At 31.3% G+C, this 72,089-nt stretch overlaps 3 protein-coding genes and 1 long non-coding RNA gene across 5 annotated transcripts; 3 read left to right on the forward strand and 1 right to left on the reverse strand.

The window, feature by feature from the left end:
* Positions 1–304: 304 nt before the first annotated feature.
* LOC133192932 (uncharacterized) lies at positions 305–1,414 on the forward strand. The gene has a single exon (XM_061328936.1). It carries the CDS (start codon positions 305–307, stop codon positions 1,412–1,414), a length of 1,110 nt encoding a protein of 369 aa, XP_061184920.1.
* Positions 1,415–6,185: 4,771 nt separating this feature from the next.
* On the forward strand, positions 6,186–33,145 carry LOC133192107 (protein Wnt-1-like). 2 transcript variants are annotated; one of them, XM_061327974.1, is made up of 6 exons: positions 6,186–8,422; positions 10,510–10,766; positions 26,154–26,419; positions 30,803–30,953; positions 31,227–31,250; positions 32,165–33,145. In XM_061327974.1, the coding sequence occupies exons 1-6, from the start codon at positions 8,328–8,330 to the stop codon at positions 32,506–32,508; spliced, it is 1,137 nt and encodes a 378-aa protein (XP_061183958.1). In that variant the 5' UTR covers positions 6,186–8,327; the 3' UTR covers positions 32,509–33,145. The 2 variants fall into 2 exon arrangements, with proteins under 2 accessions (XP_061183958.1, XP_061183959.1); XM_061327975.1 differs by lacking the exon at positions 31,227–31,250.
* A 10,982-nt stretch (positions 33,146–44,127) lies between these two features.
* Positions 44,128–55,633, reverse strand: LOC133192108 (protein Wnt-6-like). Its single transcript, XM_061327976.1, has 4 exons — positions 54,801–55,633; positions 50,860–51,080; positions 47,344–47,618; positions 44,128–45,582 (listed from the first exon to the last, which is right to left on the reverse strand). The coding sequence occupies exons 1-4, from the start codon at positions 54,878–54,880 to the stop codon at positions 45,115–45,117; spliced, it is 1,044 nt and encodes a 347-aa protein (XP_061183960.1). The 5' UTR covers positions 54,881–55,633; the 3' UTR covers positions 44,128–45,114.
* LOC133192109 (uncharacterized) lies at positions 50,122–58,735 on the forward strand. Its single transcript, XR_009721787.1, has 2 exons — positions 50,122–50,324; positions 58,641–58,735. It is a non-coding gene; the product is annotated as an uncharacterized LOC133192109 (long non-coding RNA).
* Positions 58,736–72,089: the final 13,354 nt, after the last annotated feature.

Consider the following 72,089-nt stretch of genomic DNA (forward strand, 5'->3'; position numbering starts at 1 on the left):
AGATAGATAGATAGATAGATAGATAGATAGATAGATAGATAGATATATATATATATATATATATATATATATATATATATTCTTTATAAATTCCCAATTATTCGTAAGAATGATTCAACAGTAAATACAGTCATGGCCTAAAAATAAAAATTTAAAACTAATTAGATGCATTTTAATTCTACATTAGATGAACACGAATTCTACTCTATGAAACATTCACCACAAAGGAAGTATGCATCAAATACAACACTTTCCGACACGATTTCCCTCAAGTTTCCGGACAGATACTAGTACACAGAGAAATATGTCTACCTATATTACTCTGGATGAGCTAAATAACCAAGAAGCTGAAAAGTTTATACCTCTTCTGATTATATACGTTATTTACATGGTCATTGGAACACTTGGAAATGGAACAGTTTTACTTGTTCATCCGAAGCTGAAGCACTCTGATGGACGACACTTCATTCCGTATCTTGCTGCAGTCAACCTTACATCCAGTCTGATAGGATCCTGCTTTTCCATCCTGTTAATTATGTTTCGAGTTAATTTTTACTCTCAGAGTAGATGCCGTTTTGGATGGTATATAGTTACTTTAACGCAGACCTTTGCTTCATTTATTCTAGTAGTCATTGCATCAGACCATTATCGGCGGATTTGCAAACCTCACTCAAAACAGATGAACAAAAGAGTAAGGATATGTGTTCTATTGTCGACATTTTTCTTGGCTGCCATGTTAGCCATTCCACTCCCGTTCCAATATAAAGTTGCAGAAAATTACAGATCAGAATATAATTTGACAACATACTCATGTCACAGAAGTGCAAGCAGTGATCCAACCATAGATTCCTTATACGCAGGTGTCCTTATGCTTGCTGGATGTTGCAGCACTGTAGCAATTTTTGTTTTGTATTGTAAAATTGGACAGACTTTGCGCAGGTTCGTCGAAAGAGGAGAACAAAATGAAATTTCAATGATAAGTTTGGACAGCAAGGTCAAAGAAGGGGTTGACAACAAAGGGTTTGAAGAACACTCTTCTACAACCAATACAACGGTGCCATCTAGCGGCGCACAAAAGAAAAGGACCGAAAAAGAAGCTAGAAAGAAACAAGTGAATCACCGCCACCATGTAATGACTCACTTTGTGAAAATATTTATCATGATTTCTCTGAATTATTTACTAACATTAATCCCTTCAGCTGTTATTGTTGTGCATCAGAGTATTTCGATCACTTTCTGGAATTCACTTAATGATGCCCAGGAAGTTGGTCTTACATTCTTCTCTACTTTGTACATAGCTCATAATATCATTAACCCCTTTATATTCGCTTTCATGGATCACGAATTCCGAGCAAAACTTCGATATATTATAACCAGCGTAAAATGTAGACAATGGTTTTGCTCTTGCAAATGAATTCTGCATGTACAATATACAACAAATATAAATAAAGCTACTTCAATTGTGTCCATCTTCTGATTCTTAATGCAAATGTAACACTTGTTCTAAAGACAAAAGTAATGATTATATTAAATAAATATATTAAGGAGGGATTCTTGTCTTTTTTCTGACTAAATGAAATATTCGAGGTGTATTTGCTTATATGACTCACATATTTAGATGTAAGGGATTTCAAAGATCGTATTTTTCCTTTCCTCATAATTGTACAAGTTTAAGGTAGTACACAATAGATAGGCCAAATTTTTCCTCAAATTCAATTTTGTTCAAACTTTGAAATTTTGTTCCAGAATACAAAATCTCTCTTTATATCTAATATGAAAGAAATTCAACCATACATTTTTTGCCCACAGAGTTTGAAATATGGCCTTTCAGAACCCTTTAAGAAGATTGCGAAATCAGACAGCCGATCTGATATTGTGCATTATTTTAAAATAACCAGTTGGTCTATTGCAAACTTGTGTGATGCTACTTATAAAGGCAACCTTTTGTACTAAAATTTAGTAAAATATTTTGATACCGGTATATTTGAGTAAAATATGATGTAAAAATATTAATAGAACATACATAGCCCGAAAATTGAAAATTCACATGTAAGTAGGCAACACATTAGGTCCTCGTTAAAGAAAATGAATAATTTAATTTTTACCAAAAATCAACAGAATAATTAAAATGGAACCCAGATTAAAATATGTCAAAATTAGGAAATTTGAACCGACGGTTTTAGATATTTTGGAGATTTTAAATAAATTACATAAAAAATGTAAAGATTCAGCAGACGACATCAATGTATTTGACCTTTGATCTTTTAATATGACCTTGACCTTTACTGTACAAAAAGAATTGAGACTCCTCATAAATATGTCCAAATATCAATTCTCTACTATAAATGGATCAAAAGTTACTTTGCATTTAATAACAGGCAGTCATATGGCTTGTATACGTAGATAGCATGAACACAATCCAAAATGTAGGCTCCCGAATGACCATTATATAGGATGTCTCCATTTTTTCCCCCAAAAATATGGTGAGAACATATCACAGCTTATTGTTTTTCTTACAAAGATCTTTGATTATTGACATCATAGTGAAATTATTCTTTTTTCTAGTGTACTTTATAAAATATGCGTAAAACAGATTTCATGGGTGTTACATGTATGTACTACCTTTATATAGAAATGGTAAACTGAAATCTAGCAGGGACTTTATTTTTTGAGGAACGGCGGCGTATGGAAATATATGATTTTCTGCTTCTGAAAATTACTACAGAAAAATGAATTTAATTAAATTGTTTTAACAATCAAAGACTTAAAGAAATTTTCTATTGAAACTAAAATCAGAAATAATGGACTTAAGTTTTAAAATATATCAAATCAATATGATTTTCCGAAAAAACAACAATTTTGTTAGCTTTTGAAAGCTTCCAATCTAAGTACAGATTTGAGCAAAAATATCAGTAATAAGTGCTTTTTCTCACGTAGTAAACAGTCTACACTTTTTTGTTTTTGTATCATTTTGTATCTTTATGTGAGTACTTTACCATACGTGAAAATCAGAAAATTTTAAATAAAAGAAAAAAAACATACAATAATAACTAATATTCCCATAAAAAATTAGATAATTAAATAGCTATTTTAGTTATATGTATTATGCATCTCAAATTGGTAGTATCATCTGATTAGGGTGACATCTTTTTATGCAAAAAGAAAAACTTTTATCTTTTGAATAAGACGTAGGCATCACATGATTGGCAACAGTATTTTTTTTAATGGAAAAGATAATGAACTTGCCCTGATCTTGCTTCTAAAATGAAAAGGTCAAAATTAATTTAATTGATACATCACTTAGTGATATTGTCTTCTTGAATATATGAAAATTTCATCAATTTTTAAATATAAAAAATATGAGAAGAATCCCTCCTTAAACCCAATTCATTATGATGCAGGCATTGCATCTTATTTGGTACTATTATGTGGTCAAATCAACACATGAAGGTAAGAGAAGACAAATTTTACTTAGTAGAGTCTTGTTCAAATCAGATGAAAATAAATATATGGAAGAACATTATAGTTAATATGTGATTTGATAAAGCAAGATAAAAATGACTATTTTAAAATCAAAATTTATTTCAACCATTCATAGAAAATTAAATACACACAGTTTGACAAATATCTTTCTTCCCAGATTAACAGCATACCATAAAATTTCAATACAGAAGATACTAACTGAAGGTCAGATAATCAATGGCAAACATTATCTAATCGCTTGTTCGCGAGGAATAAATAAGATGTTGCGTGGATTGACTAATTAGTAACTGACATCCGACGAAATGTTAAACTGGAGGACATATTTTATATAATCGGATGGTATATCTTAGACTGATTAAAATATATCTTGCATCTTAATGAGTTACGTCACTGTCAAATTTGACAAAGACGATCTTTCCGATAGGGACGATGATCTGAATTACTCTGCCCAAAGTCGGTAAACAAATTTTAACAGACACTTAGTAAAATGTTCAAAGATCCGTGCCATTTTTAAATGAAAGTTAATTTTTTCTTTGATTTAATTTATGAACATAGTAACAATACGATCTAAGGATATCAAACCCTTTTAATTTTGGTGTGGGAAAGGAAATTAAAGAGTTTTTACACAACGCTATAGAATTATAATTTGTCGAAATGAAATAAAATCTTCATTTAAATTTGGACATGGGAACATTTTTACTACAGATTAAACGGGAAGCTGACGTAAACACAACCGTGTGCAGTTACTTCAATGACATTTTTCAACATTTACGTTTGGCTGTTACGCCAAATTAACTCTAGGTGTTAAAAGTTTTGATTTGTTCGGGAAGAAAGCAAAACTTGAACATTATAAAAATTAGATTTAAATGCTACACATCGATGACATGCAAAAATTTGAACGACTCAATGGCTGTGAATATGAAATATGCAACTGAATCTGCTAATGTGTATTAAGTTTCAAGACAATAAACAACTGCGTGTTTTGTTTAAGTAATACATGTATTATTAAAATACTAGTAACCAAACAAAGCTTTCAAGAGAGAGAAAAAGGAAACCACTCTATCCTCTAATATAATAAGTGAATTTAAATTAGATGACTACATGTGTGCACATGAGTGCGTGTTTTCTTTTTTTTTTTCTGTGGTGAAGAAATATCTATTTAACACATTGTCTCTTACGAAATATTTAGATCGAAATATTTGCAATAATGATCTGATTTTTTCTCTTCTTCCGTAAGAATTTCTTCGACATTAGTCAGGCTCAGGCTATTGATGTACAATACACATTTGTACTCAATGGCAGGTCAATACAGTATCTAAATATTGACGATGAAGATTCCTAGAGATTTGCAATTTATCAGATTCTTAGACCAAGTTAAGAATTTCATTTATTAGGCAGATTAGATTAACCTACAACAAACAGGCAATTTACAATTTTCATGAAAAGAGACCTCTATTTTATCCACATGTATTTATTTATTTGGGGGATGGATACAATATATTACAATAATTAATTATTTCATAACATTTCGTCATTAATTATGTATATGTAGCTTTCATGCTAATAAGGCAGATGTTATAAATTGAATAATTATTTGAAATAAACACTCTTTCGAAATAGACACACTTCAAGGATATCTGATTACGTAAACTATCGAGGTTGACATTACCCAATTGACACAGTTCTTGTAAGTGTGGGGGTAAATTGTAAGCTTGATTTGTTAATCAGCAAAGATAAATTAAATAAATCGTGTTATGATTTTTATCAAATTAGGGCTCTGTTTCGCTCTGAAAGCTGATAAAATCCTTGTAAACATAAGTTTAAATATATATTTAAAGTACTTATAGAATATGATACCCTAAATAATAGCAATTCAATCCACTCGAGTTCCCACAAACTGACCAAGATTAGCCATTTTTTAAGAGGGCAAGAACATGCACGTGACAACAAAGAAAATAACCTATTAATGTAATTAACTTGTTATCTCTTTAAAACGTTTGTGAAAGAAAGACGTTCAGATTTTGGAACGAGACGAGCGAATACGATATCAATTGATTACGTCAAACATATTCCTCGTCAAAGTTGAACTAGTACAGAAAAAAGGTAAACTTTGGGTCTTGTAAAGATAATGGTAACCACGGGAAAGACTTTCACAGCCGCCATAAGTATTATCATGAAAATTTAACAACTTCCGTATTCTTTGGATGCAATTTATCATGGCATCGGTCCTCTTGTAAATTGGCTTCCGGCATATGGGAGAGCTTTTGTAATCAGTGGCTCACTTTAAATACATAGATAAGATATAAGTAGTATCTATTTTGTATATCTGGATTTCCAAACCGTCAATCCGACACAACAGTTGTCTTCTTGGGTATTACGGAGTCTGAAAATAGCTCGCCTACACCGGAGGAAAGACCAAAGAAAAAAATCGCAGGATGTTATTTTTTCCTAAAAACATATTTAATATCCCGGAGAATAATGTTGCTTGAGTTTATCAAATCATACGTATACGACTAAAACACTAGTTTATTTGAATTTTACGAGCCAAAAAACCCACCCTTTTACTGTATCATGCACAACCGACAGCGAGATATTATCGCTGAAATTGAAACTATATAAAAATGCTTACACCTTTTTTTCGAACACGTACTTCTTTAGATGGAAACAAATAGGGTTCTGTGCATAGTACAGACGATACCAAAGTATAATTTCGTAGTAGTTAAAATTGAATACTAAATGGAGTGATACTCTAACGAAGAAAAGAGCTAAAGCTTATTAAAAAAAGTCCCGACCTTGTAAAATGATTCGTGCTTAAGTTACAGTTTAAACTCCTTGCCTTTTTTTCAGTGGTGGCACGGGCGATTCATTCAGGAAATTTCGAAGGTCAGAGGTTTTTACTGAAAATGCAGAGAGATCGTAATTATTCGATTCAATCCGAAAAAATATATCCTGAAATTACTGGATACTGTTGAAACGACAAGACAGTCGCACAACTGTTTGAAAGACATAAACATACTTGTGGTTTAATTAAAGACCGTAGATGTCTTGAAATCGAATATACGTAAAAGGAATCGAGATGGACAAATAAGTGTAGAGCCGACGCACTTAACAGTTGCTTGGAAGGCAGGGGTCTATCTTTATTTGTCATCGAAATGAACTTTAACCTAATTCGGATTTATCATATTTAAAATTCGTTCAAATGTGATATGATGATTTCTTCAGATGTTCTTTGACTTGGGATTTTCGGCTTATGGTCAGTATTGTTGTGTATACGTTGCAACTAAATATTAAAGCAAATTGTAAAATGATCATTATTTGGATTGGTTTGAATGTGTTCACGTGCAATTATTTGTGACATAGGATGAAGAATATGTAGGAGAGAATATTTCTCCTAGAAGCAATATTTTAAAGAATCTAACCTCAGGAAATGCCTGACTGCCATCACAAATGAATTGACCAAAAAAATTTAACTCGTCGTTGATGGAAAATAAGAGTGTAAATTAATTCTTCCATTTTAGTGGAAAGCTATAAAGGGAAAATTGGCAACTAGGTGGTATTGGGACCCACGCAGAATTAACGCTTAAGATTGACTTTCTAACATTTAAAAAGTCATAAAATTCGTCCACCATTACACTAAGGGTGGGTAGAAAAATTAGTGAGAGAATTCGTATGTTCACATTATCAGATAGGAAATCAATTTTACCTATTCAACGGTGATAAAAGATTTAAGAGGCTAAATTTAATAGCCAGTAAGAACCACTAATTTGTGAAAAGGACTGACCGAAAGCATATGTCATCACCATTGGAAAGCAGTGGTCAGAATTTCACTGAAGTGTATCGGAGAGAGATATAAAAATCAGTCATAATGTTTAATGAAGAATCTCCTATCTGATTAAATTTGACTTTCCATGTGACATTACTGTCGAATTAGTCACATGGTTGACTAGTCTCCCATTACCGCCTTATTCTGAAAGTAAAGCTCTTCAGCTCTTTTAAGACATTTATCAACTGTATCAGAAAAAGAGTTCCAGTGATTGGTGGTTGAAATGATAAAATTATCCCGAAAACTATATTTTAAAGCCTAATTTGTGATAATTTGCCAGTTTTACCACGCGTGGATGGAATTCATTACAACATTTCACTGCCTTTTCACTTTTTACGGTTTGTTCGCAAAATCGGTTCGGTTGATGAAGTACAAGAAACCCAACTGACCTTTGACACTAGACCACGATTTTTGTACATTTCTGGGTATTTATTGAGAGCCTCGCCGTCTGTTACCAAAGTATTCCTGATGTCGAGTTATTTTCTGTCAGAAATATTTTTGGATATATCCACGCTTGATTTCATATTAATAACGCAATAATCAAAATAAGATTTTAAAATATTCCTGAGATTTGTTTACAACACTCTCTGGAGGAAAGTTTTGTGTGTCATCGTTTCGGTTACTCAAGAGTCGCAAAGTCAAAATCAATTGACTTTTTTGGTGATTTGGGGAACTGGAATCTTTGTTACCCTGGGTGATTTATTGGACGGTTTGACCATTCAATTCGATACAGTGAATGATGTAACAGTTGTACACTTTGATGTTGATCGTCTGCAACAGGTTAGAAGTAAACAAGGAGACCTTATAATCCAATGAAACAAAATTAAGGGGAAAACTCTTTAAAATTTTCAAATTGCACCACCTGTTTGCAACAGGAAATTGCAAATGCTCCACGAGAGATGATCCAGAGCAAAAGATGAAGATTCCAAAATAGGAAGAAGAAATTTTAAAAAAGAGAAATGATAAAACAATTCGTAGGAATGAAAGAAGACTGTTATTTTAAATCAAACACCACGTGACTATGATGCGGAGTCTGAGCTGTTTACTGATCATGTTAGTTTTGCTTATTTGGTATGGAGAGGGAAAGAAGACCAAATTAAAAGGAATCCGGTGGTGGTAAGTTTTTTTTTAAATTAAATAAATTCATAATTAGAAGAGAAAGATGGACGTTAAATAAAATTCCATTAAGAAATATTTGTTCTGGGAAATAAAATGTATGTAACACTAGGTCAACGATATGGGAATTTTTTTCCCCAAAATTTTGGATTTGAGAACTATGTACTTGGCATTTATGAAATATGTTTTAAAATTAAATTTTAAATAGACATAGTGTAATATAATAGTGGTTTATCTTTATATATTTCTAATGCAGTAAAATGTAGAAAAAAAATAGTATTCAATATTTTTTTACTTTTGAGAAATGTGACAAATGTTCAGAAACAATTACATGCAATAAAAACGAATTCTATTCATCTCTGAGGATTCAGCAACATAGAAAAGTTCATTAATTTGTTTTAATATTTTTCAAAAAACCTTTTTGAAATTGACAAATACATGTATATTAAATTCTTTAAGTCATTAATTTCTTCTTTTTTTTAAATCACTTCACAAGCAAAATTTTTGTAAGCCGTAATGGTAATTACAGCAATGCAAGGCATTGTTAGTAAATGATATCAGCAATATATTGACATATGTTAAATTTTACATCTATAATGAAGTTTTTATTCATTTACTGTGTCTCAAAAGGCGGTTTTGTCTGAGTTTGGAATGCAGAATAAAGGAATTCTAGACATTGGAGACAAAGGGAATAATTAGTCTTTAAAAGGTGCCTCCGTGTTCGAAAAATCCCACTTGGACCATCTGAAGTATGCAGGGGTCACGCCCCTACGTCCCTCATCCCCCATGCCTACTGCTCCACTCCTTTTAAGTTTTAATACTCATGCACTAAGATGCCTAATCTGCGCACCTGTTGTCGTGCGAAAATTATGCCACTTATCGGTAAATATAAATGAATGTTTTTGCTATCTTTCATGCATTAAAAAAAAAAATCAAACAAAGATTCAAATATTTTATCAAGGCAAAACTACATGGTTATAGACACATGCAAAATACTACAGATAGAAACCTTCTTAAGCCCATCTATCCAGATTTTAATTGGTATGGGAAGGCCCTCAGAAATATCCATGATAGATTTCACAGAATATCCTGGTTGAAAAAAATTCAAATTTTAAACCACTCGGAGAAAATTTACACAGTGCTTATATAATGTCTATTTCACAGAAAAACTAACCACGGCTTAAGAGTACAATCCAGAAATTATTTTTTTTACACGTTTTTAATGTCTGAAAAATGTTTGTTCTCGGTCGAAACCACGAAGATTCTGGGGGTGGACGAGGGATTGCGCATCAATTTATTGATATATATCATATTATCATTCAAATAAAAAACTTCAAAAATAAATATTGTCTTTTGATGGTGTCTAAACATTACTGAACTGCTCATTTGAAGGCAACATGGGAGCCCTTCTTTTAGATCGCGGTTCCTGTGTACAATTAGCTTCACTCGGAAGATAAAAGGAAGAACGCGGGTCCTTTTAACATAATCTACATTTCGTAAGTCAAGATTAAAAGGAATATCCCCTTTTATATTTGTACACATCTAAAAGATTGATTTTAAATGTTACTCTAACGATTTCTAAGTAGAGAGTATAAAGGCAGGTTGGTCGTTTGATCTGTCGAATTTGGTGTGAAACAACTGATCCTCGTGTTCCAAGGATTCAGGGTTCTTCATCCGATCAGGAAAAATGCTCTCCCAAATTTATAGAATTGAACTTTGTATTTTCTTGATTAAAGGCCCAGTTGTGGTTTTGCATATCACATGAATCGAACGTTGGCCATTTAGAAAAAAATAAAGGCGAAATTTTTTAAAGATCAAATAAATTTTGATTATCTATAATTATTATTATTTTACAAATTATCCAGTTCAATCGAAATGCTTTAAAGTTCGAGAGTTTTTTTTTCACTTGTGAAAGTTAATTCAAAAATATATTCCAGTACTTAAGTACTAGAATATATTTTTCTTTTCACAACTGTATATCAGAATTCGACATTATATTTTAAAAATTGTCTTTCAATTCATGAACGTTTTATTGAAATTGATATATCTTAAATAAAACTTTCTGATTAAGTACTGTATATTTTCAGGACACTTGCAAATATTGGAAAACCATCGAATGACCTAAGATCAAATACACAGCTTTATAACAGCCCAAGCCTTTTACCTCTGACAAAGAAGCAACGGAAACTCGTGACAAAAAATCCAGGGACAATTTTAGCTTTAACTAATGGAGCCAGAATGGCAATTGACGAATGCAAGTTTCAGTTTCGAAACAGGCGTTGGAATTGTCCAACTCAAGATGTGGGAAATGGTGGACCCATATTTGGAAAAATTTTAGAGAAAGGTTTGTATAATAGATAATTTGCCCCACAAAACGCAGACAATCCACTTGATGAAACACAAATATACAACTCTTATATAAAAGCATTCAAAATTTTACAAATTAACCACATGCGGGATCCTACTGTTATAATAATTGTTATATCAGCTACATTAATAGAATCCAGCAAACCAGTTGTGAACATTTTAATGTTGTTCATAGTAACAGGGGATGCTTTCTCCTCCTTGACACCTGATCCCACCTCTGATGTTTTTAGAGGCCCGTGTTTGCTCTGCTCACAATTTGAATTGTTTCAATGGATGTTTGAGCTTGATTACTGTTCGTTATCTTCATATTTCATATATTAATATATATTCTGTAAAAGAATTCTGTTAAAGCAATTTATAATGCTAATGTACAAACAAGGGTTTTGAAAATACGTTGTGTATTTGACACGATCAAGATCACTCCGCATTCTTGATGACATGTGATCGAGTGGCGATAAACAAGAGGCTTGAGGGGAATAGTTGTGTAGTGGCGAGGGATCATATCAAGAAAACTGTGAACTGACGCGCCTTCCGGCTAACGTCACATCTATGCTCGAAACACAAAATAGTTCATGCGATTAATACTCTATGTTATATCAATATGAAGATGCGCTAAGTTCTTCAAACCTAGCTTCATTATTTTTCAGTGAAAAGTTTCCCCATTGCATCCGAAACTAATAATCATTACGTAAAGTATTTTCAAATCATTTGAAGATCTAGTCAGAATATATATTTTTTTTAATTTCGTCAATGGTATGTGCAAAAACGCCGACATTTCTTTCGTTATTTTTCCTCTCTATTTTGCTCTGGTCCAGAGAATTTGAATCAAAATGAAATAGACCAGAGAATGTGTTTGTTAGAGATATGAAAATTATCGATAATAAATATATAATTTGTTATGGCAGTTTGGCTCTAAAATATTTGGAGGGAAAAAAAATGTTCAAAACTGTGGTGTCAAAATCAATGCCTCATAATGATTTAGAGTCAAATATGTTGATGGCTTATTGATATGACTAATATATGGCGAATGATACACAGTGATACAAAGTTTGATTGGATTAGGATAGGAACCTCTGCACGTCAACAATTTTTTGATTTGAATCAAAAAAAGTACATCCGACCTTACTCCTGTGATGAAATTTTATTCACAATACTAATACATCATACATTTTTAAATTGTAAAATAATTCTATTTTTAAAAAAGGTTTCACAGATGCATTATCGAAGTTTTTATGAGGTTGAAATCACTTATGGAAGTAGTTGCTTAATGGTTCTGTTGAAGCATTATTACACAAATAAACAAGTCTGCTTTATTTTGCTTATTTTTACAATTCTTCAAAACATAGTTTTACTTAATCAAATGGTAAATGAAGAAAAAGAATATTATTTATTTCTCTCCGTTTCTTCCTTGGTAAGGCTTTTTCATCATTCGAACATGTCCTAGGTCATCAGATACATCGTATGTTAATTACTTATTTTCATGGCGGCTCGTCCAAATTTGGCACATAACAATCTGTTAAAGCCTAAAAATAATTTTGATATGGAATCGGCCATCATCTTGCACGACTGTAATTTATGAAGTACCCCTAATTGTCTTCCATGTTTTATTGCAATATGTAACTGATAACCTTATGTAATTATTTTAAAAAAAAAACCAGCAAATCAGATAAGAATATGTAGGCAATTAATCTATGCTAAATCTTAACTTCATAAAGATATTGAAGAATTTTTTTTTATCTCGCTTCTGGTTAGATATAAAATAAATTAAAATTAAAGAAAAAAAGTGAAGTTTTGAATTTTGATATATAATTGGTTGAATAAAAGCAGCAAATCATATAAGAATATGTAGGCAATTAATCTAAGCTAAATCTGAACTTCATAAAGATATGAAGAATTTTTTTTAACTCGCTTCCGGCTAGATATAAAATAAATTGAAATTAAAGAAAAAAAGTGAAATTTTGATATATAATTGATTGAATAAAAGATGTCCATAATGGAAAAAAAAAGAAATAGACTGGGTCAAAATATCTTTTGGCAATAAGAAATACATCTGATTTAAACACACAACATTTCTCAATCAAGTACAATTGAAGTTTATCTTTTCATGACAGCATGCGACCCCCGGTGGTACATTTTATGAGAGCGAAGAATCGAACTTTATTTGATTAGTTTGAAATGAAAGGTTTCGTCTCACTGAAATGCTTAAATTTCATTTATTCCATTCTTTAAACAAGAACAGCTTGTTACAAATCAAGTAACGTTACAAATATGAAGCAAATAATATCAATTTACGAGGAGACCTGTCGAAAGCCCATTCATAAAATCCTCGTTTAATATGCAAATACGAGATTAAGGTAAACTTGTATCCAGACAAGATTTTTTCTTTATGAGTATGTAAATTTTCTCACAATACGACCCGGTCTTACTGGTATACATATGCAATAAAGCTGACTACAGTACACGCCTTAGCGCCAATTGGGTTGGGGGGAATGATTAAATTGCAATAACTTTACTTCTTGCCGATTGTTTGGATCTCCATTAAACAAGAAAATATGCACTTGAAATATAATTTCAACATTTGAGAAATGTTAGAATGATACATTCCGTAAGAATTTGAAATCCTGGGAGAAAATGAAATTTACAATAATGAATGGACTATGAAATATACAGTCAACGTACATTTCAGATAGGATTTTCATTTTCTTTCGACACTTTAATACAATGTTTCTTAAGAATCCCTGATGGTTAATGCTTTACGATTTTAAAATGATTTTAATAGTCCGAAAATTTTGTAAAAAAAAATAAAAAATAAACGACTCAACTTGCGTGCAAAGGCCACACATGAAACAAACAAATTAGGGGATTAATAGTTAACATCAATTCTCTGTAAGGACCAAAATTTTACTGTAGGGCTGTGGCACACACCATGAGCGATTTTCATGAAACTTTTTCAGTTGATTAATGCCCATACACTATGACATAATCAACATTCAAAATTAAAGTTACTACCTTGGTTGCCATGGTAACGGGCCAATATAGATTTTGTCCCCATTTACTCTCAATTCAAGCATAAAAATGCTATATACTTGATTTCTTGTGGTTTAATCATCTTTATTATTTTGAGATAATTCATACATTATATGAATAGAACAAATGAAGCACTATATAACACAAAAAAAAAATTCTACAAGTCACCTGCAAATTCTTCAATTGATGGCTCAAAGATGACCAAATTCTTACATTTTGAAAATGGTCGTTTTTACCCTATATTTCAAGAAGTCTTTCAAGAAATGCAGGCAATTCAAGAAAAAATCACCTGAAATTTTAAAAACACCATAATAATATTAGTTAACTTTTATGAAAAGTGGAGTGGGGATTTTTTTCGTTTTCGGTATTTTTAACTTCGAAAATTGGCATTTTGCCAAATAATATTTTGTTCAAAATGTTACTAGACACTGGTTGTTTTATAAAATTTCTTTTCCAAACATTTTTCTCACTAATAAATAAGACAAACGGAATGATTAGTAAATATTATTAAAGATAATAAATAGGATAAAACAAAATTAAATGAATTATTATTGTTTCTCTATGATCCTTTACAAAGGGCAGATAACTCAAAATCTAATGAAAATTAGCTATTCAACTTTTCACTGGAACTTATTTCAGTAAACAACATTTTCAAATACTAGGTAAAAAATGGAAAAAGATAATGGATTAAAACTCTAATGATACTTTTCAACCAAAAATGATAAATAAATAATAAATAATTAGTTTTTCATGCATAGGTAGGTAGATACAGTGTATTAATTTAGCAGGTTTGAAATTTGATAAGCTAATGTTAATTTCCTCCTTTTAAATTTTGCTTGTTCCCAGATGCAAATCTTTAGATGTCAATTTTATTTGGTTAAAGAAATTTAGAATTATTTAGACTGACCATAAATTAACACCCCATTAAAAATAATACCATTAATGTATAGTCTTACAATCAGAAAACATACACATATTCATGTGAATATGTATAATTTTATCGTTACTTTTAAAAACAGTTTGTTTTTTTTTTCAAATTATTAATCAAGCAATAATCTACATCTAAACATTATCCAAAATGTGTATTTAGAGATAAACAAAATGTAGAAAATAGCTGCTATATAGCAATTTTGTAGACAATAGGAACAGCTAGGCTTGATGTTTCCATGATTTCTCTTTACATCAGAGGTTGACCATTATATGGTGTTGTGTCTGACCAGTCAAGAAGAATTTTAAATGGGTTTGAAAAGTGATACTTGAAATAATCATCTTCATCTTTTCCCCTGAAAAAAAAACATACATGTATACTTTAATCAAAAATCAATTGTTTAATATCTACTACATTTTTCATGTGATAACAAATACAAGTATATAAGCATATCTATTTTTATCAAAATGTATATAATACTAAGCTAGTAGTTAGTATTTACATCTTGAAATAAATTACCTCAAAATTCCTGCATGTGTACTTAAAAAGCAGGCCTCATATCACAGGTGCTTGGGGACGGGACCCCCCCCCCCCCTCCTATAAAAATTCATACTCTCGGATACTAAAAGAGAACTTTTAGTATCAGAGATTATGAATTTTAATAAAAGGTTAGTTTTAGATTATATTTTGGATTTTTGAATTGTAATACTTTGTGAATGTGTAATAGAAATGTATTTTATTATAAAAAAAGTCGGGGAGAACCCTTGGAGTATGGAACGCGGGGGAGGGGGTCCCATTCCCAAGCACCTGTTCTTCATATTTTATTGCCTTTAACGCAGACAACAATGCACCAATTAATGAATACCTTAACTAAATCATTAATAAATACAATATATGCCGCAGACGTATGTAGCGCTAATTCATGATTACTCCATACCCAGTGATTGCGCTAAATTTTGAATACGCCAATTTATGTACACATACAGTATTTTTAGTGTAGCCAATCGCAAGATAAAAGTAACTGAAACAATTTACCATCACCTACTCCAAAAGCTGTCCCCATGCTCAAACAGAATCTTCTCCAAAAGAATATTGTTCAGGGAAGATACTGTCCAATGTTCAATTCTCACAGTCAATTGCAAGGTTTCTGTCTCCATTAGTTAATTTTGTAACTGCCTCCTGCTTCTGGTATATAGCCTTTGTGTTGAATAATGATGATAAAAACACAAGAATAAAGGTTCTTTCCCAAGCATTTGCAACTATATCAATCATTACTGTATACTGGATATTTCTATTTGTAGTTAATTTATACATGTAGGCCTATGCAATTTTCTTGTATAAATCATATGCATTAGGGATAATCATACAAGTCATCAACACTATTTCATATATATATATATATATATATATATATATATATATATATATATATATATATATATATATATATATATATATATATATATATATATATATAAAATTGCATATTAAATAAATTTTATACATATTCAATGTATGAACTTGTACTCACAAGCGAAACTTTCCTGAACAAGTTCTGATTGAATATTTATAAATTATACCCACCATAAATTTGCTTGTGAATTAAGATTATCTTAAAAGTTTGATAAAGCATACAAGTGAAAAAAGAAAATTGAATTAATTAAATTATAGTGTACTTACAGTTGCTCATATATCCTTCATCGTTGTACTATTTGAGTGCAACCTTTCATAAGTGATGCTCCTGTGTCACAGTCCTAAATTATATTATATTTATATCTTATTAGTTTGTATTTATAGCTGCAGTTAAATATGTTTTGTTTTTTTACAGTGAATCGGAATTATATGACTTCTTTTTAGGCTAAAATTTTTTTTAATGTGTTTCCGTTAAGTCGACCATCTCTAATTTTTACCCACCACCAACTACTTTTTTGGCCAAATTAGATTTTAAATTGTACCAATGGCGGATTTAGAGGGGGGTCCAGCCCCCCCCCCCCCCTTTGTGTCCAAAATATACATCAGATTTCAGATTTAATAAATCAATTTTTTTGGTGTGGCCTTGAGCCAGTATCCCGAAACCACACTGGTCCCCCCCCTTTTCAAGATTCCTGGAACCGCCACTGTGTACAATGTTACCAAAATATATAATTTTTTTATATAGCCTTGTGTATATTTTTTATTACATACAAACTTACATCTTCTACAATATTCTCCTCCTTTTGATAAACTTTGTTGTTATGATTTGCCAAAGTAAGTTGCTTTCTGAAGCAAGCAAAAATTCCTATAATGCAAATATATTAATAAGATGTATATATCTGGAATGTCCTGCTAACATGGTGATCTTTGAATATAGACCAATTAAGTCTATTATATAAAAAAAATTATTTAAAATGTCAATTTATTTGAAAAAAGCTTCTTACGTGTAGTTTTTATACAAAATGAATATTTGAAAACATTCAAATTTATACCTGTGCCTAGGGTTGTTCTAACCATTCCCACTGACTGCCCTATCTTCTGCTTGTTGTTTTCCTCCAATTGCATCTTGTATTTTTCTCATGGATTTTAGAGTACATGGAATCCCACATGATGGGAATGCAAGTCAGACCTCATAAAATTTGTTTCAATATTTTGCAAAGTGAATTTGACATTAAAAATCTATTATCATAATAAAGACCTGTACATCATTATCAAGTTGAATGCTGAGAAAGCAGTGTCTCCTTCATTTGATGAATTTCTTTGCCATTCACACCCGAATTCCAATTTAAAAAGTTGAAAAACACATCATTTTTCCTTTATTGTTTCATGTTTATTTTTCTGGCGTCTGTTTTTGCCACATGTTGTTATAAACTTCTTTAGACTTCAATACAGGAGAGTCAACAAAGGGAAATAACACCAGTTTAATTTTTTGTCTTCAGTGCAAAAGAGTCAGCAAAGGGAAATAACTCTAGGTTAATTTTTAGGAAAAGTTATAATTTGAGGGGATTGGAATATGACTTTTAACTGATTTCCCCACCTCAAATCTTTTTGCATCTTTTAGATCTAAGCTTGATCTTACTAAAAAGATCTTTTTTCTAAGTTTCAATTGCCTGCAAAATTTAATATGCATATCAAGAAATAGGCACCTTTGTATTCATTTTTATGACAAATTCATGTAAATTGATCTGTATCATATTAAAAACCTTGGGTTAAATTGAATAAAATTTAGATGCACAGAAACTTTGATTACTTAGCTGTAAAATGAAACCCATGTTATGTTCATAACTTTCCTACATTAAGGAAGCACGGAATTATTTTACATGGTGATGACAATCAGGTCAGTTTTGCCATGACAAAATATTTCAAAGTCGTTGCTATGGAAACCAAGGAGGTACTGTCCAAAATTTACCCACCAATAGTCTTTATATAGGGCACTCTCTAATATTATAGTGATAAAATAAAATTCCATGATAGTGCGTGGCCAAGCATTTTTGGTCCTTACAGAGAATTGATGTTAAATTGTATCATGTTCTTAAAAGTGAAATTAGTGGCCAAACACCATAATTAAGTCCCGATCATGATTTATTGAAATCATGGTCTCTTTTTGGGGGGCACTTGTGCCGATGATCACTTGTGAAGGCAAAACAGTGCATTGTTCTGATGGGTTGGGATTCTCAGATACCATCTTAAAGAAAATCTATCATCAAGAATATTTCAGAAGATGAAAAGGACCATATGACTAAAGACTTCCTTTTATTTGCCAATATCACGCTAGTTTAGAAGTCGTTGATCGAACCAATTGAAAATCGGTGTCACTCACATACAGGCTTCAGATAAAATAATTGAAAATATATGATGACCTTCTGAAATAGATACAGGTATTTTACACGACAATCAGGTGGGTCATCTGTGAGTGCACACATATTACTTTTAAACAAATAAGAGTATTCAAGGTACTGTGTTGTGTTTCGGGAACCATGACATTTGTTTAAATCGAGTATACAACCCATTGCTATTTGATTACAGGAGTTAAGAAACAATTAAGATATATCCCCTTTAGGGGCGCGGTGTACTTCGATCTTGTTTTCAACGAACTTGATTTAAGGCCGAGTTTATATTTCAAATTCATGCTTTTAACATGAAAAAAATGTGATAAAGATGGAATATCTTCTCATTACATTCATTCTGTCGTTTGACGATTAAAAACTTTTAATAAAAAAAGAAAACACAGCGGAATGAATTTATGGTTGGCTTGTAAGTGTTGCTCTTTTTTCACACCTGTATATTTCATAAAAGCCCAGGTGTTGAAATGCACAAATTGACATTGTTGGAGTGCATTTAAGCGCCTTCATTTCCAGCTAAGTTTTTGATAATGGGTCTCCAAATTGTTCTGTCTTTCTTTGTTTCTCAATTCCGCATGTAATAACTCTTTGGAATGTGCATTCACAGAATCCTATTTGTCTTCCGTTTTTTCAATCTCCAGGGTAAAGTTGACAGTCCCAAACTATGTGCGACTTTGCTTCTCCACGTGGGCTCAATTATAACAAATTCACAGCAAAGAAATCAAAGATTTTCCCCTGTTAAGTAACACCTGGGTTTACAGATTGTTTAGATAGGTTTATTGCAATATGCTTTTAATATTTTACATTGGTATGAATAGGTTTAATGGAATACGAATTTGAAATGCGAATTTTATTTTGATATTTTAAAGGAATAAATAATTTTAAAAATCTTAAAAAGAGTGGAAGTTCCAAAATGCCATTTAACATATTGCACACATATTTATATAAATACCGGTAATTCAATATTCGAAGAATTCTGTGAACGGAGAAACAAATTATAACATTTATTCCAAATAGAGCAACAAAACTTAACAATTACATCTTCCGCGCAGACTCTGAAGTGATTGTTCCGGCGATTTATGATGTTCATCCTCCGCTAATTGCATCATATTACAACTTCTAATGGTAGTCTTTAGAACAAGAAAGCAGTATCTAGTAATGTCGTTGGGTGTACATTCCCGTGGCCCCCATCATTAGCTTATACATGTAACACAATAACCGAGACGTTAGGTCATTGATAAATACTTTCATTACAGGTTGGGAAGCGGCGTTTAGGGTACCTGGGTGGTATATTACTATCATTATCCTTATCTGTTTGGATGGTTTGAAGGACTGTCAAAATGAATCATTTCTTCACTCTTAGACAAAATGACTTTTAGTCATCGCTTAACTATACATGTTTAAATGATCATAGCACCTGTTGCTGCCTACTTATTTAAATCAGTTAAAACGTTAATTTTACTCCACAGAAACGAATTGCCTTGAAGATTTTAACCATGATATTTTGTATCTCCATGTAAGACTCAGTAATTGAAGGAAGCATTTAAAATTCCAAAGCAAAAATTAAGATACATGCTTGAGCTATGAATGGGGATCAGATGTTTTAAGTAGGTTAACTCTGATCTTGGAGTAAAATTTATGATTTGCGTTATATATTTTCAGAGCTGAAAACCCCCTGGCCCCTCCCTTCTCCGCATCAATGTGTTAGGTGTATTAAAAGAAGTTTTCTGTTTTCTGTATTTTCATATTTTATGATCTTTTTTATGATATTATTATATTGACAGTTGAGAAATGCAGTGTATTTAACTCGGTTTTAAGGTCGGTTACTTGTAAATTGTTTTAATTAAATTCAATGTTTTCGTTCTCTCTGAATTCAAGTGAAAGTAGCATTGGTGAAAAAAAAATTATTGATTTGGATGTCGTTCAAAACACAATGTACCTTTAACTTGAACATTTAAAAAAAAATTATAATGTAAATAATGACAAATCACTTTTCTCCAAGTTTCGTGGTCATGTCTATCTACTTTGTTCATTTAGAAAAGTAATCTAAGTTTGAATGACTACCTAATTGTGACTTTGGTCATTTAAAGTGTATCCATTGTACTGGCCAGAACATATCGAATTTGACCATCTTTTGGTCATCTTCAGCAGATGTCTGGTCGTAAAAGTTTTACAAACTGTTAATGGAATGTATAAAATTCGCCATCTTTTCTGATTGAATTCGTGAATTCCGTAAGTGACCTTTGTCAAAAGTTTTAAAATAAAAATGTCTTCAATCAGATACCGTACCACCCATTAGTTGACAGTTAATGGAACCAACTCGTTACAATTATTTTAGTAGTTTTTTCGCTCTTCCATTTTTGACACACAAACGTCTGAAAAAAGGTCCATCAAATCTATATGTGTCTGGAACACAAAATGCACTGGAATATTGACAGCAGTCGTACGAATTTTTTCACCGTAAGATCATAAATAATGATGACAGTAAACCAAGTAGAACAACAGAGATTTTCGATAGATTAGAGACCCATAGGCAAAATAGATCAATCTCTTCATCTTACGATACATAATTTAGATATCAGTGAAAATTTTCTCTCTTCTATATGGTGAATTGACACTTTGTATCGAGAAGTTGTACACGTATATTATCTACCAGCCACATGTACTATTTAAAATTCATCGTGGATTAAATAAATAACAAAAATATACAACGTTACAGGTTGAAAATTAAAATTCTATATCCATAGTTATATTTTTACCTGTAAACAAGTTATTTACGTGAAATATATGTGTTAAACCCTCGCAGTATGCTTTCACATAACAGTGCCTCACACATTGAACCACATTGGACCTCGAATCAAAATTCAAAAGATTTCTTCTCCTGGGCACCAATATATCTGTAAAAATTATGAAATTTAAAGTTAAGCATAGTCTTAAAAATTGTATTCTCAACTTATTTACCTTTCACAATGTTTTTACCTTTTTACCCAAGAAATGACTTTTCCTCTAGAATGCGATTGAAAGGTCAAGTGACACTCTGTAATTTGTGTCCAAACTTAGTTTACACCAGTCCTATCGCAGTTTTTGACCCTCGAATAATAATGATTACAACTTAGCCCCGATTTTCTCCCGTTCCATCAATAATCTTCTGGCAAATTTGAAACAAATGATAAAATGGTATTCTACATGTATTTATCGTGTCCACAACGATGGTGAGAGGACCAACTAACTCAGACCTTGACCTATGACCATTTGACCCTTGAATTAAAAAAAACTTTGAACGCTGGTCACCTTCTAACCCTTTAGCAAGTTTGAGACAGAAAAGTTAAATAGTATGTTATCCACATTATTAAGGACATACAGACGTGAGCATACAAGAGCGAGTTACTTTAATTTGTTCCAAAATTTTAGATATATAAAGAAAGTAATATAAATAGAATGTTCATTCGATATATTAACGTGCAATATACACAACTATGTTCTAAAAAGACTGTAACTTTTACGTAGTTATCATGTTATAATTTAATTTTGTTTGTATTCTAGCCTCTGATTGGTTGATATCCAAAGAGGAACACAAATTATTTCTGTATAACCTGGTTTGGTATGGGGACACACCCCCCTGACAACCAGCTGAATCATCTGTATCCATGCAATCCTCTCATTTCCAGTCCTCGGGATTCATGGAAAATTCCAGATTTAATAAATGTACCTTTAACTTCAAACAGTAACTTGGATCTTACCACATGTAAACAAACAACATGGCTGCTAGGACTATGTATCAGTTTTTACCTCCCCTCGCTTCCCATCACTTCCGTTACTAGGGTCGTATTATTGAGCGGCAAATTTGAACTAATAAAAAGCAACGAAATTTTACACCCACAGTTGTTTAATGATTTTAGAATTAAATTATAAGGAATGACTCTAATTCTTGGCCAAATTATTCGAGTATAACCTGGTTTGGGTCAGTATCCGCTGTTTTATAATCCGCTTCGCGGATTATAAAGCGTAAACTGACCCAAACCAGGTTATACTCGAATAATTTGGCCAAGAATTAGAGTCATTCCTAAAGTAAATTTTGAATTTACTAGGCGGAAGTAAATGCCAAATTTACAACATGATCATGTATGTTGTAAATGTTGCATTTTCATCCATGTAGTAAAATTAAAATTTACAACTTGATGAAGTAAATCGCCTGTAATTACTTGCGTCCTTCTGTGAATAAATGTTATGGAGAGATTTTTTTAAACTCTTACTTACAAACTTGTAGGTCACCAAAGGTAGGGGTAAATTTTTTGGAAGTTCAAAATGATAAGGTAAAACTTATGGCGTTCTTTTTTTTCAAATGATATGACTATTTAAGACTCAAACATGCTACAGAGGTGATAAGAGGAAGACACCTTTTCATTTGAAGGTCAAAGGTCAAGATAAAAAAAAATTGCGACCAATATTCATAGTTGTGGAAACTATGTGTGTATATTTGACCTTGCTATAGAGGTGTCCAACGGAACAGGCATATCATTTGAAAGTCAAAAGTCAATGGTCAAACTTACAGTGTCTGTCTACCATTGTTGTGTATACAATATACAGAGTACCGTTGGATCATATAGTATGAAACTCACTGAAGAGATCGTAAATGATTAAAAAAAACCAACTTCATATCTGAAGATCAAAGGTCAAGGACAAAGTAACTAATTTTTTTCAGAGTGTTTATATGTTGTTTTCAAAATCATATATAAGACTAACCTTCGTCATTTCATTATCAAATCTGTGTGTCTTGTGATTGGTCTATATAAAACAAATCTAATTTTTTGAAATTATATATATATATATATATATATATATATATATATATATATATATATATATATATATATATATATAACGCTAACTTTGCAATTCAAAAGTCAATAAATGGATGTCATTAGAAAGGTATTGTTTGAGAGAGGGAAGTCAACTGGAAAAATATCCATGATAATATATTGAGAACTTTTAGAGTATCTCTATCTATAAAAAGTAACTTTTAGTGATTCATAATATCAAAGAAAACTAGAAGTACTGTGAGCACTGAGCACACAAAATGATACCCCCTAGCCGCTCCCAAATGAGTATAATGGCAAATTTCATTTTTGCAATGTCGGACCTCATATACACTGTAAAAAGAAGTGTAAATAATTTAACACAATTATTAACACTTTTCTGGAAACACTTAATTCACACGTTAAAGTGTAAATACATTAACGTGTGTGTTGATCTATTAACATGTAGAAATGTTTCATAAAATTAACACATTACACGTTAAAACCCCTGGAAACACTTAATTCACACTTTAATGTGTTAATTCCAAAGCTGATGTTAACCAGTTAACACATTTTTTGAAAAATAAAATCCTCATTATTTTCCTTTTGTCTGTTGTCCTGTTGGGAAAAACAAAGATAAATACACATTTTACGAGAATAATTTTATTTTTTAACATATGCATGTCCAAATTGCTCACTAAATTGTTCCAGTTTGTAGTTTTGTTTTGTGTAAAAATATCACCGACCATGCACCCAGAGTTGCAAAATACCCAAAACCTGTCCGTAAATTACTGGGTAGTCCAGTGCATTCATAGTTTCTAACATTTTACATCCGTCTCCAACGACGTATATCACAACAATTTCTTCATCACTTAAAGGGGGATATTCCTCTTCAGACTCGAGATCCTTTGAGATGTTTTGATGGTAGGTTTTCTATTGACTGGGCATTCTAAATAAATGATGGAAATGCATAAGCAAATACTTTTAAGTTTGTAAGTGTGCTAAATATCATAAAATAACCTATTAAAAATCAAAAGAATGAGCTAGAGTTTTTGAAAACGTTTACAAATTAGTACAATATCTACTCTTTGTTTACTTGACTCAACCGACCAAAGAATGCATAATTCAAGTGCTTATGATAACAGTTTTGAAAAAATAATTATATATTTAAAATGTTATTGAGATAATATTTTTATTACAGTTTGTGTAAAAATTACTCAAAAATCAACTTACCCTTTCACACAAGAACACACCGAAGTTGGCAACCCTTTCTTTGAATTTTCTGCTGACCGCTTTCTTTGAAACAAAGAAATTACTGATGCGGCGGCAAAAGGTTACATGTATAGGTCAACTAGAGAGAGGCCAAGCACGAAGATAATACACTTAATGTGTTAATGAAATAATTCCTAATTTTAACACTGGTGTTATTTAACAATATAGTATGTGTCAGTTACTTGCATTTAAGTGGGGTTTTTTTTTTCAACAAAAACAATTCAAGGATTTTTAATGATATTGTTGACAAACAAATAATGAATATTATTAATCATGTCAGTGTACATGTAATGCGTATAAATTGATATATACACCTAAAATTATATACACATATTTGTATACTAAGGTATTGATATCTGTTTAGAAAATATATCAGTCGGGGGAGTTACAGAATTTTTACACAAGCTAGAAATTTATATTCATAAAATCAAAGTTAAAAAAAAAACTTGTAATATTAATTGAATAAACTTGCAAGAAGACTAAAGAAGCTATTAACACTTATATGTTAAAGCAGAGTACATGGAATACTTAAATGCACTATGCGTTTAAGATTTTACACCTTTAATACATGATGCGTTCAAGTTTTAACACTGCCGTGGATCAAATAACACATGAACATGTTAAAATTGAACACTACTTTTTACAGTGTATCTGTCCGATAAGAACAAAAAAGTAGGTGCATAATGGCACTGTGTAAATCTTTTTTTTATGAAAGTTTCATAAAATTTTATTCAGTGGTATAGGAGGGGTTGCGGATAAAAGATGGGTACCCCCATGTTGTAGAAAGAATAGCAGTTTCCATATTTTGCTATGGGAAACCTAAAATATGTGTCTGATCAAAAAGTGAAAATAGGAGATGCACAATGAATGACATTATGAAATAAGTACTATAGTGTTATTTGAAAGTCTCATTTAATTTTATTAAGTGGTATAGGAGGAAATGCAGATAAGAGACGGATACCCCTTATGCTTTAGAAAGAGTGGCAGTGTCTATGTTTTGTATGGGAAAACCTATTTATCTCTCTGATCAATAAATAAAAAAGAGATGCATAATGGCACTATGTAATAGAGATTCTGTGAAAGTCTCATTAGATATTTTATCCAGTGGTATAAGAGGAGTTGCGGATAAGAGAAGGATACCCCCAAGTGTTACGGACGTACGGAAAGACCTTCAGAAGGACGGACACCCCCTTCACAATATGCCTCCCGCTTTTCAAGCGGGGGGTAAAATAACATTAATTAAAGATTTCAAATGCATCATCATAAATATTTTTCAGTGTGATTTATCTTTTCTAATTGGAAAGGATGGTAGCATGCATATTTTTATAAATTCAAATTAGATTCACAGCATCAATTAAACTGATGCTGTGGAAAAAAAAGGTGAATTTGCATACTAGGAAATATCGCTGTTATAATATTTTTGGTATCATAAAATAAATGTAGAGTATGAACAAACATGGATGGATAATATTACTCATATATCATAATGTTTTAGACAGCATATGATTATTTCTTCTTTTTTTCAGGCAATCGAGAGACTGCTTTCATATATGCAATCACTAGTGCTGCAGTTACCCATTCTATTGCCCGTGCTTGCGCGGAAGGGAGCATATATACGTGTTCATGTGACTATAACCTCAATCAACAAAGCGGAAAAGACTGGGAGTGGGGAGGGTGTAGTGATAATGCCAAATTTGGTCATCGGTTTTCTCGGAAATTTGTGGACGTTTTAGAAAAAGGCAGAGATTTCCGATACATGATGAATTTACATAACAACGAAGCAGGTCGAGTGGTGAGCAAATATTCTCTATTGAATTAGAGCAAAATAAGTTTTGTTTTTCTGAGAATGGACCATACATCTGGCACTTATGTCGATTTTACATACATACGTGAATTTTCTCCACCTATTTTTTGGAAATACCTGGAAAATTCTCCATCGCAATTAATTTATTTTGACTGCTGAACTGGTTCGTGTGAAATTCCTGAAACTCTTCTTGGAAAAAATTAAGTTATCATGAATTTCATAGGAATATGCAGTCAGAAAATAGTAGTCACAAGAGAAAACGAATTTGCATTTCTTGTGCAGCTCATAAGGAGGGATTCTTCTTATATTTACTGTATTTAAAAATCACTTAAATTTTCATAGATTCAAGAAGTCAATATAACTAAATGATGATATCAATTAGATTAAATTTGATCGTTTTATTTTAGGAAGAAGGTCAGGTCAAGGTCATTATCTTTTTTCTTGATATCAAGGTTAAAAAATTACTGTTTGTGATGCCTAACTCTATTTCAAAAGATAAAATGTTTTTCTTTTTTGCATAAAAAGGTGTTATCATATAGGGTCTATCAGATGATACAACCAAATTGAGATAAGTAGATATTGGCTTATCCGAATTTCCTCTATTGTTCTTAATTTTTTTATGGAATATTAGTTATATTTATTTGCTTCGAATATCTAAATTTTTCCTATTTTCAAATATGCTGAAGTATACATATAAAGATGCAAAAACAGAAAGTTTTGACCGTTTAATAAGGAAGAAAAAACACTTTATACTGAATTTTTGCTGAAATTTGTTCTTAGATTGGAAGCTTTCAAAAGCTAATAAAAATGTAGTTCGTTTGAAAAAATCATATATAGTTGATATATTTCAAAACTAGTCCATAATTACTATTTTCAGTTACTCCAGAAAATTTCTTTCTTTAAGTCTTTGAAATAGTAAATGGTAAGATATCCATCGATCCATCTGTCTACTCCTCCTACAGTATTGGTCCGATTTCAGTAAAACTAACATAACAGACTACACTAAGGTACATAATTCTGTATCTCTGTTTTCTGTTTTAACGATAGGTATTGCCATAGTTACTTTAAACAGAATTTTTGTGAAGTTCATTCAACACGCTCTCCTCCCCCATTGTTGGTCCTATTTTGATAAAACTTTGTACACAAGTAGACTACAGTAAGATTGATCATTCTTTTTTAACGATTTCTTGATTTCGATAAAGGTCTTGCCAAGGTTAGTAAAAATGGAAATTTCTTTGAAGTTCTTCCAAAACCCTTCTCTTACATGTAGCTTCCTACTGTTTTGGTCCCATTTCAATAAAACAAGGCAAACAATTACATGTAGATTACCACAAGGTAAATAATTTTGTTTATGGGAATTAGATGATGTTGCCACAATTAATAACAATATGAATTTCTGTAAAAATCTTTTTAAAAACACTATTCCTACTACAGTTCTGGTTTGATTTTTATAAAAACAACTTAGAAAATATTGCGATATATAATGCTGTTAATGTGAAACAAAAAAGGTGTTTCAAGTCCAAATACAGCTTTCTGAGTACAAACCAATAAAACTACAGTTTCATCATCTGGCTTATAAATGTTCTTTTATAAATGTAGTTACTTTTTCATACGAAAAATACTGATCTTCCTCTTCTTTTAAATTCATATATCAGAATTGGAAAGATTTTTGATTGATGAATTATTACAAAGGTAACTGATGTAATTTCTTATTTACTGAAAATGGGTTGATGTTTACGCTGAAGCAATGGAAAAAATTGACCTAAGCTTGCGTATATAATACATGCAATTAATATGAACGATCTTTATTAAATATATATAAAGATATATATCATAAATAATTTTCATCAAATAATAGATTTTATAAACATTTAAAAAAAAAAATCTATATATTTGGAGAGAATTGCATAATTTGATTTTGTGTGTTTATAATAAAATAGCTGCTTTCAACAGGTCGTTTTAGAATATATAAATTTAAGAAATCTATCTCTTTTTTTTGAATAGTTCGAATATACAAGGAAACGTTTTTGCTCTCAATCACAACAGGTGTCTAAACTTCGATACTTTTGAAAAGTTTTTTCATTTGATTTACCACTTTAAGAGTTTCTAACACTTTCTAAATTAACACCTGCATTTAAAGCGAGAAAAGAAAATGGCCAAAAAGCATTGCAACGACTTATTTACGATATAGTTTTTAATGTACCCTTTAGAAATATTTGTAATAAAAGGGAATTAAATGTTAACATATACATATCCACTGACTATTAAGCCAAATTAACATTAAAATACATATAATTTTCGTGAAATTGATAGAATTTTTTTTCATAAAATGGACACGGTTTTATGCACTAAACAGGAGGGAAAATTGATATGTATCGAATTTTATCAAAACGTTCATTAATTAGACGTTTTTATTGCCTGACAATGCGTTCGGAGGTATTATCATTCATTGTTACCCCATTGTTAAACCGTAACTGGCAGATCACCCGCTAGTTTATCGTAACATGGCCTACCCTTAATTATACATCTCTGTCAGCGATGTAGGAATTTGATACTCAATTTAAAAAGGGAATAACATAGGTGCTGAAGATGTAAATGACATGTTTCCGTTCAGTTGTTAAATATCACGCGAGGTTTCATCTCCGGAAGATGGTTTAACTATTTATATTAAATGCCACACAAATTTTATCATTTAGACCCTCCTCCATTCCCAATGACAATAAAAGAAGATAAAAAGAATAATGAAATTTTAATATAACATTTAACAATTCTTAATCAACATTTTTGAATGCATAAAATGTGGAAACTTTCATGAATTAAGTATAGAAACATACAGATTCTAAATAATAACTCGGAATTCAATTGAAATGAATGCGCAATTCTTTTCGTATTCTTCTGTTTTCTCAATTGAAAAATGGGCATTTCCCATATCAGACATAATTGAGGTCCTAATCATTTAATTTCGAGTGAGAGGAATATTTTTAAGATAATTACATTTGATTATTGCCCAGGAAATAAAATACATTTTAACCTTTTCACCCACGAAAAAAGATTATTTCTAGCTAAAATAGATCTGATTTTAATCTTTCAGCGGTTATCAAAAATATCAAGTCTTAAGAACGATCTTTTAGAAATCATGCTTTCAAACTTTCAAATTCAAGCTTGGAAGGAGATAAATTTAAAAATAGATTTGAAATGTCATCTAACTAATAGCTATCTTTACCATCAAATTCTCCTCTCTAGACACTTAAATCGTATTGGCGATGTTTGTGAACGAAAATCCATTATCTTGATATGGGTATTCGTAAGGTATATTCTGTGAAAATGATTTTTAAACAGGCGTTTGAACAAATTAAATTATTTAAAGGAATTTTTGCTTTTATGGACAGGTAGAAGTATAGAGACATTTTACTGTTCTAGATATGCATTTAATGATAGAAAACATGGTCTTAAAAGTTAGTTATAACTGGGGCTTAGTCACTCTTCCACTATTTGGGGGAATTTGTAAAGAATTTCTCACGTAAATGTGGAAAAAGTAATGAAATTTAGACAGCTTAATTTAAACTGATAAATGACAAGTGGGAATATTTTATGAGCGATTCGCAGATACCCAGGTGGGATTTTATGGGTATGGATAAGATGGCAATTCATTATTTCTGTAAAATAACGTTTTATCGATGTGCAACGCCTGGCTTCCCATTTATATCTTATTTACCAATTTGTAAATATGGCGCAGAAATAATTATATTTAAATGATGGACTCTTGAGCTGATAAACATCGCATAATATTAACCTTACTTGTCCCCTATAAACCTTAAATTGAAATATTTAATTTAAAATCTAAATAATGAAAACATATGATATATGGAAATTCTATTATTATGTGTCATTTGCAAGGTAAATTTTTAATTAAAAAAATGTTGTTCATGGTAAAAATCCATTTTGAACAGTTGTACTGGGATTAAGAATATCAAATGTGTTCCATTTCCTTTACAGTCTATATTTTACGTTTTGGGGATATAATGGAATTCTTGTAGAAATACTTCCCGCAAAATATAGATTTTTTTATATCAAGAAATATAATTTGAGAAGAATCCGTGACTGCTCAGGCGATTATATTCATTGTCTAAACAAAGTAAAAACATCGGATTTGGACAAAATATCTCGTGCAATATTTTATTAAGGTAGTTTCTTAGATTCTACAACTGAAATAGAATTGTTTCCCTTTTTTCAAAATGACAACAGAGTCTAAGATATTGTGCTTAAAAATAAGTATTTTCCCTCTCAAAATGACAATGAAAGGCCACCCCGTTTTTCTCACAAATTCAAGTATGAATTCTCTACTTAGAAAAATTTTGTCTGGCTTTGTAGCATGTTTCTAAAGAGCTGAAGAGAGAATGCAAGTGTCACGGTATGTCTGGAAGTTGTACAATAAAGACCTGCTGGATGAGGCTTCCTTCTTTTAGGGATGTTGGGAACAGACTAAAAGACAGATTTGATGGAGCCTCGCAGGTTATTTCAGGTAAAACCTACCAAGTCTGTGTTTGACTAATCATACATATATTGCTATTTCTTACAAATTATTTTGCGGCATTGTGAAAGCATTGACCAAGTAAACTATATAAATTTCAATGTATAAAGGTGAACAAAAAGTTAGATGAAAGACTGACTGACATTGCTAAAATAAGTTAGCTTTTGAAGGGAAAAAAAGCTTTTCTACCATCTACTACTGTACCGTATTTTTATAAACTGAAAAACATATTTATGCGATATTTATTATCTAAATTTTTGCCAGGAAATGATGGAAGCCGCATATTAGGTTCGTATTGCATGGGTGTTACCATGGTTGTTGTGTGTAATTGTCGACTTTGTGTGTATAGCTTGCTAGTTTGTGGGAAAGAATCTTTACATACAAGTAATATATTTGTATTAAGGGTGAAATCAGAACATGAAACATACAGCTAGTGTATATCATTTATTATATGATATTTTTAAAACTACATGTAAATATAATAGAAATTGATTCCTGAATTTGGTTATTTTGAAGCAATTTGAACTTAAATATATTTCTATGATGAATTACAAGTATTTAATTAAATTTAATTTTATTTAAGTATTAATGTCTAGGGTAATATACAATTGCTGAGATTTAATAAGAAATATGCTTAAAATCATATGATTCATATCAAAACAGTAAAATTCAAAATAATATTGAACAATGTACTCTAAATTTCTTAAAGCTACCCATGTCATGTCGCAGCACAATATATTCATATATTTCATACAAAATGTGCACGTATAAGTTCTTAATCTCCATCCAAGTCTTTCTATGTATTCCGTTGCTGTTCTGCATGCTTAATTAATACCGTGTTTTAAAGGCTGTGTCGCTTTCACTCCCAAACAAACTTTGTAATCTCTCTTTATATGTAACATTTGATCTTCCATCTGAAATCGGTTTCTTTGCCTAGCAAAAAAGAAATCCCTTTCAAATAACTTTAAATTATAATATTCAGCATCTGAAATACCTGTAATATTAAAATTTACTATTTAACATTTGAAACACAATTGTAGTTGTGACTGAGAATATTATATAAGCTCACTAATACCTCGGCGTACAAAATCTTTATTACATACAATAAAGAATGAATACAAATTTTGTTTGCCGGGTGAAAACGAAGTTTTAATACTAAGGAGTAACATTTGAAATTAAACATATTTTTTGCTCTATTCCAGGAAACAGACCTAACAGTGGTAGAAAAAAGAAAAGGTATAAGTCGTTCCATTTTGCACCAGTTAATCCTAATCACAAAAAACCTGGAAGGCGAGATCTCGTCTACTTTGAGTCCTCACCTACATACTGTGAAAAAGACCCTTCCATAGACTTTCCTGGAACATATGGTCGCGAGTGTAATGCGTCATCTATAGGAATTGACGGATGTGACCTTCTGTGCTGTGGGAGAGGGTATATTTCAAAAACATACACTGTTCGTGAGAGGTGTAGTTGTATATTTCGTTGGTGTTGTGAGGTTGAGTGTGAAATTTGCACTCGGACTAAAGTGCAACACACATGCAAATAGTATGTACGTTAAATTACTCGATTAACTTCCTCGAATGACAGTGATCTGTGAACAGTTCAGCACAACACTGCTTCTTTGAAACATGAGGATTTAATGAACTGTGCTATCTTTGCCTGTCTTTTTGGATGTTCGTGTAATGATTAGTATATAAGTATTGACTTGTACTGTACTTTCATGGATTCTTTTTATTTTCTATTTATGACGTCATTAAATGACCATATGGGTGCTATATATCATAATTTAATTTAAAGCAGTGTTGTTACGTATCACATTTAAAAAGACCAGTAAATATTTACATACCTTTCATATTTTGTAAAATCATATATTAGGGCTAGTTGTATTTCTAGGGTTTGTTCTTGTTGATTATTTGGTCAGCTACCAATTTTAATACGCCCACTTTAAACATCCCGTTTAATTGACAGTATTGTATGTGCTGTTTGGATAATTTACTTTTGTATTGTACTATTGTACATCTTGATCATCTCAGCCTCATTTTGTTTATTATTGCCAAGTTTCATAAGAAAAAAAATTATATATAGACCACACTGCTGTACAATTCTTTGTACGATTGTAGATTATCGAAAATTCATTTTTGAATAAATGTCTAAATTTCTATTCTAATAAACTTTCAAAATGATTTTGCTTTTTAAATCAGAGCACAGCGAGCTCTTACGACAAGCCTGGGCGAAGAGAAAATTCGGACGACTGCACATTATCCAATAGATTAATAGCTTTTCAAAAAATCTTGTCTGAATAAAGCTAACAATATCTATAGTACGTATAAACGAACGTTCGCTCTACTGCATGGTTCGTGTCATATTGAATGAATAGGGTAAGTAAAAATAAGATTTTTTGAGAGGGATTGTTTTTTATATTCCTATGAAGCAGAATTTATTCTAACACTTCTACATGTCGATTGAGAAGAAGAAAACACTTACTGTGGCCTTCAACCCTACATTAAGATACATGGACGACGTTTTTTCCCCCAATTAACACTAGTTACCTCCATTCATATGTCGACTTGATATATCCCAGTAAACTTGAAATAAAAGACACCACAGAGTCGGCTACATCATATTTGGATGTTTTACTGACTATAGACGATAAGGGCCAACTAGCAACTAAATTGTATAACCAACGATAAGACTTCAGCTTTTCCATCGTCAACTGAATTTCCTTATTTATGTAGTAATATTCCGCTATCACCTGCATATGGCGTTTACGTTTCCCAAACTTATTCGATACTCAAGAGCATGCTCTGAGTACGATCAAGCTACTGACTAATAAATTGATATTGCTGGGATTTCAACAACTTTGTTTAAAGTCAGCATTTTGTGAACTCTATGGTCGTTACAATCACCTTGTTAACAAATATATTCTATCATTGGGTCGAATTTTGGCTGACGTGTTTTATAACAATTGTTAGGCCTATTTTTTTTTTTTTTTTTTTTTACTAAATTTGACTACGGGATGTTCCGTCTACCCAATCAATATAAAGGGTTCACGGCGGGTGTGACCGATCAACAGGGGATGCTTACTCCTCCTAAGCACCTGATCCCACCTCTGGAATTTCCATGGGTCCGTGTTTTATGCCATTTTCGTAGATTTTTTTTTCTCGTAGTTTATTGAGATTGATCACTGTTCGTTATCTTTTCTTTTTACATTAATAGATTGATAGAAATAGTTTTTATAGATGCAAGTTATTGAACATTTATAAATGGTATCAGATTCCTTAACCCTCGTACCGCGAAACGTGTTTTGGTGCGAAACCTTCCAGGAAAAACTGTCTTTGGGTGCAAAATGTTTCGTTAGCGTACATTTTGAAGACTTCTTAATTACGAGTGGATTTTGACAAAACATCACGACTCCTTTGCCAGAAGACAGCTGAAAATATAATAAGTACTTAAAATTATACAACTTCTAATCATTTAAAGAAATGATTATATGTATGAAGACTGAATTGAAACTTTTTGGTACTTTTATGCAATCCATGATAATTTACTCTCAGAATTATGAAGAGAAGAATTTTTCAAAAATATAAGAAGTTAGAACAAATATGCATGTACATATGCTTAAGTTAAAAAGTATAAGCATTCAAATGAAAGGGTAATCAACAATTGTGTATTAAGTGTAGGAGCATGGCAAATTGTATTGTACAAGAAAAGTTAACCAAATCTTGACAAAAGATTTTGAAGCTAAAAAAGATTTACAGAACTTCCCTTGTTAAACTGCATGTCTTTATTCAAAAAAAATACTGCCAGCAAATATAGATCTGAAGACAACATTTTCATTTATTGTCTTTGAATCTATATACATCACAAAATAGCTCCTCGCAAGGCTCATACCTCGCACACTAACATCGGACGTGAACGGTGTTCAACCATTTTGCTCATACAATCATGTGATCAAATCCGAAATTCCTCCAACTAGTATTCCTTTAAATCCCGATTTACTATGTGACAAGTCCATCACTAGCATCCTGCTTTCAATTATTACTAACAGAATGTTGTAATCAAAACAAATATAAAAAGAGACATTAGACAAGATAGATTTTTTTTCAGTGAACTTTATGCAATGCAAAATATGAAATGAGTTAAACGGTACTTCCGGCGGAAAAATGCATCGATTTGATGCATATTCCTCCACCAATTACATCCAAGGTTTGTATGGAGCGGTAACGTAGTCCATCGAGGATTGCCGATTGGCCTGACACTCATGGCCTCAGGCAATAATTAACCTCTGGACCAACAATCCTCACGCCGCAAACTACGTTCTCGCGGTTACAACAACAGTTTTTAAAAAAAATAACTCACCTTGATATAAAAGATATTACACATAGATAGTAGATTAAGCTTTAAAAAAAAAAATATGTGCACTTTGGAATTACAACGTACACTTGATGTGATATCACAGTCTAGACCTTCCAAATGAAGAGGCGGATCTAAGTTAAAAGTGAATACACAACTGCCCTCTCCCCAGCGGTCGCACCGTCAACATATTAATCAATGAGTCGGTAATTTATCAAACATTCGATAAAACTTGTAGCATAATAGACACAGTTTTGTAATTAAAAGAATTTCTTCAGCAGACCGATACAAAGTTCGTTTGCAAAACTTGCAGGCTTGACAAGAGTTACCTGAAAATTTTAAAATAATAAATGAAAGGAACGCACAACAGCTTTTATCAAAAAAAAAAAAAAACAAACAAACAAACAAACTATCTGCTGTACGTTTATTTTTTTTAAAAAAAAATCTAAGCATAATGTATAAGCTTACTGTCAAGTTAGAGTTGTCTAACTTTGCTCATTTGACGACCCAGAAAACTAATACATTTCCTTCGAATGCGAGAGAGGGAGAGAGGAATTGATCAAAATAAACTCATTTACATTCAGTAAAATTCCTGATAAGAAATAAAATATTGAATATATATGCGAAAATTTAGTCATAATTTGTAAATTTTAGACTGAATAACTTTTCAACTTTACATGTACACTGCATGTAATAAATAGTGTTAATCTAAATTAGGTGTAAAATAAAAGAATACTGAAAAATAAATTTGAATAGTTAAAGGTGCGATAAATTATTAGTATTTTTTAAAAAAATAATCTCTAAATCAAACATATGTTTGATTTAATTTATAATTGAAAAAAAAATAATTGATTAAATGTGTTATTACAAAACCATCCAAATTTGCAAAGTTTAGTATAAACATTGATCCCTTGAAAAACAGATCTTTAATTAAGAACTTGATTAAGCAATAATGTTTTAAAGATCATTCTAAAGACCTGGGGGGAAAACTTTAAAGATGCATACCCCTTTACCCAAATTGAAAAATAATTCAGTACAATTATATGTGTAGCTAAAAGTTTCAAATTCACAAGGCAAATGTCAGTCTCTTTTTGAGAATCAAAACCTTAATTATTAGAAAAATTTAAAGTAAAATGCATATGTTTATGCTCATATGTAATGTTGTAGATTCCGTTTCTGTAAAAAGTTAGCAATTGCTAAGGATAAGTGATATGTCTATTTATTTGCAGTTCTTGCAAATTGTCCACTTTGAGTCCAGTGGGGCCATCGGATGTATGCGTTAGGGAACATCTTTTAAAATTTTTGAATTAATATTTCATCTTTTCAATCTGAAATAAAGTCAATTAAAATTCAATTTCACATTCCGTATTAGTTTTCATGAGTTTATTTATAGATAATATACATACCACTTTGCTGTATATGTCGATTTATTTGACATCAAAAAAATATTTTTGTACACGTGGCTTAGACAGATTTTGAATCTACTGTACATTACAAAACATTTCATTGAAAAAAAAATATTCTGAAATCTGCTAATGACAGTATTCTAATATGAAAAAAAATTGTTTTCAGTTGTATACATCTACGTCTTTATTGTAGGTCCTAAAAAAATCGTATACCTTCCAGCATAAGTAGACCTACAAAAGACAAATCCAAAAAAAGATTATATAACGTATAAACCAGCGTATAATGCCTCCGATTTCCCAAACTTAATTAGCTATTGATTTTATATTAAAACCCCTGATAGCAGCTGTATCCCTTCTGTAATATTATTTACTTCAAATAGTCTTTTGTTGCCGGGCATCTTTCCATTAATCGCACTGCCTTGTATCATTGAGTTAGATTTGACGAGGTTAATCACTTCGTGCCAGACAGTCATTTGTTATGTTATGCATGCATCGTAATTTATATAAATCGATTAGACAATCGATCGCCCACATGCAGTTGTCTCGGGTTTATGTTTCTGAACCCCCCTTTCAATATGTTGTGACGCTGTGGATAAGGTCATTGACTTGAGCATGGCCTAGTGCTCATGAGAAGCGACAGTTCGGTAAGGCACGCGAGCTGCGTTCAAAAGCCTATCCGATAGCTGTGTTGGTAACTGAGATATTTGTCCACTGCCTGAAAGAAGCATAAGTTGGTTTAGAAATTAAAGTCAATTTTGATCTTTTGTATATCAACAAGCGCACGATTTTTATTTAAGATTTCAAAGACGGGGTTCTGTGGAAGTCAGGAAAGTGTTGTATGGTACAGCACATGTCTCGAATCCAGGGAGCCCAGGTTCCAATACTGGTTTGTTCCGTCGTATTTCTTCCTTCGTGTTACATTTGGTGCCGTACCATCTCCTGAAAGTGATTGGTGAACGACCTATCAGGGAAGATCCTGGGTTCATGACTGGAGTGAGGGGGAGGGGGGGGAGGTTCGGTGGATGGCCAGGTACACTGTTGCTAGATCACCTGTCTTGAGTTCAGGGGACATGGTCTGGTCTGACACATTTTCCCCATTCTGTTACAGTAGCAATTGACACCGACATTGTAGCGTGTTGTTGCAGTTGTATTGTTCGAATATAAATCTGATTTAATATATTTACATTCAGTGTAATTTTCTTTATGAAATCCATTGGAAATCTACAACATTCAATACCCTAAAACACACTATAAACCTTTTCACGGCGCGGTAGAATACACATAGGAACCATATGCATTTTCAATACTCTAGGAACACCAAAATGTATATTGTTTTAGCTCAATTTAATGAAAAGCAATTACCCTATTAAATTATTGTAAAAAATACAACAATTGTACGCTTAAAATTAATTTGTCAATTTCCCCTCGCAATACTCATTTGTGTTATTTAATTTTCCAACGTCACAACGGCTCTTACGTCTATCAAGCACTCCAGTTATGAGAGACGCTAAATTCATAATAAAGATTAATGAAATTAACAACTGATAAGACAGAAAATTAGAGAATGCAAATATAAGCATTGAATTCTTATTTTTGGATGTAGTCGGCCTGTCCGTATCGACAAATTATCATCCCGCGCTAACACGCGGTATTCAATTTGTCGGCACGGCCAAGTGCTGTTATAGGATCGACGACATCCAAAAATTCAGTGTTTAAATGAATCTATGCATGACAACAACCGTGGGCTTAGAACAAAACTTCATGAAAATAGATAGATCAAAAATTTTTGACGTAGTCTGAAAATTTTGCGATTTCTAACGAAGTTTTTACCTAACCGTCCTCCCACTCTTTATGATTGATTGATTGTTATTTTACGTCCCGTTCGAGAATTTTTCACTCATATAGAGACATCACCATAAACCGGTGAAGGGCTTCAAGTTTAGACCTTTATTCGGTACTCAGGGCCATTGAGCAGCGGGGGTTCTTTATCGTGCCAACGCCTACCGTGAGACGGTACCTCGTTTTTTAAGGTCTCATCCAAAAGACCCGCAACTTTCACTTCAAAGTGCCGAAGCGCTTGGCGAAGGAACTGTTGCTACCTATTTTTTATCGACTTAGGTCTGTCGCGGCCGTGATTCGAACACACGACCTTCCGATCACGGCGCGAACGCTCTACCGACTGAGCTATACCGTGACCGCCCCCTCATTATGAAGTAGAAATGGAAATGAGTACAAGTTTCAACTGCTATGATCCTAATACATGTTGCAACAATGTTTCTATAGAGTTCAGTTGTGGATTAAAAGTACTTGAAAGAGGGCAACGGTTTCTGGGTCTTGGAAACGTATGATATATGCAATCTAACAAAAAAAAAATTGATTTATTAATCTTGAGTATACTTATAGTAACAAAAAGGGGGAGGCGGCTGGGGCCTCTCAAAATCGGCCAATCGGATTTCACAGTCTTGGGAAATTGTGGGGGTTTTTTCAGACAAGAAAAAAAATTCTCAAAGCATCTAAGATGCAACTATTTCAAATTCGATTTAACAGCTCCTAGTAAATTTGGATTTTACTAGGAAATATCAAAATTAATTTTTTTTTTTTTTATAATTTCACACCTTGCCTCAGTGAAGTGACGTATTTGTCTCAGTCAATCCCACGTCATATTTGACCACCATAAAAGCATACTTAAAGTGTCGAAGGAGGAGTTTTTGAGGGAAAAAACCATTGTAGTTATAAGTTCATGTATTTGCAGAACAAACTTCACAACAGTACATGTCATTATGTTTTTACTCCTGATATTTGTTCTTGGGCATCCTGTACAGTGATTATCTGCTGATAATGACATTTAAAGACTAGTATGTTAATCTTATGATGAAGAATTCGTTTATAGGAGACGAAAATAGTAACTAAACGGGATTAAGCATAATCCCTCTATTCTAGGATATTAATAACATTGGAGTGCTTTATGTCTGCAAATCGGTACCCGCAGCAATCAAACTAATTAGTGGCATGCTAGAAATAATAGACTTTAGGGTATAATTACACAGTACATTTAGTTTAACAAAACTTCTACTTGCAAAGGCGCATTAAAATATATAACAACATAAGAAAACATCAGACAAATTTTAATGGCTGAAAAATTGACTTGAATTTAGCGAGATACTGCAAAGGCAGTAGAATAGAGGAACATATTAAACTAAGACCTCCGTAGTTTCATGCTCAATTTCACAGCATCAAAGGGCGATTGAACGTTTGTAGATTAAAACTATACAGAATATCGCATGTTCGCACAATTCTGTGAAGATAAAAGCAGCATGCTAATACATGTGAAATATTTTTTTTCTCCGAAATCCATAAGAGCTGTATGGAGCTGATCATCTTTATCTCTTCTCCCTTCTATCTTTTGTTATTTTTCTTGCTTCTTGGTTTGTTCCGTCATTGTTTTGTTTTGCTTTTTTTGCTTGTATGTTGTTTTTCTGTTTGTTTAATGAAAAAATAGCTTTCCAATATTATCAGAATATAGGGAAACATATAAAAAATTGAATAACCAAATGAAAAAAAATAAATAACGCATTGTATCAGTCACGATTAAGAGTAAATAAAGGAAGACAGATGCAAATACCTTCTGCTGAAAGGATTTTTGCAGTCACAAAAATTTCGTTACCTTAACTTTTAAGATACTGCAAGGTTTCAAGGGATCTCAATGGCGAGTAACATGAATATGTTACTGAAGAGCTTAGGGTTTATAAGATAATATAAAATTAGCTGCTAGGTTTTACATTCTGTACATACATTGTACATTCACCAAATCCATTCAAAATTTACAATATGCAGCAGAGTAAAATTCATAAACATTCTGAACATTTATTTGTGAAAGCTCAGTGAATATATACAGTTAAGAATCTGTCCTTTGATCACAGTTGATTCCATGTGAGGCATCCGGTAAATGTAACCATTGCGCACACATAACGCGACTGACTATACGTTGTTTACTAAGCACTGAGAGCTTCATGTAAATTTATCATAACGTGTTACGTATTAAGGAGATTTTTTGATGCATTTACTTTGATCGAGATGCAAATATTTATTACCGTCTTCCTTGGAAGACGGTATACAGAGTTGAAGTATTTTACAGCCTTCGGACTATGCACTTCCTCTCTTTTAAAAGTGATTGGTAGAAATTAAATGATGTGAAAATTTCCTATTATTTCATTCGTTAAAATGCTGTTCAGGGCAAGGGAGATAATTTTCTGGTGAACTAATTTTCGTACGACTTGACAATATTTCAAGATTTTCAATCTTAAAAAAAATATGACAAAACGAACGGATGAAAATGGCCCTTAATAAATCTAAGTAACACTTTATTTTTCTTATATAGCAGTTACTTAAAGGCGTTTCTATATTTTCATTGTAAACAGAAATGTTCTTTATTGCTTGTCAGCTTGTATTTATTCTTTTTCTTTGTTTTGTACTGTCTTTTTAATACCTCGGCTTTCTCCGTAAACTCCGACCAGCAGCAGAGTCGAAGTTTACGGAGAAAGCCGAGCATTTGGTTGAACTTTCACATGGTAAGGCTAATGTCAGTAAAAAGTTGAAGATATGCTCAAGAATAATACGGCCAAATAGGTGTATGCCAGTTTACTGTTAAAGGGTGTTGCTAAAGACGGCAAAACTTTTTGAAAAAGCTCTACTTGTACAGTTACATGGTGAATAAACTATATGCCCAAGAATTTCCTTACATGTAACTTCCGAAACGGAAGTACACCCTTTCCCTTAAGGTAAAAGTTTATTCGTGCATTGGTGTTTCGAGTAAATCTTACTCCTGTATTAGTGTAGTAATTGACTGTTCTGTACATTCTCTTCCATTACGTAGGCCACAAGTTTGACATCTAAATAATGCACTTCCCGATCACTTACTTTAAAAGGAAAACTTGTCTTTATTGCGTATAATATTTCTATAACCTTTGACCTTTATGCACCATGCAAAAAAAAAAAAAACAAAACAAAACAAAACACCGCAACTAATCTATATCATTGTGCGTCCATCCAGATATCAATTAGAAGTTGACTTTTGCCAACATAATGACTTCCTGCTTCTAAAGCACATAATCTCAATAACTGATTTTCTGCCTATTTATTTAATTAAACACGTCTGCAGATTCGCATCATAAAGAATTTCAGCGTTATTAACCGACTATTAAACCTTGAATTCCCAGTTTGACTCCGCCTTTGAGGGAGAAATGTTTTCCACAAAATAATATCAGTATTTAATGTTCATTAGAAACTCCGCATCAAGCTTAGGGCAATCTTTTTCATATTGTGACGACACCAATTACCGGTATGGATTCATGTATTTCTATACAAAACCATGGACCTAAGCCAGAATCGAAATAATATTTATTCTATCAAATACAGAAAAACGTTTGGTTTAATATGTTTCCTTTCCAGTTTCGATATTGACACTAGGATATATCTTCATTGGAAACTTTCCTGTCATTCTTTTTTTTCTTCTTTTTTACAAAATGACTTGCCCCCCCCCACCCCCCTTCTACGTGTATTTCCTAGGTCTCAAGGTGGTTTTATGAAATAATGATACGAAAATATTGCTACGATTATTGACTTAAAATTGAGACATTTATGTGTAGTGCTTGAAGCAAAATGAATTTGGAAAGTTTTGTTCTGTGATACAAGATTAATTTACATCCGAAACAATTTTCAAACCTCTTTGAAAAAGACCAAATGCTTATCCTTAACAAACCACTCTCCAACTTTCATGTATTTTCAGAGATCCTATGAAAACTGGAAAATGTTGCGTCATATTCCTTTGATACTATTCGCAATTTTCGTGTCCATTCATATCTCGTATTTTATGTTTCTTATTTTGGCTCAAAGCATCCTATTATCCCAAACATGCACATTGAATAATGACATGATAGTTTATTTAAGAACACTATTCAATCGCATGATTATCTAATACAAACAAACGCAAGCAATATATACTGTTTCATAAATTGAAGTGTTCTTTACAAGTCCCAAAATTTTGTAGTTTCGATTGTTTGTTTTTGTGTTTTTATTTTTTACTTGATTTGGATGTGTTTTTGCTGTATAAATCCTATTTCTTTCTAATTACAATATAAACTTGAATAAGATACAACTTCCAAAAAATATCTTTATGTAATAATGTTCATTTTTCCCTGTTCTATGCGTTGGGATGTAATCTGAGGAAGCATACATTTTAAAAGATACGATTTGATTTATGTTTCGGGTTGTACCCATGAGTACCTTGAAATTCTGGAAATTTAACAGTATGTGTCATTTTTGCGTTTTACGCAAGTTTAATTGTAAGAAAACAATTTCACAGGACAGTAATTTCTATAAAGTATATATAAACACAAATAAACAATACAATAGAAATATCCAGTTACTAAATTACATGACAATAATACAATGAATAATCATGAACTTAATTGACATTTTATGTCTAAAACTTAAACTTCTACATTTCTGGAACCCAAAGTTCTTGAAAAATTAAAATGAATATTTTAAGTAGCTTGAACGTGGGTTAAGATCACTTATTTGTTTTGCTAAGACTGTAATACCATAAACTGTTGATATCATTTGTTTTGAAAATATATCATTATGCAAAATGTACATTTCAAACAAGCAATTGATACTATCTTAAAAATTAAAATTCTTGTTGATACAAATAAGACTACCAAAAAATAAAAATGTAGATTGTTTTTGATTTGATAGTTTTAAAAGCAATTGAAGAATCAAACTGTCGCATGGTCCTAAATATAACAGTAACCTTCCACTGACATGAACATTTCCAAATAAGTTTAACGACGAATGAGTGAAAGCAGTATCTTATCCAAAGAGTCCGTTTGCAGGGGTCTATAATTATGGCAGTATTAGTTAAGTTTAAGTTCAGCTGTTTACATACAAAATTAAAAATTGAAACATGACATACATTACATTGAATCATGTCAAATATCTATATAATACTGCAAACATGAACTTTTTGGGGGTGGGGGTGGAGGGTTAATTTTTATTAACCAAAATTTCCCTAGTATCTATTACCTATAAAATATTCAACAAATTAACCCCTCTCTATTTGAAAATGCTCAAGGATTTTCACTTCGTTTCTATTTTAATGCTGTTTCTCTAGAATGCTTTGTTGTGGATTTTAAATATCATTCATTCCTAATGCTGCATGGATAAACCACTTGACCTTACAGTATATTATTGTATATACAAGGCTCTGTTGCATTTTGTTTTTGGTAGAGACGGAATAAGTTATTTTACCTTAACTAAGTCCAGTACTTATCATTAATTATTTATTAATTATTAAATCCAGCACATATTGATAATGCTGCTAAAGCTTATGACTATGCAGTTTTTACTAACTTAAAGCATCCTTTGAAATTGGGAAACTGATGTACACATTTAATAGACCATTACTTTGTAAATTCACTTTTGATTAATGTTCATATTGAACAATTTGAAAAAAATATCAATACTTACGATATACATAATGCTCGATAGTAAATCTCAATTCCCCTAGTAAATTCAACTTGTGAATTGACTATAAGGCACTATATTCTGAGTTGTTAAGATTTAAAAAAAATCTAAATTGCTTCAAATTAATCTTTTTTTGTCTTGCAAGGAAGAAACTCCCTCTCTTTTTTTTTTTAATTCTTCATCAAGTTCATTAAAAATAGATCTTAGGGAAAAAAAAGGGGAAAAAACGTTAAATACGTTTTGATAAAAAGTAGAAATACACTATACAAGACACGCCCCTATCTTACGTATGATAAAGTAACAAACGTTTAAATATACGTGACATAAGGGAAGCTGTCTTTATATTCATGTTTGTACCCTATATACTTCTCAAGCAACAAACAATATAATGTTATGATATGTAAATAAAACAGTAAATAAATATATTTACAATTTCCAAACATAACCCCCTAAAACTGACAAAATAATCTGCCAGTTCTTGAAATATTTTCAATACATCTAATTGAAGCTTATTTTAACCAATTTCTATTCTATAATGCACATATGTACATATACAGTATCTTAATGGAGAAAAAGAAATGTTTACAGTGATCATAAATACTATACGGCCGCGAAGTGAATGTGCAAACACTGCAATGGGTATAAATGTATATAGAAGTTATCTCTCTAGTTTTACAACTTTGCAATGAATATATTTCAAATACTGCAATTTATTATGTTTGCAACTTTTCCAAAAAAAATTACACTGGTTCATTTACACTTAACACTTTCATTCAAAGCTAATTGAAAAGAATCCCCCAATTTTCTTTGTTTTTGGCATGTAAAATGGCCTCCATAATAAAATAACAAACGCTCCTTCAAACATAGGAGAGCTATAGACATCTGTGTATAGTCTTTTCCTGTACGCATGTTTCACATTGCACATCACAACACCAGATAAATCTACACTTGCAATTTCCTTTCAGGGTCACTTTTTCTGTTTTGTATCCTCGATTGCAACAAAGGAGGTCACATCCTCCTACTTCCATTGACTTTGGATCGCAAATTCGTCCTTTAGTTCCTAAAGAGCCCCACTTCCTGTTTTTACGACAAAACCGTGTATCCGGGGCATTCTCCGAGTAAACAAGGTCTTCGGGAGAAGGAGGTTTAATTGTTTTAGATTTAGTTTCCAGGGCTTTGCCATCGTTAGAGATTTCAACTTGAATTGCACCATCAAATTCCTCTTTAAGTCTATCACCAACACTTCGAAACGGTGGCATTTTCCGCCAACAAGTCTTCAGTGCACACGAACCAGACAACCCGTGGCATTTACACACATCCCTTGTATATTTTTTAACAGCCTACAAAAAATAAAATATGCTTTATTAGAAAATGATCGCAGATGGTGTTGTTGTTGTGAGAATGAATATCAAAATATGACATTTTTATATGCACGTTTTTTTTTCAATTTCTTAAAAGCAGTGTTTTTTTTTTTTGTTTTTTTTTTGGCTTCACTTTAAAATAAATTCTACGTCAAATATAGCCAATAGTTGCACTTTTCTTTATGTAATGTTCAGCATATCTTTAAATCAAAACTCAATTAAATAAAAATTAAGTTGTTACTTATTGAAAACTGGAAGTGTCATATTCTCACAAGAGTTAACGGTGTTCTTTGAGAGCAATAGACATTAAATATTTAAATCACTACATAATAATACACTTACTGACTTCTTACTACTAATAATAACTTTTCCAGGCCCCCTCTATGTGACAAATATATTAAGATATTATTCAGAATATTTCTATTTTTATTGTTGCCAAATATTCAAGTAAAATATGGTCCATATATTCTTTTCAATACCGAGGACTTATTCAGAATCCAATTTTTATTTGAACAAATTGTCTATTACTCAAAGGAAACAAATATTCCTACAAAGGACTCCTTTCATGCGTTAGGAGTCGTAAGTTTTTGTCGAATCTTGGGCCAAATTTCATATTTTATCCGAAATATCCCTATTTCACCACAAATATGTTTCATTCATTGAAAATTCATCGACAAAAGAGCATTTATCTTTGATCGTTAATCCTTGCTCTCAAATTATCTTTGTTGAATATACAAGTGACAAATTGACAGACTATTAGATAAAATTAATAGGAATTTTCACTGGTCAAGAGGCACTCCAAATAATGATAATAGCAATCTCTTTCATGCTTCGAGAGGGTTTGATCTAAACATGAGAAGGGTTTACATCATCTAGCTAACTATAAGTGTTGACAATAAACACAGATAGAAAGTTCTTCTGTGAGTGCCCTTGAATGGTGGAAATATAAACGTGATTTGGTAAATTCTGGACCCTTTATGTGTGTGAAGTATGAATTCGATACATGTAAATTTTTCCTCGGTTTGTCATTCAGAAAATGAATTTGTTTGAAATGACAGCAGCCTCTTCTAAGACTGGTACGAAACGTTGTTTGACTATTGAGAGGGTGTGCCGAAAGACACTGATCTATGTCTTAATAATACTTTGTAAAACAAATGCTGCATTAAGTACCCGTCAAACAGTTCTTTGATCTATTCAATAAGCTCTAGATGTGTTCCGATGATAAATCGTTACTGGCCAATTACTTAAATTACCCAAAATCAATATGTGATTCAACTTACGGAGGCAAATCTGAAGAGGCATTGAGACCTTGCAATAGAAGTTTTATTGACATAATTTAATTTCGTTTTTGACAATTGAGCCCGGAAGCTAGAGCAGTGCTGCGATTTTGATTGCAATATGAACCTTATTTAGAAGTTTTATTGAATTGTTGTGCGGTTAATGTTGCATCAGAGATAAGATGTGATAGAAAAGGGAAAACGCATCGTTTCTGTAGAATAAACTAGGTTACCTTATAAAATATACTATTCCATTGCAATGTGAGCACCTCTTAGTTCATGACTACTTAAATCGTCTAAAACTACGTCATATTTTCATACCACACAATTCTTCAGCAGTCATTGTATCTGTTATATTAATATGAAATAAAGTCTTTAAATAAGGGGGAAATAGATTAGGAATACTCCTTAAGATTTTGAAATTAAAAAATAATGATAATCCATTATTCATTAATGTACCAACCAGTCTGCCGGCTTCGTTGTTGTGTAACTGTATCCTTGTTGTCAAGTCCCCTCGACGTTTTCGCTTACGAGCGTCCATGAAGTCTTTGGATTTGCGATACCCAAAGTCTACATTATCATTACAACCTCCCCAAACCCAGTCGCCGTCAGTATTAATGTCTTGAACTTTATTATCACAAGAGCATTGCATGAGTTTGCCCATTGCACAGGCCTCCGTAACGGCAAATGTGACTCCGGCTGCCGTTATTGCATAAACAAATGCTGATTCTCTGGTATCTGTTTAACAAAGAGAAAGAAAAAAAGAAATCATTGTGTTGCAAAGATAATAGAGTGAATGTTCTCTTTTGAAGGTATTTGGGAAGTTTTTTGGATGTGTTACATTGGAAATTGCGATAAAAAATACCATTCCAAAGACATCAAAAGTTTTACATCGGAAAACCAAGCAGATCGGAACCATTATTATAATAATGTCTCGGACATTATTATATAGCACACCTTGAATTGTAATCTGTTTCATCTCATCTTACTTTGTTCTATATTAACTCTTTCTTTTTTCTTTTTTTTTTTTATCTATTTACAAAATATAAGCACAGTCGCCAAAAAATATCATTTCAAGGCGTATATTTCAAGCAGGTGAGGAAACATATTTGAAATGTTTACATTTAGCAATGGTCAAATAATAACATTATTAAAAACGAAAGATTGCTGCGTATCACCTATTTACATGTATATGTGTATATTGTACTACTTTTTGAACTACAACAAGCAATATGTGAAATGTACTTTTTTTTACTTACTTATTTAATATCAGTGTCTTATTTTGAAAATCTTCCGCAAATAGTTTGTTCTCATTATACATTGAAAAGTTTCTTTTGTGTTTATATAAACCTAATATCAAATGAAACTTTAAAAAAAAAACAACAACAGAAATACTTATGAAAGAATCCGGATGCCTTTTTACGACAGAATCTGGTTTGTGTTAGATTTTTTTTTACCTCTTCTCGTTTCAGATCATTTATCATCTTCATGTTAAACTTTCAGTTATTAGCAGAACGCGATGATTAGCTCACACAAATGGTAATCTTTACTTTTTCAAAACAGAACGATGTTTGAATAACAAACATTATTGTTTCCATTGCATTCCTCATGCATGTACAGTGTGATTTTTCAAATTTAATTCATTGTACAGTAAAACTTGTCTAATCCGGAAACCACTGGTTCCAAAGAAATTGGCCGGATTAGACAACATTTAAAACAATTGAATTTCCTGAATGTACTTAAAACTTACATCGTACTAGGCAAGATTTCGGAATACACAACATCCGGATTAGACAAGTTTTATTGTAGTTTATTTTAGATGCATATGATGTTATGATATTTTAGTTGGAGGTAAATCTATCTTGCCCAGTACGATGTAACGTATCTTTTTTTTCCTTTTGACAATTGCAAAGCAATCAAGACTTTTAAAAATTTTATCTCAACATACTCATGAAGATACAAAATCTATTTCTTCAATTCTCTCACAACAACCAAATCTCTATCCTTAATAAAAAAAAATTATATCATTTTGGCAATTTTGTGTGTACTTTTATCCAATGAATTCAAATTTTACGATTTGAATATGCATTTGCATTTGAAAGTGTGGTCATTTTCATCATAAAAAATCAAATTACAATGAAGATCGATTCCGTACATATGAAATAAAAAGTCACAATGAAAAGCAGTTAATTATTATCATTATATATATATATATATATATATATATATATATATATATATATATATATATATATATATATATATATATATATATATATATATATATATATATATATATATCAAGCCTCGAAATGATTTCAATAAATGCATCCAATCCAATCAAATTCTCATTTACTCAAAATTCTTTTAATTTAAATGTATGTGTACTTCCGTGTACATGATGATATCGAATTCTTTTCTTTTTTTAATTAATGATTACTTTTTTAGTTTAGTTTTCCCTTTTGACAATTGCAAGGAATCAAGACTTTTTAAAAATTTTATCTCGACATATTCATGGAGATACAAAATCTTTTTCTTCAACAATCTTTTTCATAACAACCAAAAAATCTCTATCCTTTTAGATAAAGCATATTAAACCGTAGTTTGACGATTAATGATATTTCACCATTCTCCTGACATTAAAAAAAAATCTAAGTACGCAAAAAGTAATTTACAAGATTCAAAAAGATACAATTTTCAACTACATAACATTTTTATTATTATTTTAACAGTTTCCTCAATTCATGAATAAGCCGGTCTGGTACCGTTGTTTTTTTTTTGCAAATTTTCCTCGATACGTTAATGTTCTTGACCCCTTTGTACTCCATATATCTGAATTTTCTATTAATACACTCAGTTGGTCCTGAGAATATCTTTATATATAATGTTCCTTGTAAAACAGTGTACTTACAAGTTAGAACAATTTCATTTAAATTGACGACGACTCCTCTCTTTAAACGTTTGAGGAAACTAGCTTATCACACGAGATTCCCAAAAACCGTTTCTCTTTAGCTTGTTTGTTTTATGATCTAACTTATCTTCAAAGTGTAAAAAGCATATGCTGCTCTATAATTCAGGCTCTGTAAACTTGCCTCACAGAAACATTAAGTTTCTATTATGCAGGAATCCTTTGAAGTGCAATATTATCAGTGGCACAACATCATTTAAGACTGCCTGCCAGCACATATTCCAAGAGAGGGTTTTCTTTGATCTTAAAAACAGGGGTGAAAGGTGGGGAAAAAAGCAAAGGAAAGATCTTACACAAAATAAGAAATATCAGAACTCTACACAGCATAGCACCACAAAGAAAAGGGGGAGATTTATTATTTTAAACGAAAAAACTGAAGATCGCACACGTCACAAAATTTTGGTAACTGGTTAATATAACATGTGCTCTTTTTGAATGTTCTTTGTTGGAAAGTTTGGATTTAAAGTTTTCTCACTGTAAGTATGTATATTTAATGCAGAAAATATTTTCTTAGTTTTAAGAAACCTGTGCTTTTTATATTTTGGATTTGTTGCACGCAATTGACTGTAATTTTTGATGATTTGTGGACTTCATTTCGTTCTACCGTGTCCATGACACAACAGAAATGAACTTTTGAACATAAACATCAATTATATTTTGTCTCTTCGTACATGTATACCTTAAAGCTAACATAAAAATGATACAGATACAAAATAACAGAATGTTTCCGATTAACGAAGTATATTCCTTCCAGTTATTCATACACAAACTTTGATTATTTTCCCATGATATTTTATGTAGCATGCAAATGTGAAACAAATGTTAATTACGAGATTCTGTAGTTCCTTTTTGTTTTAACCTTGGATGATATCAGAATTGTATTATAATGTTTGCCTGAAAGGTATTAACCTTTTATCCTGTCTTATGAATCGGCCATTAAAATACTAGATCAGAAATAATATGGTCTGTATAGTATTGATTTCCTTTCATAACTGTACAGTAAATTCATACCTGTTTTTAGAACTCTTGAAAGCATTCTTCTAGATGTCGTACAATTCCATTTTCTGTTTCTGAACTGGTATTGGCATTCGCCCAGCGCTAGCTTGGCCCCATTTGCTACTTCTTCTACGATTTCAATTTCTTTTCGACAAATTTCTCTTTGTTTCCCTGCTAATCTTCGACTTTTTCGACATATGCTGTTTGGGTCCATTACCAAGGGACTACCTACCGCCCTATAGAATTCAAAATGACACAATGTTATACAAGAATAGTATATACAATTAAATATACGTCTTAAACATATATATTTTTAATGTGATTTTATAAAGTGTCTATCTTTTCATGATCTCTTTGTGATCTATTGCATATGCCACTTTCGTATAAGTATTGGTAGAAATTCCTATATTTTTATTCTTAATATATCAACCTCCATCTATAATAAAAAAAAAATAAAGGTATATAATTATTTGTAAATATTCTATAATGGTGTAAAAATCTACATTACACTATCACACACGTCATAAATATTCATAAGGTATTTGACAGCTGTGATAATGAGATGCATAATCAGATATCGTCTGCGTCTGCTGAATATAAACGCGTGTATTTCAGGAAGAAGATAAAATAGTTGTAAGCAGTTACAACGCTCTCAATGGGCGGAGTGATATTTGACCTAAACACAAATCTTTCACCACTTTTTTAACCAAATTACAAAAAGGTTTTGAGAGAAATATAAACATGTATATAATTTTTAGTGTTTGTCACGTAAAAGGTCGATAATAAATCATAAATTTGAAGGAAACATGATATTGTTATTTCGCAGTTCAACACTTCTTGGTAGATGTTATCTAAAATAATTGTAACCGTTTTTTACCAAATGTTATGAAAATACACATATTATTGAATTATTAATTATGAGTTTTTAATGTATGGAATTTGAGCTACTGACAGTTATATTACATGTATTTATATCAAATAGTGTTAAGGTTATAATATATCCTCAGGAGCAGCTCTTATTAAAATATTTTAAAGAATTTATTAAAAAAATATTTACCAAATACTTAAGTTTAAAAAACTAATTATATTATATGTAATTTATTTTAACAATTTGATTCTCTTTAATAATAAATATGTAGATGTATAATTGAGAAACGTATTTTGTTTTTTATATAAAGCAAAAAAAAATCCTAACCAATACAAATCGCCAGCTCATAACAGGTTTTCATGGTTGCATTTTTAAATTCTTATTTAAGTCAAGATACAGTAAGCGTTATTCAAGGATTCCTCAAATAAATCTGTGATATCGAGCAATTTTATATTTAAAAAAACATTTTTAGGAAGAAAATACCATAAAACCCTGTCAGATTGATATGTTTTTGCTTTTAATTATTTTACATAAAATCTAATGTTCCTTTCATTAATGAAAACATGACGATGGATTATTCATAATAGTTTACTTCTATCTATTATTACAAAACCAAACCAATATCTAAACGACATTTAGGTCATTTTTTATTTTAAGTTTAACTTTGTGTTCTGTTGTCATGGATAGTTCTAACCATTGTAAGTGTGGTTTTTATACGTTAGAGTTGGAATACCTGCCCAATGCTTGTTCCAGACAAAACCTCTGGAGTACAGACCATTTATACAGGATCAGTGCATACATATATCCCATTAGGTACAAGTTCAAATAACCCATGCAAAATTAAATGAATCTAATTAAATTCGTTGCAGCTTAAGAAACTTTAATTACAAAGTCCACCTTTGTTGCAGGGTTTCATTTCTCTCATTATCCTTGTACTTTAATTTTTTTCTGTTCTGGAAAGTGATTTACCCAAAGGGATAATTTTTATAAACCAATATGGTTTCCAATCACATCAGTAATATGTTTGCAGTGTGACATATTGGTTGATCGACTTGTTCTTCACGAATCATATTAATTTTAATTCTATATTTAGAGAGTATTAGTCCTGGTTGAATTATTCGGTAATATTGTATCCACTTAGCTTCATACATAATTTTCGATCAGAGAATGATGTATTTGAATTGCACTTATTATATAAAATTATATATAATAGAAAGAACCTTTTGAATTTTGATTTGTTCGACACCTTTTGGAAATTCAACTCTCTCTCTCTCTCTCTCTTATCCAGTGCACTTCGACTATGCAATAAAGTTAGCACCTCACCTCGGGGAAGTTGGATAGACGTGAGGAAATTATTGTTCTGTCTAGAATCAAGGTTATCTCCCTGAGAGAGGAGGCAAAACGCAAATTTCAATTACCATCAAAAGCCTGGCTCTCACCCGCAGTGTTCTAATACTGTTCTACTAAGATTTTAACCACTTTTTTTTTACTTATCATATTGATAGAAAATATATCAACATAGATTTACGTTTCTCTTAAAGTTTTTAAGGTCTCATAAAATTGTTCATTTGTTTAAGATTTCCTCGGGGCCAAAAGTATGATATAAGAATTTATATGATTTTTTGAAGAAAAAAAAATATTCCAAATTGTGACCAAATGTAGTGATTCTGAAGATTTTTAGAATTGACATTTATATTTTTTGCACGTGATTATTTTGTTATACAGATATTTCTTTTAACAAAATGATTTTGAATTCATCTTCTGAAAGTTGTATGCCAACATATTCTCGAATTTCTGATAAAAATGTAGAAATGCTATGATAAATATTTTTGCTGCATAATTAATTGAACTTTACTATATGTAATTTAATATCTTTGCAACTATTACTCCCCTTGTTTATGATGAAAGATATGAAGATTGTTTTCAAAATGGAGAAAATTACTTTAACATATACTGAAAATTACAGTTATCAAAAAATAATTTATAGTGGTTATTATCTTACAATAAAATTTTGGCTAGCTTCATTTTGAATATTTTTAAAGAATAATTTTGCACCCAGGATATAAAAAAGATATCACTCTTTATGATTTAAGAAAATTTTTGATTTCTTTACACTTTAAAATGTGTCAAACAAAATCTTTTCTTTTCTTATTTTTAGTGAAAAATATTTTAATTAAGATAATTTGTATATTTATATATCGTAATTTTTTTTTGTTTTGGTTCTCAGACTATTGCATTTCGTTTAAAATTAGCTGAATTCAAGGTACATTTTTTCTCTCTACACTTTATTATAATATTTGTTCTATTATCATTAAAATCAGGGTGGTATAAATTTACCCTGGCTACCCAAGAAATCGATTTCACTTTCTCACTTTTGTTGCTAATATTCTTTGACCATCAAGCGTATCTTCCTAACTATTTTCAAAAATCAGCCACCCATGTATCATTAAAAAAGCACAATGTGCGAGAAAGCTAACCATTTCATTTCAATATTTCATGTTGTTCAATGCCTATAAAAATGTTTTCAATTATAAGTGACATGTTGATGGTTTTATTGTGTCTCTTAGATTCTCGTTAGAAGTTGGTTATTCGGTGCGGAGGAATAATATGTATGATAAGCCATATTTCGGGAGAAATTTTAACTATAAGCTTTAATACTTAATACATCTTCTATTAAGCATTAAAAATCTCATCCTTTCAGACTCCCACCAACCACAAATTTCTACAGTGACATAATCTCAGGAAATAATATTTATATTTAAAATAATATTCTTTGATTTTTTTCCATTATGATTTTTCTCTTAATTCTTTTTTTTTTTCACTGACAGGCTAACTTTATAAAAAAGATGGTTGACAGTTCTTTTTATTTTACCTTTGAATTTCTAGTCTCACATGTGACAAATATTGTTTGTATTATCCATTCATGATCAGACAACCTGTATTGCCTCTCTGATAAGATTAAATAAAAGATTACATCCTAATCTGAGAAGAAATATAATGTTCCTAATAAACTTGCATATTAATAGTACATCACGTAGCACTCAGTCATTTTTAAAATATTGAAGCATTATTTATTATTCATACTTACCACCACAGGCCAATACTATTAACCGGAAACATGAGATAAAAATACAGCAGTACTAACAGTCCCTGCACTTGCATGGTCATTTACAGTAATTAGTTCCAACGTCAGACAATTCTTCGAAAATTGTCGGTGCTGAGGCTCGTTTAATAAACTTTTATTTTTCTTGGCAAAAATCTTTGACTTCAGCAGGTTTCCAATTAAATATCCCGAGGATGTTTCTGGGGCCAATATGATTGTCTTTATCAAATGAAAACTATCTTATTTTTTCTCAGTATCGAATGAATTTTTCTTCCCCGACGATGAACTTAAGAAACCACCGATGTCGGTTCTATAATTTACGTAACAACTTGGAATATCCCCGGAATAAATATGTCTACAGGTCTTTCAGTAATATTTACAAATATGCAGTATCATGTAGATATGTTTAAATTTCAATCAAGCAGTCTGACTTTCGAAATATAAACAATGGTAACTGCACTTCCGGAAAAAAATTGTCAATCATACACATTTTTTTTTAACATTTACACATTCATTATGTGAAATTCATGGACGCAACGCACTCCAATTCCTGGCGAAATGTCAGGACTCATCACCACGCGTTTAGTATCAGACTTCCTCTAAAAATAATTGTTGAAAATATCACCATTAAAGTGTTTCCCATATTGATAGGATAGTCATCTTAGTTTTTAATGTGGTTCACATAATTAGGTGCCTAAAGAACTCCTTTTTCATGTGGTCTTCCCTATTCGATATTCATTGATGCATGTTGCTCCTGCGTGCAGTTTTTGCGACATATTCCTGTCTGCAGACTAGAAATCCTCATATTAGATGATTACTCTGAAAGATTAAGATAAGTTGTATGACAGAACATAAATTTCATATAATTTTTTCGCTAAATTACACAATACACATTCAATTTACACTTGTAGTCCTGCCATCTGTGAAAATTCCCCTATGAGACACACGTTTTATTGAAATCTGTTGTTTAAAAGCTAAACTTGGGGTGGTAAAACGATTTCCTAATAGGCATTATTTTTTTGTAACATTTAACTGTCTCTTTCAAGTTACTGACCCACGAAATCCATCTTACCACGATTGCAGCCCTGTTCTTAACAAAGCGATGATCCCGTCTGTGTGTCCTAATTGAAAAAGGTCAAACTGCAAAGCTATTACGGGTCTTTTAAAGTTGATTAAAACAATCAACAGGGTATTTATGTGCTAGTTACCCGAAACTTGAAACTAAAAGAGGTACAAAACATCTGTAATGATCTGATACCAACCTTTTCCACGCGTTCAAAAGAATAAAGCAACCACATCATTTTACATATGCAAATTAATCTTACCTCAATTTTGTCACCTTTTTTTGCACCTATCCTTTTAAGAAATAAAATGAAAATAAACTCCCACTTTTTCTCTAGATTTCTTTCCTGATTTTCACAAATAGTTGCACAAACTAAAGGATAAAAAAAAATGATCAGAGATGACTTGGTTTACAGAACAGTTGTCCTCGCTTGAACGTCTAGTTTTCACCTCTTGATATCTGTCAAGCGTCAAAACCACCCAGTTTTAGGTCTTTGAAGTTCTTGCATTTTTTGATTAATGTTATTTTACAGGGTATTTTGCACTTCTTCAATGGAATTGATTAGAGTTCTTTTTAAACAATTCTTAATGCTTCAGATAGTTCGAGGAGTTTATCGTCATCTGAAACTCTCATAAAAGTAGAATCAAACACACGAGTTAGAAAAGCTTTCATCAGAAAATATTTACATACACTTTTTCATTTTGTCCCAAAAGTTAATAAAAATGTCATTAAATTTCTTAAGCAATCCTTCGAACAAGAAAACCCACTGGTGTGAAAAACAAGCTTCGATATTAGATTTATTCAAAAAGTAACAAAATTCCAGTGAATAAATTCAGCAGAAATATTCGATGTTTTCTGTATCTTTCTCAGGTGTAAAACCAAGCCTAAGGATACATATTTAAAACTGATATCTCAAATCATAATTTTCTTGACCAACTGTATGTCCCCAGAGAACAAATATCCATATATTTTTTTTATACAACCGAATCTGCATTATCTCAGGACATAAGAGAGGCTGGCGAACGCTGTCCCTGAAAATCTACTTACCTGTACTCAAACATTTATGATGCATGATAATTGTAATAATTGTTTTTTTAGTGTAGGAAAATTATGGAAGATTTTTCTTATTATAATGTATATTTTATGTGTGAATGAAATTGAATTGATATATAGATATTTATAGAGTAAGTTGAAATTCTAGAGTTCTCTGGATGCTTCTTCTTGGCACACCCCTCTTTGGTGCCTCAGTTTGGACACCTGTATTTAAAATCAGATTGGCTTACAATTCAATTAGTTTGATCTGCTATCAGAAATACACTTGGATTTAAAGACACTTTTTACCTAAATTAATTGATGAAACTAATACTTTTGATACATATTGAAGAACTTTAAGTGAAAATAAACAATTTAAATCGCATTAAATCGGGGAAAACACTACAACTTCACCATAAGTAAACTTTAATTATCGTTTAACTGAGGGCTTCAAAAAGTGACCATCATATGAAAGGGACCCCGTTCCTGTGTACTATATATCACGTCAATATGAAATTTTGAATTGATAGTGTCTATTTACTACTTATTTCATTCAAAAATTGATCAAGAGGAGCACTCTTTACGTTAACACATCTTAACTCGTTAGAGTTTTAGGTGTATATTTGTCCCAGTACTAGGCCACCTGTCAATTGAACGACAAGGTACATATATTATTGAACGACAAGGTACATATATTTCTTTGATTTGAAAAATCGAGACCTTCTTTTAAGCTTTTTTTTTTACATTCAGTAATGAAGCATCAGTCCAGTTCTTCATGTTCCAAGTGTAAAGCAAGATCTCTTTCATTATAAAACTTGGTTTTTTCAAGTACTTATGATGTACATTAGCTCTGCTGGGGAAAAAATCCATATGGAAACTTGAGGTTAAAAATAAGGAAATATGGCACCGAGAGCACACGAAATGAAGAAGATTACTGTAAATCTCTTACCTGAATACAGTTTTATTTCCATTTACATGAATGTATGTCACACATATTTTCCAATAACTTCCACACTTTTTAATATTTCAATAAATGGAAGCCAGAATAAGAATATATAGATGCATATGTCTTTTACACAATTTGAAACATCCTTCACGAATTATAAGGAGATAAAAAGTTGTTAGGATCGTGAAGGTATCACGTTCTGTGTACAAAAAGATAAATTTAACAGTAAACAATCGCCCCGTTTGAAGATGTGCGGGTGCTATAAGAAAAGACCCAAGTATTCAGATAAGCATCTAAACGGTGTCCAAATCATTACCCCTCAACAGATTTTCCCACGTCTGTCGAGACAGACAACACTTTATTGCAACAAGTACCCGTGAACTAGCCTAAATTTACTATTTCAATCAGTAATGAACGAAGACAGAATTATATCTTTTTTGTACTTCAGAAAAAAACCCAGCATCTATTATCGTATTGCATGCTAGTTGTTTGAAGATGTTATATGTTATATTAGGTTACACCCAACGTCGAAAACAGCATGTAAGGTGCAAAACACAATAATGTCATATTGAAATAATTTTGTTTTACATTATGAGATCACCTGATAAATTGAAACATGATGTATATTGTCTGCAAACCTTTCTATGACGTCACTTTGAATCACTGTTTCATTGTTGCCGTCTCGTTTCCTATTGTTCAAACACCTTTCAAATATCATTAACACATTAAAGTGTGTTTTAAGACATAATTATGGTTTTCTCTTCTACTCCTCTTTTTATTTCAGGGTTGTAAATTGGCATGGTAGAAGTGTGTGGACGACTTGAATTCAGCATGTACTCTGTATAGTTATTACTTAATTAAAGGAAAATGGAAAGTGAATAGTCTTTTTTTATGATTTTTTTTTTCAAGTAATCAAAGAATGTATATAATATCACCAAAATACAGAGTTGATGTTCAAGCTGTTTTTTTTCCACCATTTATCAAAGTCGTTCCAAGAAATCTAATCAAAACCATTGTACTTTGAAAATTCACGACATTTCCGATAAATGTGCGATTTTATAATCACCCAATCGAGTAAAAAAAATTTCGCTAAACTTTGCAGTAAGTCTTCTTTAGTTCTCTAACTTTAGGCTTTACTATGAAAATTTCGCCTGTCTTATTTTCTTTTATTCCAAACTCATCATTAATGGCATCGATAAAACTGAGATGAATTAATATCATGCTACTGACCTTTGATAATTCAAAATAGGGGGAAATAGAGGTATTTATTATTATAAGTTTGAGCGAAAACTTCCCAGAAATCAATAATTCATAAATGGAGTGTTAATGAAAATTTCGGTTTTTTGTCTCTTATCATCATTAATAGTGATAAGAACTTTCTAAAGAGATTGTTTAATGAAATGTATAGGTTTAAAGAAGATGCGCCAATTTGTTTAAAAGTCTTATCTGGTCTTCAAGGAAATGTAATTATTTACTTTTTTCTGTATTTCTATTATTAAATTGAATTACATAGATAATATTTTTGTGAATGAAGATGATTTCATGTATAATGATCTTTTTAAGAAATATGAATTCAAAAATACATGTATCATTATTATCTACAACACAAATCGTTAGAAAAATGTTTCTAACAAAGTTGTGATTTATCAACGTATTATAAGCAATTCTCTAAAGTCTAATTCTGGCCCTGGAGGCAGAGATGGGGATCAAATCCTCATAAGAATATCCTTGTTTATTAAGAAAGGATCCCCTTCCCACCCGACAATTCAGAAGTTTTTTTTTTCAAATTTATAATTATGCAAGCATCCACATACAATATAAATTCCAGTTTGTTATCAGTGAGCCATGTTTGGGTCACAATAGATTTCCAAAGATTGACAACGGAATGCATAGGAAAAGAAACAAAATCACGTGTCTGTAGAAAATACTGTAAAAAGAGACATTAAAGGTACAGAGCCTCGTATAATAGAAAGCTTAGTGTTAGAAACGGATATTATCTCTGGTCTCTTCAACGAACTTTTCAAGAATTTCAAAGTTCACTTGAAGGCTTGAAAATGAACATTCTTCCCATGATTTCATATTACATGTACATAAAATTGTTTGTGATTTAAGAAAAAAAACTTTTTATCTTCCAACAAAATAAATTTAAAAGATTCAAGTGGAACATTTAAAATGTTTGATATTAAGGATATATTTACGATTTACTTCCCGTTAATTAACTCGTTACATAAACTGTACAGTAACTATATAGAAAGTTCATTTTGTTTTCTACTAAGTCCCTAATGAAAAGTTGAATAACAGATAACAAGTAGTATTCAATATAGTTAAGTCTTTAATGGAGAGTTAAGAAGAGGTTTGGTCAGCAGTGTCCTTACAGAAACCTGACATACATTCAACAAAGTACATCGTCTTTTTAGAACTGTTAAGGAAATGTTTCTCATTTTTAATCCTTTTTTCTCTCTCTTTTTCAAAAGGTCACTATTTCTAAAACCATTGGAACAAATGGAACAAATTTAAGCTCATTTTGCCTGCAAAAAGTTTTCTCTTTGCAATTTTACTAAAAATTTGTTAACCGTCTTGAATTTGGTAAGATCAGATTGGCGCATTTATCATTACTTTATATCAACATTAAAACACTATCCATCAACAGTTTTAACGCTTGGAAAAAAGTAAATATTTAAAAGGATAAGGGGTATTGAAATTTTAAGGTCGTATTTGGGTGGTCCTTCATGGACAAGAAATACATAAACTCTAAGCCATGAATTGATTTTTTAATTGAATAAATCATTTACTCACACGTTTTCTACAAATATTTTAAATATTCACCGTCTTTTGCCATCTATTTTCTGTAAATGATTTGCTTAACTATACGGTAAAACAAGACGAATATTTGATCTATATTTTTTTTTTACCTGCGACCAAACTTACTTCAAAATGAAAAATTGCTACAGAAAACAGTTGATGATAATAAAAAAAACAACCCAGAGACCCTCTTCAAAATGAATAATGGCTACAATTTTGAAAAATATTGTTAATCCTAAAGATATTGCTACAGAATGCTGTTCGAAGTATGGTCTCATTTCCACAAAGAGCATGAGGCCAAACATTACATGTAATAAAAATGTACAATGTAACACGGGGATAGATTATCAATATCAGATGAATCGATATTTTATAATTCCTATAATCGACAGAGGATATGTTTTCAGTTTTGTCTTTATACTTCCTCCTTTAAATTAAATCATTAAAACTTTGAAATACATAAACTACATATACTCTAAGCATTTTGTTGCTTATATCATGTATCAGTCAATCAATGGTTTTTTAAATGCAAATTGTACGAAAGTGATAAATAATTTATGATCAGATTTGAATAATTATGTTCTAAATTTATCGTCATAATATTCTTTTTTTCTAGATCTTCTATTATTGACCCTATTCATGTAACAACATCATGGAAGGATGTTTTTCTTTAAAACATTTTCATCTTAAGTTTGTTTGTTTGTTGGTTTGTTTTTGTTTTTTGTTTTTTTTTTTTGGTAATCCGAACGAAAAAAAAGTCATAAAAACGGAAGCCATAGTAATTACATACGGACTGTATGGTTTGCCATTTCGCATATCTATGATTATGTGATGTAGGCAAAAGATATATTCCAATTCGTTAAAAGATTAAGTATTGATTTGTTCTTATTTAAGAAATAAATGACAAGTTTAAAAACTTCAATGGGAATTGAAGTGGGTCGGTCACGTGATCAAATCCTGTGAAGGCCGAAGGCCTTCTCAGAAGATTTGATCACGTACCGACCCACTTCAATTCCCATTGAAGTTTTTAAACTTGTTATTTATTACTTATATATACATTTGAGACGGACAATCGAATGTAATCGAATATAAATATTGCACTAACTGTGCGTCGTAGATTTTGACAAATTACGCTAGGTGTAAATCGGCTTGAAAAGCGGTTACGCTTCAAATTCATCTGGCAAAGGATTCTGTTTTGAAGGGAATTTTCTGTGAAAGGCTACTTGTGATCAATTATAATGAGCATATTGGTGTTTGGGAATTTTTGTATTCATGAGAACCCATATTCGATGTTAAAAAACACAAGAAACACGTCCGATGTTTGATAATAAAAAGTTGGAGGAATTTCGGTCGGAAAGGGATGGATGGAGACACTTGTCCGGACCAGATAACATGAAATCAATTTGATCAAAAACATAAAATCTACGATTTCAGTAAGGCATATTTATTAATTTATGATGTTGACATGGAGACACTGGCGACAGCTTACATTGTTAAGACAACGTCACAAAGATCTCGATGATGGAGGTGTGCCTACCGAACTTCCAAAGTGCAGTGTTTGTCAGCTGATTGTGGCGTGATTGCATTACATTGATATTTTTCAACAGATTTTCAAATTTATTGTGAGCGAAGTTTAATGAAAAAAAATTATAGCATTCAGAGGTCTGCGAGAAAAATAAGGGTAAACGTTGAGACTATGCAGCTCAGACATGAAACTTATAACACGTAGTTTTCTATTCTCTATGTAAAATCGATCAAGAACTGTATTAAATACTCGTTTACATTGTAAATAAAATGATTATTATTTTACTTGCGTATTTTGTACATTTTTATGCATGAAAAACATGCTATATTGCTTAGTGGAGTAAGTCTTTTTATGTAGATATTACTGCGCTGTGTGATTAGGTCACTTAATGACCTATGACCTTCGAAAAACTTCATACAGGTATGAAGATATTTGCTCTCTGTATGTTTATATAATAGAGAGATACCACAAATGTATATATTGATAAATGAAAAGCAGATAGTCATTTTACCTTTTCCGTCAGTTAATATGGATATATGAACAAAAGTAATTGTGTCTTTTCATTTCTTTGCATAATGACTCGGAACTTTCTGTATAAGCTTTCAACAATAGTTAACACTGAATCGGTCATAAGAACTTTTTTGGAAATGCATGTACTAAAAATTCTTGTCTTATTCATGTTGGAATCTGTTTTGCCCTTGACTTGTGATAACAGGTAATAATTTTTCTTGAATACAGTCCTACTCAAGGACACGGTCAGTTGTAAGTGATGAAGAATTTGGACACGGATATAAAATATTTTGTTCAACCCTGCGATGTGTACATTACGAATGTTTTGTTCCTTGACATTTTCGCTTACGTCACTTTAGACTCATTTCATTTGGAAGATTGGGTGGTAATGAGGAAAATTAACTTGAAATTTCCAAGACATTCATGTATATACAAAGACAGATCTGGTTTTACTTTGGGTAAGAATCTTTCTTTAGTGTCAACGCGCATTCTCCAACTGGGACAGATCTGTTCACAGGAGAAAAACAGCAAGAAAAATATAAAATTCTACATATTAGATAAATTTCTGATTTTGAATCTTCCCAATAAGGAAAGGGTATGAGTCAGAAGGAAGAAAAGAAAAAAAGAAATACTTTGATCAGGAGATCGAATGATATTCAGTCAGAAAATAGGACGGATAGTCCATCTTGCATCTGAACCAATATGTTCAAGCAAGAGCGCCGAATGTACATTCCTCAGCGTAGGATGTATTAAGTTTATTAACTGAATAAATCGTTCAAATGATCAGGACATCTATGAGGTTGGATTTAAAGAATAATATTCTTTTTATTTATTGAAATACGCCGTAGGAATCTTTAATTGAAGGTTTGGCACTGCTTCACATTATTTTTTTTGCCTGTAAGAAATTTTTGCAATTAATAATTATTTTTCCTTACTATAAATTTTAGGTAACGTTAAGGTTTGCTGTCTGGACAGTACGTTTTCAAGACTTAAATACGGTGCACATTTAATAATGTACAATGGAGTATATGTATTATCGTTCTTTCATCCGAAATATTGTAAGGGAATGTAGTTTGTGAAAGCTGTAACTGAAACAATTTTTTTCTGAATTTAATGAATTTTGCATATTGATTACGCATATTATGACAATGTACTTTTCTGAGGACAAAACGCTGAATGGTTAGTTTACACTCCAATCTGACGGATGTGGACTTGTTTGCTGATCAAGATATATAAAGCATATATAAAGCAGAGTGGACCTATTCCATATGTATGCATTCGGAGCTCTTCTTTGATTAGATTGGTCTATAGATGCACGAAATATCATCCGCTCTCCTCTGACTAAATACCTTCGATCTCCTGACCAAAGTAAGTTTTCTTTCTTGGTCCCGCCTCGCTCAAACCCTGTTCGTAGTAGGGTAGTCAGAATGACGGCTGATAGAATTTTATGTTTTTTGTTCGATCAATTCTAGCTCATAGTGTTTAGCTGGAAAAAGGATACATTATCTTGTTAATCTTGCTAACATGCAATGTCCGTTGGAAATGACTTAACTGATGTTAACGAAAATTATCTCTCTAATGCCAAGGTACAGTGTATAACAATTCGAAATGTGCACATCCAAAGTTTGAACAAAATACTTTATATGCGTATCCAAATTCTTTATTTCTGAAAACACGTTCTAAATGAACAACCTTTAAAGAAAAAACGGGGAATAATACTAATTAATATATTCTGTTGATCCTTTCTAGACAAGAAATAAGTAAGCATTGGATCTCCATTTATGACTAGCTACTATTAATACTGAGTTTCTGGGACAATTAACTAGAAATCTGACGTTACAGTTTCGTTTCATACTTGCTTCATCTTACTTTGATATAAGAATGTTACTATAGGAACAAGCCAAAAATGTAGATGGGTGTTAAAGTATTAGCGAATTTATTGGTTGTAGACAAATTTCATATTGCATTTATTAAAATTAACACAAATGCATGTTATTTGATAACTGTTGAGTTACTCAAAAACTCTCCATAAAATAAAATAGACTTGTTGAGAATAAAGCAGAATAAGGTAGTATGTGTTCTTTATCACCTGTTATTTACTGTGTACTGTAAAGTCAATTAATTCCATGGGGTTAAAATTTGGTTGTTGAAGGAATGAACCGAAACTGTACTTCGATATTTTTACATTTTGTGGAGGACATGAATTCGTGCCACGAAAACAAATACATATAACCTCCGTGATAATTAGTGATCCTGCAATCTATAATTAGTGATTTCACTGTATCCTTCTTTTTCACGCAATTCAATTAATTTTTAAAACAAATGCAGTGAGGGATATATAAAAAAATATTAAGAACAGAATTCTTATTTATTTTTATTTTTTAACGTGTGAAATACATATTTATAATTAGTATTACAGAATCCAGGCTTGTATAATTTACTTTTAATTCAAACTTTACAAAATAAATCAATTTTTAAACTAAAATAAAAAAAATTATGTTGAAATTTCACAAATAACATAAAACAACTACATAATGTGTGAATGGTCAAGAAAGGTCCCATGATCACAAAACAAATTACATGTAAGACTTGTCAGAATTTTCTATACTGTTAAAGTTTCAATATAATAAATAGATTAAATTTTAAATGCCTTTTGAAATTCTTCTTTTTCATGTTGCTAAATTAGTTATTAAGTATCAATGTATAATAAATATATATTCATTTAATCAATCACCGAGATTTTGAATTAAATCTAAAATTCTTGATCCTAGGGTAAGATTTCATATTGTTTTCCTTAGGACTATAAACATTTCCTCATAAAAATTTCTATTACAGTATTTCAAGGCATCCTGAGGTTTAGTATTTTAGAATATATGAAATTTCCTACTTTGCTAATTGGGATTAATGAAATTAGTATAATTAAACTTAAAGAATAATAGATAGATGATACAAAATATTCCTTTCATTTAAAAGTTATCCTCATTTCTAATGATTGGTTCTATACATTAAGCTTCGAGTAATACTTGTATATAGCAAATCGCAAGGGGCATTAAAAGTATAATTATTAAGAAAATATTTCACCATATCTAATTAGAAATTAGAAAAATTGTTATAGTGTTATATATATTTCTTATAGAAATCCATTACATGATAACCAGATGTTCTTCAAAATAGTTTTCATTATAATAGAATGAACTATAAACGGTATCAACGTTTCGCCTATGGGAGGTAGTAATTTCTGTGATTAAAACAAAATTTTGGAATTATGATACGTTAAATTGATACTAAAGTTTCAAACATTTATCTTTTTCTCACGGGTAATATAAGAATAATACGGTTAAATTTAACTACCCTGTATCAGACCAAAAAAAGTAAGTGCTATATATATGTATGTGAAGAGAACTTTATATTGAATTTCAATTATTTACAAATGTAGAAATTTGCCACCCCTTTCTTTTTTTTCAACATTATTATTTTTTTCTTTCCTATGTGCATTTTTTATCTTTTTTATCTTAATAAATGATGATACAAACTTTAAATCATGAAAATTACAACTTAATCTATGTTTATGTGAGTTAAATTAATAAGTTTGTATAAATTTTTATTTTTCATTCAAAGTTTTCTCAATAATTCCTATAAAATATTACAAAAGTGAATAGATTTATTAGGGTGATGACAAACAGGACAAAAGATTCTACATTTCTATTAATATTTTAGCGATTTGATATTTGCATCATTTACAACCAAATTAAGTCCATGAAATGATACTAATCTATGCATCTAGTATTTTGTTTTTGCATCATGTGTTCAAAGGAGTAAAAAGAAAATGAAAATTGCCACGAGAATTATTCATTCAATAACACGATTTCGACATTCTGGCTCTTTCTTAAAATCTTTTTCTTTGGAAATAAGGAACAGACGTTCCTCTGCGACAGTCATTTCATGATGAGTTGTTGAAAACTTAATTACTTTTATCGGCATATTATCACCATGCTACATGAGGCACCTAATGCGAAGTGCAAGTCACTTAAAATTCCAAGGTGTGACACTCACCATTTCTACGTGTACTATGAACTTTTTTGTCTGCCTAACTGTATTATGATAATTTTATTATGGATATAATTAATAAATCGTACTGCATAACAAGTTATGAGTCATCTGATCTAATGAGAGGGTGTGTGTTCCATGAAAGGTACGTATCTGTGACATGAAAAGTCCATTAGATGCACCAAGTGCTCCAGAACTACACTGCAAGTTTGCAATATGTTCCAAGCTAAGTATCTTATATACTGTAGAAAAAATAGGAAGTAAGACTAGTTAATTATGAATTTTATATACATGCTTTACCCAGTATTTCGAAATGCTGCACTCAATAGAACGCAGAACCTAGTAATCATTTTAGAGGAGTTCCAAAACACACACACACAAGTATTAAATATGGAGATAACGAACAGTAATCAAGCTCAAAAATCCATTGGCACAAAACAAATCGTGAGCAGAGCAAACACGGGCCCCTTTAAGCATCAGAGGTGGTTGCCGTGGAGAAGTAAGCATCCCCTGTCGACGGGTCACACCCTCAGTGTGCTCCTTGTCATGATCAGGCAAACGGAAAAAATCCGTAGACAATTAAGTATGTAAATAATTGCTTAACAATTGGTATGAAAAACGTCAGCCAGCATTCGACTTAATCATAGATTGTATTTGCTGACAAGGTCATTGTATCGACCAAAAAACTTCCGAAATGTTGACTTCAGATGTTGACTGTTGATATCCTTGTTTCAACAACTTGCTTGTCGATAGCTTACCTCATTTTAGAAATTGTTCGTATGTAGAGCATGCTCTTGCCTACCGAAGCAACTAGGAGACATATCCCATATGCATGTGATAATTGTATATTGCGATATAAATAAGGAAGCTGACGATAGAGAAGTTGAAATCGCATTTATCATAAAGTTTAGTTGTTAGGTTACCATTAACGTCCTTTTCTAGTAAAATGTCCAAAATATGAAACAGATGTGTCAGACTTTGTTCTATCTTTTATTTCAAGTTCACTAGGTATATCGAGTCGACATATGAATGGAAGTAACTATTGCTAATTGATAATACGTCGTCGATATATCTAAATGTCGAGTTGAAGGCCACAGCAAGTGTTGCCTTCTTCTCATGTAGAAGTTTTTGAATAAATTCTGCTTCCTATGAATATAAAAATAGGTCTGCTAATAAAGAAGCGCAATTGGTGCCCATGGAATTCCGACAGATTGTTGGAAAATTTGATATCTACATAGATATTGTGGATCAGAAACTCAAGCATCTTCGTAATATCAATATCGGAATACTTGTCTGCACAAATAAAAATTTTCTAACAAAATAATTTTGCAAATGAAAAGATGGGTAAATTTACGAGTTCCATTTTTATTGAAAAAGCAGCTGTCTATGATGTCAAAAGCCTGGGTCTCGTTTAACAAAAGAACTTACGACTAAGATCAAAATCTTGTAAAAGTAATGTTTCTGTTCAAAATTGTTTGCATAGAAATATCTTTCTGGCTTCTTTTTAAAAGGGTTTGAACTATATTCAAATTAATGTAAAAAATGAAAGTTATTTGTAAAATTACATTTTGGTCTTAGTCGTAAGTTCTTTTGTAAAACTAGGCCCTGGACTTTAATTTGACACATATATATACATATATATATAATTTGAATTATTGTCTTTTTTCAAACATACTGAGATACTTTTTCCCCATAATTTGTCATTGTGCAGCATAACACAAGAAAGCTCACACGAAAAAGACATTTTTGGTTTTAAAAAATATTTCCAATCCCTACGGTCGTTGGCTTTAAAATACTCACTTTAAATCTAAATGCATTAAAGTACTCTGAAACAAGTCTGATTAGGAAACACCAATCTCTTCAAATCAACAACTCTAATCACTGACTTTCAATCAGTTAATTTGTAGTACTGTGTTTCTCTGAGATATAAGATTGGGTGGGTTAAACAGGTCAATTTGTGCATGTCTGTCCTGGTCATTAACCAGAGAGACTACTTCTACCTGTCCTGATCATTAATCAGAGAGTTTATTTGTGCATATCATGGTCATTAATCGGAAAGCCTATTTGTGCATGTCCTGGTCATTACCCGGAGAGCCTATTTGTGCTTGTCTTGGTCATTAATCGGAGAGCCTACTTGTCCATGTCCTGGTCAACAATCGCCTATTTGTGCATGTCATTGTCATTAATCCAAGAGCCTTTTTGTGCATGTCCTGGTCATTAATCTGAGAGCCTATTTGTGCATGTCCTGGTCATTAATTGGAGAGCCTATTTGTGCATGTCCTAGTCATTAATTGGAGAGCCTGTTTGTGCATGTCCTAGTCATTAATCGGAGAGCCTATTTGTGCATGTCCTGGTCATTAATCGGAGAGCCTGTATGTGCATGTTCTAGTCATTGATCGGAAAGCCTAATATTATGTGCTCTGCTTATTACAAATATTTAACACCGCAAAAGAATACGAGCTAAAATGAATAAAAGATATCATCAAGTTTCTGTATTTAATCTACGTGTATATATCTTTTAGAATTAACTAAAAGTCTGCAAAATTTACAAATATTTTAAGAAGTTAGAACTAATTCACTATTAATGAAGACCTTTTACTATATTTTGTAAAGTTTGAGAAACGAATTTAGTAGTAGTAAAATAATAACATCTTTTTAGTGTCATTAAATGAACAGCAATTTCATTTTCTTTTTCAGACGTATTAATAGCTATTGATTCTTTAAGCATGAGCATAATTTAAAATATATGTTGTATATTTTTAATTAAAGAAACATGTACAGAATTATATTTTTTAACTACTTGACTGTATCTATCTGCGATATCTAAAATGTAGTTCTTTTTTCTATAAATATTGGTAAATATATAATAACCATGACATAAATATATATAGTTCGTTTAGATATATAATGGTAAAAAATGACATTCATTTGGTATACATTCTGAATGTATAGTTCTTTTGTATATAAAAATGATAAATAATGACCATGACATAAATATATAGTTCTTTTGTATATATAAATGATAAGTAATGACCATGATATAAATATATAGTTCTTTTGTATATAAAAATGATAAGTAATGACCATGATATAAATATACAGTTCTTTTGTATATAAAAATGATGAGTAATGACCATGACATAAATATATAGTTCTTTCAACAAAATTGTTAGATTTTTTTATAATACTATTTAAATCAAAATCTTTATTGTATAAAAATTATATTTGCTGTTTAAAAAGGCATAAAATGATAAATGGCCATGATATAAATTCATAATATAAAAAAAATGGGAAAATATGATCATGGTTTAAATAGTTCTTTTGGATATAAAAAAAAATGGTAATTAATGACCAAGATATAAACACAAAGTTCTTTGGGATATACTAGTAAAATGGGAAATAATGAACTTGACATGAATATAAATTTCTTTGGGATATAAAAAGGTAAAAATGACCATGTCATGCATGTTCATGTAAATATATAGAAGTTCTCAAGCATATAGAAATGGTAAATAACAACCATGACATAAATATTTAATTTTAAAATGGCAAATAATGTCCATGACATAAATATATAGTTCTTTTGGATATCAAATTGCAAATAATGGCCATGACATAAATATAGTTCTTTGGGATATCAAATTGCAAATAATGACCATGACATATATAGTTCTTTTGGATATAAAAATGGTAAATAATGACCATGACATTTTTAAATCTAAATATTCTAATAAAAAAAACTAAATATGTTTCCATCTTTCATTCCCCAGTTTTCATTTTCAACTCCTCAAAGTTAGAAAACAAGAACAGTAAATATTTATAATTATTTTTCTTTGTTAATTGGCATTTAATTCTTAATGCAACTTTTGAAAATTCATAAACTATTTATGAATGTATATTCATGTATATTCTCTCTCTTAATTTTGGTTTCGATTTTGCTTGTTTGTTGTTCGGATTTTTAAAACATATATATTTAGCCCGAACGCTAAAATTAACTGCTTCTGGGGAGAGTTATCAAACCCTTCGAAATAGCATACGTGTACTGATAAAAGGTTAAATTGAAAAATGATCAAATATAAAAAATAATTAATTCAGTTTCGCTGCAACTTTATATCAATGTAGGTATTTAAAGGCAAAAAGCGTCAAAAGTAACGCTTGAAGTGAAACAATATTGGTTTGTAAATATGTACTATTTATATTGATCAATTGAAATTTTCATTTCTCATAAATACTGGTATGAAAATACAGAGTTTTGTCATGATATTTAAAACTTCTGAAATAGTGAATGACGGTTACTACAAAATTTAAAATATGGCTTTTATGATACTTGAATAACGGTGCAAAGAGAAACCAGGTTAACCAAAATAAGAAACAAAAATATCAAGGTGTATTGAATGTCATATCAATTTAACTGAATACAAATAATATTGACAGTAAAATAACACGTATACATATATCTTTCCATTCATAAATTTTCAGATTGAATATAATAGGCGATTCGATAAAGCAATGTTTTCCTTTTCCATAAGTGCTTGGTCTGATAAATGACTCTGCGATAGACAAGCCTCCTTTGCATCCTCGCAAAATATTTCCAAGTTTTAACCTCAAATCTTCTTGTTTGGAGAAACAGAGACTAGCATCAAAAAGATCGTCATGCGGGGATCGGGCCTAATTGCTCGTTTGCAGGGGACGTTAGCTAACAACACAAATACCTAGAAACTCGTATTTTTCACTCGTCTCTGTCCGATTAACATAGCAAAAGACCAAGCTGTCGGCCTGGGTACCGGTGTTTGCGGAATGCCGAATGTTTGACCGGGGGAATTCAGAGTTGCGATCAGTGCATCATTCAGATAACGGGGTGTTAATACCTATGTCAAGTGACCTCTGAAAGGTTGTACTGGGGGTACCTCCCCACCTGTCTGGGATTATTTGAATAATTAAAGTGTATACAACTCCAGGTACATTGACGGAGGTATGCTGCTTAAGCTGGTGTTGGGGGATAAATATGACATCCAGGCATTTGTACACATGCATCTGATCTCCTAACAGGAGCTATGCCCTCATCTCTTTTAACTTGCATACGTAAACATTTTGAGACATATTTAAAGAAGCAAGGTTGATTATTTTTAAAAGCTTTTCCCCTTAACACATTCTACTTCATGATTTGTTCTTAGCAAATTGGTAATAATATGGAACTATGAATCATGGAAAGATGTTATAGTCTAGTCTATGTCTGACTTTTCTGCCCTGACTACTTTTTTCCTAAGGTCATTCAACTCTTTATCAGGTCCCATACATGTAATATCGTCTAATACAAGTTTATGACTGGTTTAGAGCCCCACAGCAGCC

This window comes from Saccostrea echinata, unplaced genomic scaffold, assembly GCF_033153115.1.
Source record: "Saccostrea echinata isolate AGI-Se365-2 ecotype Australia unplaced genomic scaffold, CSIRO_AGI_Sech_v1 ptg000025l, whole genome shotgun sequence".
Classification (NCBI taxonomy): domain Eukaryota; kingdom Metazoa; phylum Mollusca; class Bivalvia; order Ostreida; family Ostreidae; genus Saccostrea; species Saccostrea echinata.

What these genes read in the sequence shown, in the direction of transcription:
- LOC133192108 (XM_061327976.1), bottom strand. Translation starts at nt 54,880, where the DNA reads ATGACCATGCAAGTGCAGGGACTGTTAGTACTGCTGTATTTTTATCTC. An exon ending in TTCAAGAGTTCTAAAAACAG is followed by an intron (nt 47,619 to 50,859) that starts GTATGAATTTAC and finishes TTTGTTAAACAG; the next exon opens with ATACCAGAGAATCAGCATTT. An exon ending in ACAACGAAGCCGGCAGACTG is followed by an intron (nt 45,583 to 47,343) that starts GTTGGTACATTA and finishes TATTTTTTGTAG; the next exon opens with GCTGTTAAAAAATATACAAG.
- LOC133192932 (XM_061328936.1), top strand. Translation starts at nt 305, where the DNA reads ATGTCTACCTATATTACTCTGGATGAGCTAAATAACCAAGAAGCTGAA.
- LOC133192107 (XM_061327974.1), top strand. Translation starts at nt 8,328, where the DNA reads ATGATGCGGAGTCTGAGCTGTTTACTGATCATGTTAGTTTTGCTTATT. An exon ending in TTAAAAGGAATCCGGTGGTG is followed by an intron (nt 8,423 to 10,509) that starts GTAAGTTTTTTT and finishes GTATATTTTCAG; the next exon opens with GACACTTGCAAATATTGGAA. An exon ending in ACAACGAAGCAGGTCGAGTG is followed by an intron (nt 26,420 to 30,802) that starts GTGAGCAAATAT and finishes CTGGCTTTGTAG; the next exon opens with CATGTTTCTAAAGAGCTGAA.